Source organism: Triticum aestivum, chromosome 3A, assembly GCF_018294505.1.
Source record: "Triticum aestivum cultivar Chinese Spring chromosome 3A, IWGSC CS RefSeq v2.1, whole genome shotgun sequence".
In the NCBI taxonomy this organism is placed as follows: Eukaryota; Viridiplantae; Streptophyta; class Magnoliopsida; order Poales; family Poaceae; genus Triticum; species Triticum aestivum.
The window spans coordinates 14,296,503-14,368,128 of record NC_057800.1 but is presented as its reverse complement, the minus strand read 5'-3'; the positions used below and the strand labels follow the sequence as shown (position 1 = coordinate 14,368,128).

General features: G+C 43.6%; 3 protein-coding genes, 1 non-coding gene and 1 pseudogene across 8 annotated transcripts; 4 read left to right on the top strand and 1 right to left on the bottom strand.

Moving 5' to 3' along the window:
• The window catches only part of LOC123057569 (uncharacterized), an 11,183-nt pseudogene extending 2,527 nt beyond the window's left edge, over window positions 1–8,656 (top strand).
• Window positions 8,657–13,049: 4,393 nt separating this feature from the next.
• On the top strand, window positions 13,050–13,133 carry TRNAL-CAA (transfer RNA leucine (anticodon CAA)). Its single transcript has one exon. It is a non-coding gene; the product is annotated as a tRNA-Leu (tRNA).
• A 5,448-nt stretch (window positions 13,134–18,581) lies between these two features.
• Window positions 18,582–23,050, top strand: LOC123059866 (uncharacterized). 4 transcript variants are annotated; one of them, XR_006427614.1, is made up of 11 exons: window positions 18,582–18,840; window positions 19,220–19,375; window positions 20,041–20,100; window positions 20,213–20,320; window positions 20,393–20,488; window positions 20,670–20,732; window positions 20,932–21,268; window positions 21,505–21,617; window positions 21,707–21,737; window positions 21,815–22,610; window positions 22,828–23,050. XR_006427614.1 is itself a non-coding variant. In XM_044482397.1 (10 exons), exons 2-10 carry the CDS (start codon window positions 19,220–19,222, stop codon window positions 22,504–22,506), a joined length of 1,656 nt encoding a protein of 551 aa, XP_044338332.1. In that variant the 5' UTR covers window positions 18,582–18,840; the 3' UTR covers window positions 22,507–22,790. The 4 variants fall into 4 exon arrangements, 3 of the variants coding, with proteins under 3 accessions (XP_044338332.1, XP_044338333.1, XP_044338334.1); XM_044482397.1 differs by lacking the exon at window positions 22,828–23,050 and having other exon boundaries at window positions 21,815–22,790; XM_044482398.1 differs by lacking the exon at window positions 22,828–23,050 and having other exon boundaries at window positions 19,220–19,279; window positions 21,815–22,670.
• LOC123059869 (nuclear transcription factor Y subunit B-8) lies at window positions 22,828–24,137 on the top strand. Its single transcript, XM_044482402.1, has 2 exons — window positions 22,828–23,050; window positions 23,199–24,137. Exon 2 carries the CDS (start codon window positions 23,216–23,218, stop codon window positions 23,822–23,824), a length of 609 nt encoding a protein of 202 aa, XP_044338337.1. The 5' UTR covers window positions 22,828–23,050; window positions 23,199–23,215; the 3' UTR covers window positions 23,825–24,137.
• A 1,933-nt stretch (window positions 24,138–26,070) lies between these two features.
• On the bottom strand, window positions 26,071–29,635 carry LOC123059867 (peroxisomal membrane protein PEX14). 2 transcript variants are annotated; one of them, XM_044482400.1, is made up of 10 exons: window positions 29,357–29,635; window positions 28,802–29,001; window positions 28,652–28,700; window positions 27,914–28,101; window positions 27,647–27,830; window positions 27,400–27,549; window positions 27,160–27,191; window positions 27,021–27,066; window positions 26,870–26,937; window positions 26,071–26,783 (listed from the first exon to the last, which is right to left on the bottom strand). In XM_044482400.1, the coding sequence occupies exons 1-10, from the start codon at window positions 29,388–29,390 to the stop codon at window positions 26,292–26,294; spliced, it is 1,443 nt and encodes a 480-aa protein (XP_044338335.1). In that variant the 5' UTR covers window positions 29,391–29,635; the 3' UTR covers window positions 26,071–26,291. The 2 variants fall into 2 exon arrangements, with proteins under 2 accessions (XP_044338335.1, XP_044338336.1); XM_044482401.1 differs by having other exon boundaries at window positions 26,071–26,780.
• Between the last annotated feature and the right edge of the window lie 41,991 nt (window positions 29,636–71,626).

The following is a 71,626-nucleotide window of genomic DNA, read 5'->3' as shown; positions in this document are numbered from 1 at the left end:
AAAGGCTCCAAGTGCCAAGTATGTGTGCAAGCTAAGCAACCTCGCAAGTCCCATAAGACTGCAGAGGCAAGAGACTTGGCACCACTTGAGCTTATACATTCTGATCTTTGTGAGATGAATGGCGTGTTGACAAAAGGTGGAAAGAGATACTTCATGACGTTGATTGATGACTTCACTAGATATTGTTATGTGTATCTTCTGAAATCAAAAGATGAGGCTTTGACTTTCTTTAAAAACTATAAAGCTAAGGCAGAGAACCAATTTGATCGAAAAATTAAACGGTTTATGTCCGATCGTGGTGGAGAGTATTTTTCCAATGAATTTGATCTGTTTTGTGCGGAACATGGTATAATCCATGAGAGGACGCCTCCCTACTCACCCCAGTCAAATGGGGTAGCCGAAAGAAAGAACCGAACTCTAACTGATATGGTTAACACCATGTTAGACACTTCGGGTCTATCCAAGGAATGGTGGGGGGAGGTGCTAATGACTGCGTGTCATGTCCTAAACCGAGTTCCCACAAAGCATAAGACCATGACTCCATTTGAGGAATGGGAAAGAAAAAGGTTGAAACTCTCTTACCTACGTACTTGGGGTCGTTTGGCGAAAGTCAATATACCAATTTCCAAGAAGTGCAAGCTTGGACCAAAAACCATGGATTGTGTTCTTCTGGGCTATGCTTTTCATAGCATCGGCTATAGATTTTTGATAATAAAATCTGAGGTATCCGACATGCATGTTGGTATGATTATGGAATCAAATGATGCAACTTTCTTTGAGGACATATTTCCTATGAAGGATATGTCGAGTTCATCAAATCAGGAGATACCTACTCCATCTAGTGAGGAATTCACTGTAATTCCTGAACCCACCATTGCGATGGAACACGTTGAGAATCCTGTTGAGGGTAACAATAGAACTCCTATGAGGAGTAAGAGACAGAGGACTGCAAAGTCTTTTGGTGATGATTTCATTGTGTACCTCGTGGATGACACACCCAGGACTATTTCAGAAGCCTATGCATCTCCTGATGCTGACTACTGGAAGGAAGCTGTACGTAGCGAGATGGATTCCATCTTAGCTAACGGTACCTGGGAGATCACTGACCGTCCTTATGGGTGCAAACCTGTAGGATGTAAGTGGGTGTTCAAGAAGAAGTTTAGACCTGATGGTACGATTAAAAAGTACAAGGCACGGCTTGTGGCCAAGGGTTATACCCAGAAAGAAGGTGAAGACTTCTTTGATACTTACTCACCCGTGGCTAGACTGACCACAATTCGGGTGCTACTATCACTGGCTGCCTCACATGGTCTTCTCGTTCATCAAATGGACGTTAAGACGGCTTTCCTCAATGGAGAGTTAAAGGAGGAAATTTACATGGATCAGCCAGATGGTTTTGTAGTACCTGGTCAAGAAGGAAAGGTATGCAAGTTATTAAAGTCTTTATATGACCTTAAACAAGCTCCTAAGGAGTGGCATGAGAAGTTCAAAAGAATATTAACTGCTGTCGGCTTTGTAGTAAACGATGGTGACAAGTGCGTGTACTATCGCTATGGTGGGGGCGAAGGAGTTATTCTTTGTCTGTATGTCGACGACATATTGATCTTTGGAACCAAACTTGATTTAATCAAGGAGGTTAAGGATTTCTTATCTTGCTGTTTTGAGATGAAGGATCTAGGAGTAGCTGATGTTATCTTAAACATCAAGTTGTTGAGAGATGAGAATGGTGGGATCACACTGCTTCAGTCTCATTATGTGGAAAAGGTCTTGAGTCGTTTTGGGTATAGCGACTGCACGCCTTCTCCAACTCCATATGATGCTAGTGTGTTGCTTCGAAAGAATCGACGGATTGCTAGAGATCAACTGAGGTATTCTCAGATTATTGGCTCGCTTATGTATTTGGCGAGTGCCACGAGGCCTGACATCTCTTTTGCTGTGAGCAAGCTGAGTCGGTTTGTGTCAAAACCGGGAGATGATCATTGGCATGCGCTTGAGAGAGTTATGCGCTATTTGAAAGGCACCGCGAGCTATGGGATTCACTACACCGGGTATCCAAGGATACTGGAGGGTTATAGTGACTCAAACTGGATATCTGATGCTGATGAGATTAAGGCCACAAGTGGTTATGTTTTTTCACTTGGTGGTGGCACTGTTTCCTGGAAGTCTTGCAAGCAGACAATCTTAATGAGGTCAACTATGGAAGCAGAACTCACAGCACTAGACACTGCCACTATTGAAGCAGAGTGGCTTCGTGAACTCTTGATGGACTTACCTATGGTTGAAAAACCAATACCCCCTATCCTGATGAACTGTGATAATCAAACTGTGATCGTCAAGATAAACAGTTCTAAGGACAATATGAAGTCCTCAAGGCATGTGAAGAGGAGACTAAAATCTGTCAGAAAATTGAGGAACTCCGAAGTTATTACGTTGGATTATATCCAAACATCGAAAAACTTAGCAGATTCCTTCACAAAGGGTCTATCACGTAATGTGATAGATAATGCATCGATGGAGATGGGTTTGAGACCCACCGCATGAGTTGTCCATAGTGATAAACCACTCTATGTGATCGGAGATCCCGTGAAGTAGAAGTGGGAGACAAGCTGTTGGTCAGCTGGAAGGAGAGTATCCCTATATTAATTATCCCACTCCGTGAAGATGCAATACTCTCCTGATCTGCATGGCAGGTTGATACTTATCTTAATGTGTTCCAAGTGGTTTATTCGGGTAAGCAGAGATGTTGTCCTGCAGAACATCTTCTGAGGAACACACCTATATGAATTTGACTGTTAACGTCGCAGTCTGTGAGAATTGGGTGTTCTCTAATAAATTCATGAAAGGCCCTGGAGTATGACGTATACGCTTCACCCGCGGGGAAGCCTTGCGGCAGCCCAGTATCGGTCAAGAATTTATGTGAAACTAGTTTCACAGAAAACTTGTAGTTCAAGGCATAGTCCACTATTCAAGTTGTGATCTAGTGTAGCATAAATTTCTAAGTGGAAGTTCAACTTCACTGTCTCCACTAAGCACCGATATATAAAACAATGTTTTGGAACTAAATGATGAGATGTGCCAATGAGACTTTGTGGGGGATTGTTGGAATTTTGCTAGTAGGCCTTTGGCCCAAAGCCCAACTAAAATTCTGAAATTCTCTTGGCCCATTCATGCACACATCTGAGTGGAATGAGTGAGGCTAAAGTTTAGTCCCACCCCGGAAGTTGAGAGAGAGTTGCACCTCTTTATAAGGTGAGCTCTTCTACCACTTGTATGAGCATGAGAAGAGAAGACCTACACGCGCGCTCCTCCTCCTCGCTCGCCTCGCCACGCCACGCCACGCCACGACGCGGGTTATATTTTTGTTGCATGGGAAAATTAATGAGTCATTAATTAATAATTAACGGACGCGTTAATTACTGAACCGTTTCTGATTCTTTTGGATCGTGACGACTCGGACGTGGGGTTTACTCCCGCGACCTACCCGGCCCGCACTATATAGTCAGGCAGACGTCTACCCTAGCCGCCGCCGCTTCGTATGGTTTCTCACCACCGTTCCAGATCATTGCGCCGCCAAGCAAGTCTTCTCCATCCCTCCTTCCGGCGTGCACCGCGAGAAGGGACAGCGGGCCTCCGGAACCCCGCCTCTCGTGATCCTGTACGAGAGAGGGACGATCAGGTTTTTGGGGAGCGCACTCGCGCGACTGCTGGCAGCGACGACTTCGTGAACGACGACTTCTTCCCCGACCTCGGCAACCTCGTCCTCGACGACATGGGCGACAACGTCAACGCCGGCGGTGCTGCACCCGCTGCACCGTATGTGATTCTATCCTTCCTGTTCGAGATCGTGGTAGAATTCATGCTTCTAGTATGTGCCCTAGATGTGATATGTTCATTTGCTATGCTAGTTCGCATGATTAGTTTAATCTCTGCTGCTGTGGTCATGATTTATCTTCTGTTTATTCGGATTAAATCTCGTAGTAATTTGCTCATATTTTCAACATTTAATTCCCGCTGAGAGAGGTCATTGCCGGTGATGGGCAGCCAGATCCATTAGTTTTGACGGCTGTTGGGCCATCGGCACCGGCAACAGCCGACTCGTCGTGCGCGGTTCTGGTGGGAGAACTCGGCGGCACTGCTGAGCAGAGCAATTCCGCCCAGAGAAGGAAGCAGTCTCCAACTCAATCCATCTAGTCCACCGGGATGGTGAACCCAGATGCACCAGGCCAGGCCTGAAGGCATACATAGCAATGAGTGTTTTTTCTCTAGATCCATGATTCTGATTTTTTATTTGCCAAAGTCTGTGTCTAGTGGGCATGGGTACTACTGTCAACAAGCTGATCCTATGATTCTCGTAATAAACCATGCATGCAATTAGCATATATAATGCTCCCGGTCAGACCATGCCAAGTTGCCAACCATCCGCGAAATTAGAATACTTAGTGTTCTATGGGCATAGCGTGCTATCCATATGTAAATGAAACCAAAAAAAACACGGTATCACTATCGTATGAAAAATAACTGCATCATCTCGGAAACTGTTTTTTTGAATTTTTATAAAAGGTCAGTGACTGCTCTTTGATTTGTTGAATTTGCCGCAGATTCCAGTTCAAAGAGGTCAGTGCAGATGTTGAGCAGCCAGATCCATTCGCTTCGATGGTTGTTGGGCCATCCACACCGACACACGTCGAGTCATCGTGCACGGTTGTGTTTGGACAACTCGGCGGCACTGCTGAGTAGAGTAAATCTGCCGGCAAGAGGAAGGAGTCTCGAACTCAAGTCCGCCGAGTCCATCGGGAAGGTGAACTCAGACGCACCAGGGTGGAACAGAAGGTATACATATAATTGAGTGTTTTTTTACTCTGTATATATGGTTCTGATTTTTATTCCTTATGTCGATAGATGTCTAGTGTGCATTAGTACTACCGCCAAGTAGCCAATCCTCTGACGGGCAGTCATCCATGCATGCAATTTAGCTTCCCAAATGGTTTCTGCAGCAGATCATATCATCCTCGCATGGAATTATATAGTTTTCTTGGCTGATCATGTGAATGATTGTAATGAAACTCAAAAGAACATGCCCTCCAGGCTGTTAAATGAAATACTATTGCATCATCTAAATGAATGTGAATTTAGTTTCAGGTTAAGAGTTGGCCGCGCCCCTCCAGATAGGGCACCCTGTCAAAGCAGAGCGACTCCATTAGAAGAAACAATCAGGAGGTATGCTGATAAACCCTTGGAGAATGTGGTGAAGCCAGAGATTGGGATGAGTTTTGACTCACTTGGGGAGGCATACGATTTCTATAACCTGTATTCTTGGGAGCTTGGATTTGGTATAAGATATGGAAAGAGCCGTCTGAATGTTGAGCAGACAAAGTGTATGCAGGAGATCGTTTGTGGATGCTCGGTTAGCACTTAATACCATAAATAAAAAAAATGGCAGTTTTTTTACATATTGCTTGGACTGGATTTATTTTCATATACCTGACACAGAGGGAAAAATCATTTTGCAGGGGAAACCTGAACAGCAGAATAGCAGGTCTTGTCAGTGTGAGTGTCCTGCAATGATCAGATTGCTCAGAGCTGCGAACTATGGATGGTACATTGCTGAGTACCACTCCAGCGGAACCGGCTCCTCTAACTTAGCTACTGTGAAGTTAGGAGCCTAACTTAGCCACATTTCATCCGTTGGATCTAGAATAAATGGCTGAGATCTATCGCTACAGTTCTTAAACAGTGTCAATTGGTAAGGTAACAAACAATGATTTTAGCTACAGTGCTCGTCCAAACAGTATGCTACACCCCATGTGAACAGTGCAGAATCTTGGCCATCTATTTCCCATCTGATGGTTCACAGACTAAGTTAGGGTATTGTTTCCCTAACTTCATAGGAGCGAAGTTAGAGGAGCCAGTTCCCACTCCAGCCACAACCAATTCATTTTCTCTGACCTGTGGTGAAAAAGTTCATTGGCTATGGCATAAGCACATAGATGTGTACACGAAGGATTTGGTGAACTGTTGTAGTGGGGCACCTTGGCGGCGCTGCTGACCAACGTGACACATGCGGCAAGAGGAAGGAGTCTCCGACACAGTCCATGGAATCCACTGGGAAAGTGAACCCAGAGGCCCCTGGGTGGATTAGGAGGTGACATTGACTCTGCAATTTACATGCCTGTGTCATTTTAGGAGATGTCTGGATTTGTGCTCACTAGGGTCGATTGGCAGCCCTTTAGAACCCCATGTCTTGGCAAAAAAATAATTTATGTCACTTTATAGTTAATTCATGGTGAGGTTTTAAATGTTAACCGTGTGACACAGGTAGATTGGTCTGTTTTGTAGGTAAAAAAAATCATTAGACAAAATCAAGGAGTTGGGTGCCCTGCTAGAATTGTGATATGAAAATTATGATATGAAATTGGGTGCCTTGGATGCCCTGCCAAGTAATCCCTCTGTATATAAGATGTTGAACTGCAAAAACATCTTATATTTTCGTATGGAGGTAGTAGTTGTAAAATGCAATGCTGATCCGTTTGTCGCAGAAAGCATGGTCTGTTCTCTGGTGGGTTGTGTCACTGATCAGTAAAATGGGGGGTTTTCCATGATTAAAAAAAGGTGTTGCTATAAATTGAGATGTCGTCTACAAAACTTGGGATATTTTTCCCTTGCAGGTTGAGAGTTGGACGTGCACCTGCTGACAGATAACCATGCCCTGGGGGAGTTAGTCCATTGGAAGAAACAATCAGGAGGTACGCTGATAAATCCTCAGACAGTGTGGTCACGCCAGAAATTGGAATGAATTTTGACTCTCTCAGAGAAGTATACGATTTCTACAACCTTTAATTATTTGTGGGAGCTCGAATTTGGTATAAGATATGGCAAGAGCCATCTAAATGTCGAGCAGACAAAGTGTATGTAGGAAATTGTGTGTGGATGCTTGGTCAGTACATATGACTCAACACTCCAAGAATTTACATTTTATTTTAATCCGCTTGATCATTGGCTATGCGTCTGTCTTAACTGCAGCTGGTAAATTCCTGTTTTAGAGGGGAAGCCTGAGCAGCAAAACAGCCAGTACTGCCAGTGCGAATGCCCTGCGATGATTAGGCTTCTGAGAGGATCTGACAATGGATGGTTCATTGCTGAGCACCAGGCTAGCCATAACCATTCATTGTCACTGACTTGTGGTGAAAAGGTTCACTGTCCATTGCACAACCACATAGATGTCTACACAAAAGATCTAGTGAAGCAACTTAGGGGAAATAACGTGAATCTCAACAAGGTGTACAACATAGTAGGAAGCTTCTTTGGTTCATCTCTGAATGTGCCTTTCACGAAGAGGTCACTCCAGAACCTTTCTGCACAATATAGTAGGAAGCTTCCTCGGTTCATCTCAGAATCTGCCTTTCACAAAGAGGTCACTACTGATGCATGTGTTTGTGCGACAGTACATGAGGCTATAATTCGACCGTGAGTCGGATGAGAGCTACCGGGAGAAGAGGATACGGATTGTAAGCAATTTCTTTTAGATTTTTTTTGTGCCCTCTTCCTAATTGTTGTGCCAGTGTACGTCGTCGAAAAATTCTAATGATGAGTTTTTTGTGAGAAATACAGAGCGGAGCAATCATGAGAGGAAATATTGCCATTGAACATGTGCAAATAAGGTTTACACCAGGAAAATGTTTGAACAATTTGGTGAGAACCTTTTCAAAAGGGCTGGGCGTACCAGGTCGAGGAAATTGTGAAGTACATTGCAAGACACAACGATGCCGAGAAACGCGAGAAGTGGAGCGTGGTTGATTACAAGGTGACCATGTTGGATGACGGCGAGTGGTTCGAGTGTGAATGCGGGCAATTCACCCACATGGGGATGCTTTGTTGCCATACTTTGAAGGTATTTTTGGATCTCAATATTGTTCATTCCTCATCTATCCACGAAAAACCATATTTTGATTTCCAATGTTTCAGGTGATGGACTATGTTGGCATGAAGGAGATGCGGAAGCGGCACATCCTCAAGAGATGGACGAAATATGCTAGGGACATCCTGCCCCAGCATCTTGCTCACTTCAAAAGAAACCAGGTCGTGAACAAATCTTTCACCTGCCGCAGCTCGACTCTCTACCTACACGCCATGGAGCTGGTTAGGCTTGGGGATGCATCCGTCACGACATATGAACTCGTGTTGGTTCGCTTGAAGGATATGATTGCGGAGGTATCACCACTAGCTGAAACAAGAGATGGGATAGGGTTTGAGGATAGACAAGCAGCAGAAGCGAATCACAACAACATTGCATTGGCAGGCGCAATTGTCAGCATTAGAGGGGGGGGGGGGGCTGACAACAAGAACAATCTGACCCTTCCTGCTAACTGGGATGCACATGCTGGACTGTCTGCTCCGAGCAAGAAATGTGGTGCCAGGCGACCATGCATCAGTAGGAAGAAGGCACCGTATGAAGGACTACGTACAATGACAAAGTTCTGCAGCATTTGCAAATTGCCATGACATGAGAACACTACCTGCCCTGACAAGGGTGACATGCCAAAACAGCCTCGCAAACCTGCAACCTGCAAGAATTGTGGCATCGCTGGACACCGTCGCACTTCATGCACCAGGCCGCTGGGCGCTGCTGCTTCTTAATAACTTAGAGAAACATGTATGATAACTCGAATTTTACGTTTTGAGAATTTTCTAGTGTGTGATTTCTATATGGACCCCCACGCGTGTTCCTCCCTGAGTGTAAACTAGTTGTATTTGTAACTATGCTGAAATGTGTGGATTTATAATATTTGTTTATTTGTTTTCTGTACCTTTTAAGTTGTTTGATACAAATGTGAATTTTCCAATTTGCACCTGCTGATGTCCGGATGACAAATAGTTTTTCAAATTGTCACTGAACTTGACTGTAAACTGGCCTGGGTGCTGTCCCTGTGCATCACTGAAATTGGCTTCGATGCTGCCCCTGAGCGTGACTAAAACTCGTTTGTGGGTGCTAGTTTGTTGCTGGCGGTGTGCATCTACAGTCAGCTACTCCATGACACGTGCCTGCGTTTTGTCGACCACTGTATCGCTCATATGCGTCAAATGTATTCAAATTTGTAAGCTGCTGGCAAGCAAGCTTGTGAGGCCGAGGCAGGGAGGACGTCAATCCGAGACGGCTCAGGTAGGCCCAGAAAAATGGCTGATCCATCCGACCTCCTCCTGTACGGTGCCGCAGGGATTCTGGTTAGCATAATAAATGAGGCAGGCCCATTTTAGAATACATCTACAATACGCAGCATTCTACTGTCCAGAATACGGGTAAACACTAGGATCCCGAGAACAGCGGGCCGATGAGGGCTCAGCTGTGCTCATGATCAGAAACGAATTTTCCTGGTTTATTAGTCTCTTTAGTATTCTGTGCCAAATTTTGATCTTAAATTTAACTAACAAAATATTAGTGCATGTCAAAAAATATAATATAACTGAAAGCTATGTTCAAATACGAATGAAACGATGTAATTTTTTATGACATGCATTAACATTTTGTTAGTTAAAATTTTAGCCAAAATTTGGCACAAAATATGAAGGGAACTTATAAACCAGGACGGAGGTAGTAGATAAGAATAACCGCAGCAAGAGAAAAAAAAACAGATCAAAGACGCCAAGACCAACGATCGCTTCTAGGAACCAATGTAATTTCAGCATCTCTCAATGGGATGAAGACACAACTTCGTCAAGTTCATTCAGCGTCAGAAACAACAACGCTAGCCATGTCCGGCCATATTCCACATGCCTCCTGTTGTCACATGTGTTTTCAACTCTTCAGTTCTCCCGCAACATGTACTATATATGCTAAGCTACCAACAAGTTAAAATAAAAATGAAATGATTTAGTTTGATGTCTACTATAGTGAAGCACTGAAGCTGGAGCGGTATGTATAAGGGGGAAGGATTATTAATGCAAGTGAATATTGGTGGAGCATGGATTTGTTTCCACATATGTGGTTAATCAACATAAGTTGTACGCGCCAGCCACTAAAAAAAAAAGTTGGCTGCGCTATGCAGTTTCTACTTCCACTCTGCCGTTTAAAGAGACTAGAGTTACCAACAAACTTATAGAACTGAAAATATCTGCATCTCTATCAGCTGATCGGCCTCCTCAAGTCTTGGCTCATCCAACATGATTTCGGTCTGTCGTCCTTGAGAATCCACATGGAAAACAAGAAAGCGCCTGGCGACATTCCCGTAGAAATACTAGACCCAAGACAGGTCGATCACTTGTAGGAACCAAAGTACATATGCGAAAAGCTCCTTCAGCGCACGGCAGCTATCTGCACCATTCGCATGCATATGGATCAACAATCTGCATTTATGACTCGGTGTATAATAACATTGCTCTTGAGTTACATCAGGTAGTATTTGACGCCCGGGCTCCCGTATTGCACAAATTTTGGTCCTGGATCCAACTAGTAGCCAGTGTAACCCCACTTAGGAACCAGCACCTTAATAGCCCGCATTTTGACACTGGTTGCATGTTGTACCAAGGCCGGTACAAGTCACCGACCCGGTCAGTTTTAATCATGGCGTTCCATCATTACAACATCATAGTATAGTAATTAGATCATACAAACTACGAAATCCCTACAAACTAGAGATTTTGCCATGGACGTCAACCATTCCCCCTTCAGACGTCTGTATCGCATCATGCTTGTGACCAACTCCATGATCCGCATGTTGGACGAACATATCGTTTACCCTCGGGCAAGCTATAGAAGATCCAGATGAGCATGCTGAAAACATCATGAGCTCGCAACAAAGGACGCATAGAGTGAGGGATCAAGCTAGCAGTTGATCTGAAAACGCGAGCAGTCACTCAAGATATTTGTAACGGTATGGAATCAAAAACTATAAAGACCTGGAATCTAACCTTAGCTGCCCATCCATCTCAATGAACTCCATGTTCCTTGCAGAATGCAGATTTAGATCTGTGCTGCCTCTCCTCGTTTCAGATTTTTCTAGTTGTGATGTTGCCCGGGCCTCCAACTTTTTAGATATATACTGAATTGTTTACGCGTAACGAGCGGGTTCTAATAGAGACTCCACCCGCACTGACGCCGGCACATTTTGACGTCGATGTGCCACAAAAAGTAGTGTACCTGTGCTGAGTTTGGCATCAGGTCCCACCACAAAGGCACAAGTCAGCTAGTCTCTATGCATGCACTAGACTTGGATCCCGGACCGTACCATAAGCATATAGCATAAAAATACATCGAGTATGGTGTCTGGTATTTCACCAATATTACATGCTGGCACTTGTTGTTTCCATCTTGAAGCACGCAACACACGGCGCAGATAAAGTGCGCCAATGCCGCTGTGGGCTGAAAGTGTGCTTCGAGTACATATGTCTCTATCAGAGACAATGCCGCAACTTCTACCTTAACTTTATTCAGCATTAAAGACAGCAGTTGCTCTATCTCCGTTCCTGAAGCCTCCTATTCCCACATGTTTTTCAATTCTTTTGTTTTTTCTCACAAATCGTTTTCCTTCATGTTTATGTGATTGTACCTACATGATATACTAAGCTAGGTGCCACCCGACATGTGTCATTAAATTCGATCCTATCATCTTAATGACACAGATCATGTGTTTTTGATACTCAACACCCGCTGCTGCAAATATATAGCATCAAATTTAAGCGTACAACCACTGTCCTGTTTTTTCTATCTTAAAGGATGCTACAGTAGCCTACCTTACATAAGATTTTGGAAATGATCTGGATGTAGGATCTGCAGGTAATGACATGAACGAATGCCTCCCTGTTCAAACATAACCCAGGAGTGAACATGAGACAGGAAATATGATGGTGCCAGCTCATGCTAGTTCCTTAGTTCTTTTTTTAATGGTAAATGGCAGGTGCTTTGCCTTTTCATTAAAGATGGGGGAATATACAAGAGGTAGAGAAAAACATGAAAAAGGTGCAGTCACCCAGGGGCCTATACATCAAAATCACCTTACGTTTATGCAGTTCTTTAGTTCTTTCCGGAGTCAAAATCACCATTCGATGTCATGGTGTATTTACTGGTTTGCTACAGTCATCTACTGTCATGGCAAATGGTGGCAGCGTCTCCGATATCGTTTCCTTGTTGAGGCATCATCCTTTCAGTTTGCGTCATCATTCTTGGATGCTCCGGGGGAAACCCTAGATCTGGGTCTCCCCGATCGGATGATGACAGCGCCTTTGGTGTCGTTCTCCCTCATGAGGGCATTATTTTGGAGCAAGTGCTGGTTGGAGGGGACTAGAGGAGGAGGTGTGTTACATCTACCACAAGGCCAATGTCGGATCTTGGTGGCATGGCACTGCGGACTTTCGGCGACGGGCGCGTGTGGATGGATACATGCAGGATGGTGGTGGTGTCTGGCACCGTGCTGGTGTCGACGACAGGCCTGTCAAGGTTGATGCGTCAGTTTCTGCTCTGGAGATGGATCGGTGGAAGACGGCGGTGGCGGCCTTTGTGAGTCTGCCCGACCGGTGTGTGCCCCAGCAACGCGGCTTGGTTGGGGCATCTGGGTTTAGATGTTAGGCTTTGGTGTGATGTCTGTTTGGTATTAGACTCAGACTATCGACATCTCTTCATCAAGTGGATAGGAGTAGTGACAAATGTTGCTAGGATGGTGGCTTCAGACTACCTGGCATATTACTTTGTAAGATCTTTGTGAATAATTAATAAAATGGCTGCATGCATCACCCAAATGCAAAGATCGGGGGTCATCCTCATTTTCTAAAAAAAAATGTTTGCTACAAACAGAAACACTTTTTAAGACATAAGGGCTGCAGAGCTATGCAAGCATTGGCCAACAAGAGGAATAGCTACAAGTCTACAAAACATACCTGGGAAGCTATGCAAGAATTAGTAGTTGGCCATGCTCGTACAATATAATAACAATGCTGTGAGACACAATACCAAAGATGTTCAAGAACATGCACTGGCTAGGGACACTGCAAGGCAGGACTTTGGAAAGCTTCCAAACGGAAAAGCAAAACTTTAGGAAGATTACTATTATTTTGAACACCGAGTCAGGATGGCCGAGTGGTCTAAGGCGCCAGACTCAAGTTCTGGTCCTCTTACGAGGGCGTGGGTTCAAACCCCACTTCTGACATTTTCTTTCTTTCTTTTTGGCTCAATAAAAATATGAAGAAACTAGTCCGATCACAATAAAAATATGAACTCTGACATTTTCTTTCTTTCTTTTTGGCTCAATAAAAATATGAACAAACTAGTCCGATCACAATAAAAATATGAACAAACTAGTCCGATCACTCCTCAATCCACTCTAAAATCAGTTATAACACGAACAACTATGTCATTATTATCTGCTCGGTGTTGGGGATTTTGGATACACATGCAAATGAAAAATGAAATTTCAGATACACCGCATCGGCGAGTCATGGAATTTTGTGTTTACTGCTTTCGGTCTCGACTTCCAGAATCCACACGGAAAACAACACTGAGCCTACTGTCACTCCTCTAGGAGCTAAAGTAATTTCAGCGTATGCTTCTTTCTTCAATGATGTCTCAACTCAACTCGTAGCTTAACTTCATTCAGGATACAGAAGAGGCATTGCTCTACACACGTTCCTCAAGCCTCCTGTTCAGTGGCGGAGCGTAGTGGGGACAATTCCAGGCCCTGGCCCCCCCTTTCAAAAGGAAAATTTACCAAATACACTTACTTATCTGCTAATTGCTCTACTAATCGTCCGGCGTCTCTGATCATCCTAGCCTTTTCTATGCCATATACACTCATTTGGTCCCTCCTAATATTTGATTCACGCTCCACCACTGCTCCTGTTCCCACGTGTTTTTCAACTATTCTGATCTCCCCTCGCAAATCATTTCCCTTTGTTTATTTGATTGCCGCTACATGATATGCTAAGTTAGGTGCTACCCAACAAGTTAGGAGAAGGCACTACCTGAGAAGTTAAAACAAAGTGAAGCAATGTAAGGTGATATCTAGTTTCATGAAGCTGGAGTTGTATATATAAGGGAAAGTATTATTAACGCAAGTGAAAGTTGGAGCGCGTATTTTGTTTCACGTGGCCAATGCCCAGAGTTTCAGTATGTATGTCGTCAATCAATATGAACCTTGCACACCTGCCGGTTCACTTTGAAAACCTTTGCCATAAAAGCTCGAGCTACCGCGAAAAAGTTGGCTACCCTAAGCAGCTTCTACTTCACTTCATGGTTTATACATCCTTGAGTCTTTATTCTTTCAACATGTTTTCAGTAAGCTGTTGTTCAGAATCCACATGGAAAACAATACACACGCAGATAAACTCATTTTATCACTAACCATTGCTATCACAAACAAGTCCGTTAATACGACCTTCTCAGTATTCGGAATTTTATATGCAGGTAAAAATATATATAATTTCGTGTACATAGTATCATCAAGTGAAGCACCCAGATATCTAATCCCTTTTTTTCTGATATACGTGTTGTTGGTTACAACCAACATATATGCATAGATAATTAGATATGTGAACCGCACACAATAACAACACAGAATCCACATGTTTACAGGATCCACATGGAAGACAAGATGCATACAGTTATGCCTGCTTTTATCACTAATCATTGACATCACAAACAACTGTGTCAGTAGTGTGTGATCAACCGCCCATATGCTCATTCAAGGCAGAGTCTGAGAGTCACAGAGCGCCAGCTGATCCTGCTGCTGGCTGCGGCTCTTGTTTTGGAACGGACCTTGGCTGCCGAATGGCTATCGTTGGCATCAGCCGGTGGCAGGGGGGAGGTGCAGTGGCATAGGAACGAGCTTTCCTCTGCAACTGATGTCAGTGTTGGTACTGGTACAGGTGCGAGAGCATCAATGGTGGTACTGCCCCGGAGTAGTACTTCTAGCAATTCCTGATGTCCTTGAAGAAGTAAGAACACCTCAAGCTTGTACCTCTAGGAATCGTGATTCAGGTACAGGTCTATGCGCCACTTCTCCGGGATGATCTCCACGCGGACATTGTCCCAAGAACCAGCCGCCTTGAATTTGCGCTCGCAATGCGGTTGCCTACAAAGGCAATCAATGATAGCAAGAATGGTTTGTAAGGTGCATCAGACATGAGTACAATTTGCACCATTTAAAACAAGGCATAAAGTATTACATGCACTAGGTTGCCTTAGGACGCTACTCTCGCCTATCGCTGATGGCTGATGCTCGACTGGAAAAGCGTGAGCGCCAACACAACCAGAAAATCGATCCTTGTACACTACTACATATGCAGCTTGATCAACCCAAAGGCAACGAGGTAAGCCTACCATGCTGTGCAGCAGTGTGAGCACGCCTTGGGGCAATGAAAACCCGGTCGAGAATCATAGCGGACACCTCCAATGATGGCAGTGGCCCGCTGGCGCTCAGTGACAAGCAACGCCTGCATGCGCCGTGGAACGGTGAAGTATGACTAGAAGGCACCGGAGCCGCCATGCAGAGTGCCAATGGCCAACCAGCTGAGCTCCCGACCGCACTGATACCCCTCTACCCACATTCCTGAAGCCTCCTATTCCCAGTTTCCATTTGTTAACGTGGTTGCCCCTGCATTATATGCTAAGCTATGTGCTACCCAACAAGTTTCCTGGGGGAAGGTGCTAGCTTACAAGTTAAAACAAAGCGAAACAATGTAAGGTGATATCTACTCTGGTGAGGTCAGAGCAGTATATATAAAGGGGGTGCATTCAATATGTATGTCATCAACCAACATAAATTGAACAATCTACCACTAGTTCCCCCTTTGAAACCTACTAGCCAACTCGCCATAAAAGTTCAATTTACCATGAATAAAGTTGGCTATGCTAAGCAGTTTCTACTTCACTTTATGGTTTGAACATGCTAAGTTACCACCAAACCAACAAATGGCCTCGTCGAGTATTCACTATTTCAACATGTTTTCATTAATGTCGTTTATAATCCACATGGAAAACAAGACACACACAAACAGGCTCATTGTATCAATAATATTAGGTCAATCGCACACACCAAAGGGTGTGTTGGTTTATATATATGGAGATTTACATTGTACAAATGCATGACATTTTGCGTAAGCTACAAGTCTAATACACTCCCTCAATCTCAACCAAGATTCCTCAAGTTGAGATTGCGCCGACAATGCTCAAACAAAAGTAACGGCAATGGCTTGGTAAAGATATCCGCAAGTTGATCTTTAGAGGAGATTAACTCGATCTGAAGTAGCTTATGTCCAACACGTTCTGTGACAAAATAGTAGTCAACTTCGATGTGTTTTGTTCGTGCATGAAATACCAAATTGGAAGAAAGGTACGTAGCACTAGTGTTATCACACCAAGGAACTGATGGCTGTCGTTGAGGTACTCGTGACTCACAAAGCAAAGACTGTACCCAAATAAGTTTTGGAGTCGCATTAGCTATAGCCTTGTATTCAGCGTCTACATTGCTGCAAGATACCGTCACTTGCTTCGAGCACTCCAGGCGATCAAATTAGGTCCAAAGAAGACCGCATAACCCCCCGTGGATCACCGACCATCGGGATTGCCTACCTAGTCCGCATCCGAAAATGCAGAAAGAACACCAGATGAAACAAGCCGTAATGTAAGCCATAAGAGGCGCTCAGGCGTACATAACGAAGAATGTGCATGACAGCAAACCGGTGTGAATTCTGATGTGCATGGAGGTACTAGCAAACATGATTGACAACCAAGGAAATATCCGGTCCGGCGATAGTAAGATACTGTAGGCTGCAACAAAGACTACGGTACTCAGTAGCATTATCAGGAGATAGAGGATCACCATCATAAGCAGCAAGCTTGTCAGTAGCAGACATGGTTGTAGAGGAGGGGTTGCATTTCAGCATACCAGCACGACACAGAAGATCCAAAGAATACCTTTTCTGAGTCGGATAGAGTCCATGAGAAGTGTTAGCCACCTCCAAACCCAGAAAATAATGAAGCTTGCCAAGGTCGTTAATAGCAAAATCATAACAAGTGTTGACATAAGATGATCGAAAACAAACACTGAGGAACTTACAAGAATGATGTCATCAACATAAACCAGAAGATATATGGTGAGATTTGGTCGCTGAAAGAGAAATGGTGATGTATCTACCATAGAGGGAACAAACCCATGAACATGTAGAGCAGTCACAAGACGAGCATGCCAAGCACGAGTAGCCTGTTTCAGACCATATAGTTCTTTGTCCAAGCGACAAAACCTGGTGGTTGTCTCATGTAAACTTTCTCCTCTAACACACAATGAAGAAAGACATTCTAGACATCCAATTATCGAAGAGACCAACCACGAGTAACCGCCAGGGACAACAAGAGGCGAATGGTGGTGGGCTTGACAACCAGACTGAAAGTATCCACATAATCAAGTCCATGGCATTTTTTGAAACCTTTAGCAAACAAGTGGGACTTCCAATGTTCAATGGAGCAATCGGAATGTTCCTTCACTTTAAATGGAAGGGTTTTCCCTCTGGTTTCAGCGGCCATGGCTATGGAAGACGAGAGACTCCCCTCGGATGGGATCGGTCTTCTGAGGGGCTGTTTTTAGACGCTAAAATCCGAATCCCATCACCGCTTTGTAATTTCCCCGAGATCCGCAACTTTGAAAATTTGAAAAGTTTAGGGAGGTTAAAAACCTTCACGGACAAGTTTGCAACTAAAGGGGCATTGAAACCTTCATGAATTGCCCAGGCACCTGGCTAGGCGGCCCTGTAAGTAGGGTGCGTATGGCCGCTGGGGCTCTTCATGTGTAGCCCAGGCTCCCTAGTTGCTCTCTGGTGAAAAACTTCCCATCATATTTGTTCTGATATTTTTGGAGGTTAAAATACCTATTTTTTCTAGTAGCATGAACATAAAAAAAATGTAGACACGTTAGAGACATATCGGCCAATACCATTTTTGTTGTTTTTTTGTATTTGAGGAAAACATCACATAGAAATACGAGAAAAAAAACAATAAATAGTGGTCTGAAAATTTCATGATGGGAGAGACCAGAGGGGCTAGACCCAAACACCGCTCAACAGTCAACACTTGTGTAGAGCCATCCACCGCTCTGAACCTTGATGAACTCGCTCTTGTTTCCGAACCTTGGTGAACAAGTGAGGGGTTGCCGATGGAATGTGCAAACAGCACCGGCGCCTGCACGGGAGGAGATCGATCGAAGGTGAGCAAGACAGACATTCTAATCCCCGTTTTTTCTTGTATTTACCTGGTTAGCAGTTTTCAGCGCCTATGTGTGAATCCAAAATAAAAGCCGAGGCTAAAAGTTTACTACCCAACCCACTTTATGCCTCCTTTGGTTTGGAGGAATTTTATAGGAATTCTATAGGATAGGATTTGCAAACGGTTATAGGAATGGATTCCTATTTCTATATAGGATAGGAATCGATCCTTCACATTTTGGAGGAAAAAAAACATTAGCCTAGATTTAATGAAAAAATTTCTATCATATGCACCAAATGACATCTCTTCCTCTAAAAGAACTCACTTTCTATAATTTTTCTATTTCTATAAAATTTCTACCCTATGAACCTCAGCTATTCGGCAGGGTGCATGCCTGCATGGGCTGTCCTGGGCATAGCCCATCTGATGAAAAAAAAAGGCCTCCGCTATGCTCACTGGAGTCTCACTCGGCCACCCCTCTCCTCTCCCTGACCTAGCCGCCACCTCTGTCTCCCGCGAACTCCATGGCGACTGCGGCCTGATCTGCATCCCCGCCGCCCCTGCTGACCCCGTCTACCACGCCCTGGTCTTCAAATCGCGGCTGCCGCACTTCAACCTCGCCGCCGCCAGGTCCGGCACACCGTCGCCGCCGGCCGGGAGAGGTAGCTGCTCCGCTTCCTCCTCCCCCTTTCCTTCCCCTACCTCCCTTCTTCCTGCCTCGGCCCGGCGATCCCCTGCTGCGTCACCAGGGATTTTTGACAAGGGATGAGGCCTGCCAATTTCTTTGGACTTGGTGTTGTAAAACTATTGCTGTACTGTTTTCTTTATGTGCTTAAACATGCTTTTGAGCTGCTGAAATGTGCTTTTGATGTGCTGAAATGTGTTTTTTGTATGCTGGAATTCATTTGTATGAGCTGAAACATGCTTTTTATGCGCTGAAATGTGTTTTTTGTGTGCTGAAATGTGCTTTTTGAGGTGCTGAAATGTGCCTTTTTAAATGTGCTGAAATGTGTTATTAACTTCTGAATGTTTATGTTGTAGATGGATGATGAGGCGCAGGAGACTCCAAATGTTGGTGATCTTCCCAAGAAGGCCCCCAAGGTGATGAATTGGACTCCACCCATGTCTGCGTTGATGTTGAAAGGCCTTTCAGAGGTGGCGGCAAGAGGTGCCAAGACTGAAAAAGGATTCAATGAGGTTGAAAAATTGAAAGTTGCAAAGCGTATATCTTCTTTCGTTGGTTATGACGTGTCTATTACCCAAGTGCACAATCGTATTCGCAAGTGGCGGAATAGGTGGACAAGGATTGTCTATTTGAAGGATTTAAGTGGGGCACTTTGGGATCATGACAAGAAGATGGTAGTCCTAGAAGAGAAGATACATAAGTAGCTGCCCACCCGGGCTCACACGACTCGACCCTAGCCCATACACGACTCGCTTACAAGGCCCATGGCCCAAGTCACCACGCAGGGTGTTGCAAGTTCAGTTAAGTTCAATTACTGAACTTGCATTTCTTCAGTCCGCTGCAGATGCAGGGCTGCTGCTATCTGCAGGCGCGACATATTTCACCAGCTATTCAGCAGCACTGCTTTTAGGTGTCACTCACTCACTCACTCACTCGGATGTCAGTACTTGCGGTTTTCCTCAGTTGGAATCGCACTTGAGAAATCATAGGGTTTACATATGACGCTATCAAAACTATTGCATGTGGCAAAGGGATTAATAAGAAATTAAAGGTACATTCAACTCCCGGGAGGAGGATTAAACTGTGCTTCTCGTATGGACGCTACTACTAGATTGGTGGCATTCAATTTATCTCCAACCTTCATAATTAACGTGAGTTTGGTGATCTTTATTATCAGGTAAGTGTCTTCAGAGAACAAATTCTCCAACTTGCTGGGATTGCTTGTCATGAAGAGGAGGTGTGTGTCGTCCTTTAGTAACACCGTGATTGAAATTCAGCATGTCCTTGCCGCTCTGTGCTTTAATAGCAGCTTCTTTGATACTATCATGGTTTTGTATCACCCATGTTAGGGAAAATCACGGACAGAGCTACTGGAGAAGCTCAAAACATGTAACAAGGTTATGCTAGTTGAACTGTGCCGTTCATTTGATGTCCCTGGTTCAACAAGCACTAAGAAGGTTGGCCCAGAATTGTTTTTTATCTGCTGCGCTCAGTTTCACATGAAAACCCTTTGCTTTTGTGTTTTGCAGGATGAATTAGTGACAATAGTGATGGAGTTCTTGATGGAACACTGTTCTGGTATTATTTACACAGATCCTGATAAGGCTCAACTTCTTAGCTGCCAGGTGATTTGGGCATATCAGTTTGTTACAACACTTACTCTTCTGCTAATAAAAGATGTTTTCGGTTGTCTGTCATAACTGTTAGCCTATGTATACCTCTACATGTTAGGTTAAGCCAGTTTGACTGGTATTGTCATTGGCACACTGATTCTTTTTTATGACATGGTGTTTTATTGATTTGCAGAAATTTAAGAAAAGAAAGCGCAAGAAGAATGGAGCGGATCTATCTGGTGGTGAACCTTCCAAGGTATGACATATGTGCATCTTACTTCTTTTGGTAGTGATGCATTTATGTTTGGTTTTGTTTAGTGCCACTAAAGTTACTTATTTATCTAATACTACCTGAACTCATGGTCCCATGTGTGCTGCATTGCAAGAAGTTCTTTCACCATTTTCATAAGCCGTCTCCACATATTTATTTTTCCCATTTTTCCAAACTACTGCAGAAAAGGAAACCAGATGGAACTCTACTGGAATTTTGTAGTCAAGAGGAAGCAGATGGGAGAAAAGCTGTAGAAGATAGAACAAACCATTCCGAGTTCAGCTTGAGGGATAGCAGAGATGAGCTGGTAAATGACTCCGCGTTGGGGAAATTAGCTGTAGTTCCACTGCCAGGAGTACCGTTTCCTACAGATGAACAAACGCTAATCACAACACCATCTGCAAAGTTATTTAGCAATGTTGAGAATGATACCATGGATATGGCGGCTTCAATGAAGAAAAACATTTCTGTTACCAAGAAAAAGGCAATCCAAAACACAGATTCCAAGGAGAAATCTGGTGGTATGCCTTACTTTCACTTGTGCGCATGTGGTTGAGTGTGGCTCACTTGTTATAGGTTCATACAACATACAGCACTATCTTTCTGCTATCCGTTTCCGAAATCTATCTTGAGATGGGGGTCAACCAATTCTAGTTTTCTTGTTACTATGCAAGTGAAATACTTTACAGATAACGTGTGTGATCTCTAGTCTCTCCTTTGTAATATGTTTCAAAACCTTGTTTCATTGGTATGAAAGGTAAAACTATGTCTAGAGGAGATGCGAAACCATGGAAGCAGGCACCGAAACCAAGTAAGGATGAGCTGAGACAGGCTGTCTCCTGTATATTGGGTGCTGCAAATTTTGCCACGGTGAGATACATTGCACATCATTGATCTTTAACATTTCCTCCATTCACCGTTAAATCTTGATATGTTTCTTTTGTTTTCACTAATTTTAGATGACTTTTGGAGAGGTTGTAAAAGCAGTTGGTATGTCTTTGCTTCCTCTTCCCTTTTTAATTAGTTGATATCGGCAAATCTTTTCTGATGGGTTTCCATATCTTCAGACAAATACTTTGGCAAGGATTTGTTTGAGAGGAAGCCGCTGGTAAGGGCCTTGATAGAGGAGGAGCTGTTTAGGCTAGCCAAGGAGGCTGAGAGGAAGGAAGTGGAAGAGGAGGAAGCAATGGAAGCAAAAGTAAAAGCTGCCAAGGACAGCGCAAGGGATGGAAGAGTTGAATCAGACATAGACAAGGAGGAATATGAAGTTGAAGCTGGTCCAGATGGTAAATCTAAGGATGCTGAAAAGATTGGCAACAGCAAGAGTAGTGATAAAGGTGGTAAAAGTGGGATTTGTGTGAAGGCTGGCGAGAAGGGAAATAGCAACGCTGCTGCCGCTGAAAATTTACAAGATGGAAAGTCCGAAGTTGACGACACAAGGAAGAAAGAATTTAGCAAGGATTGCGAGGCTGAAAAGATTGTGCAGAATGCAAATGGCGATGGTGGCATGGAAATGTTGAGGGATGGTGAAGCTGAAACTGGGAATAATTGCAACGGTAACACCATAGGAGGTTCTGGAGAAAAAGATGACACTACAGATGGCAGATGTGAAGAAGGCAGGGCTGAAAAAGATGCAGAAAATGCTGGTGACTGTGAACCTGAAGAATCTGAAACTAATGAACCAGAAGCAGAAGTAAAAGATGTGAAATCTAAGGAAGCCAGTGGCAATGAGATTACCCTATCCCATGGTGCTAACTAAATGTGGCAAAACAAAATAGATGCTAGGCAACATGATTACTGAAGCGAGACGCGGATGATGGTCGAGCGGAAGATTCTGAAGGCAGTACAAGCACCAAAATTGATGTAGGTTGAAGCGCCTTTGTGGACGATGTGAAAACTGATGTAGGATAGTTTATGGAGGATTAGATTTCCATGCGGACTGTAGTATCAGGTTAGGAAATGGACAGAATGTTGTATAAATTGTGCTTGACATGCTTGTTGTACCGACCTTCCTTGTTTAGCTTGAAGAGTCTTTCCTTTTTCCTTGCTTGACTTGATGATTAGCTCTTTTCTTGTCCAGAACTGCTGCTTTACTTGGTGACAAGGATGGGCGGGCGGACGGACGGACGGCCTGGATTGGTCTGACATGGCAGTAATAGACGGTTGTCCAATGTGACAGGTGGAACATACTTATCGACTGACCAACGGCTGGCTTGGCTCCACGTTCACAGCTCCATCCCTTCTTATCCGCGCAATCCAACGGACCGGACCCAGCCAAGCCATTCCCCACCACCCTCTCCCAGGTCCCCGCTGCCAACCCTCCACCATCTCCTCTCCTCTCCTCTTCTTGTTGCACTGCACTGCACTCTCCAAACATTGATTTCCAACTTTCCGTACAAGTGTCCTTCCTTCCAGTTAAGTTCACCACTTGCTTCTTGATTTGAGACACAGATCGAGGAGGAGGAGCCATGCCGGAGTCGGACAATGACTCCGGCGGGCCGAGCAACACCGGCGGGGAGGGGGAGCTGTCGTCGCCGCGGGAGCAGGACCGCTTCCTGCCCATCGCCAACGTCAGCCGCATCATGAAGAAGGCGCTCCCGGCCAACGCCAAGATCAGCAAGGACGCCAAGGAGACGGTGCAGGAGTGCGTCTCCGAGTTCATCTCCTTCATCACCGGCGAGGCCTCCGACAAGTGCCAGCGCGAGAAGCGCAAGACCATCAACGGCGACGACCTGCTCTGGGCCATGACCACCCTCGGCTTCGAGGACTATGTCGACCCGCTCAAGCACTACCTCCACAAGTTCCGTGAGATCGAGGGCGAGAGGGCCGCCGCCACGTCAACGTCAACGTCAACCACGCCCGACATGCCAAGAAACAACAACAACAATGCCACCGGTTACGCCGACGCCCCGGGAGGCATGATGATGATGGGGCAGCCCATGTACGGCTCGCCGCCGCCGCCACAACAGCAGCAGCAGCACCAACATCAGATTGCAATGGGAGGGAGAGCGGGCTTTCCCTATCTCGGAGGCGGCGGCGGGTCGTCGTCATCGTCGGGGTTCGGACGGAAAGAGTGACATCTTTTCTTTTCTTTTCTTTTCTTTTTGAGCTGACCAAAGTGAGTGATTTCAACATATGTTCCTCTCTTGGATGAAGCCTCCTGTAGCTTAAATCCATTCAGCACAGTGAGGAATACTTGTTCTACCCACGTTGCTGAAGCCTTTTTTTTCAACTCTTCCGCTCTCCCCTCGCAAATCAGTTTTCTTTTGCTTATGCGGTTGCCTCTACGTTGTATATATGCTGAGCTATGGGGGTACCCAACAAGGTTTTTAAGGGGAAGGTGCTGCCCGATAAGTTAAAATAAAGTGAAGCGATGTATGGTGATATCTACTCTGGTGAAGTAACACAAGCGAAATTTGGAGCCTGCATTCAGTATGTATGTCATCAATCAAAATATATAAATTGAACAATCTGCCAGTTCCCTTTGAAAGCAACTATATACTAGCCAATTCGCCATAAAAGCTCGAGTTACCGAGAAAATGTTGGCTATGCTAAGCAGTTTCTACTTCACTTCACGGTTCGGACATGCTAAGTTACTAGCAAACGAACAAACAAACTGCCTCGTCGAGCGTTCACTCTCAACATGTTTTCAAATAATGTCGTCTTTCAGAATCCACAATTTGCCATAAATACCAATATATTGATGTTAAAAGAACTCATTATAGGAACCGTGCGACCTACCAATCTAGTACTTTGGAAAACTTCAAATGGAAAAGGCGAAGTAAACTCTTGAAAGATAACCAATACTTTCAACCTGAAAACCGAGTCAGGATGGCCGAGTGGTCTAAGGCGCCAGACTCGAGTTCTGCTCCTCCTACAAACCTTAACAATTGTTTTCCTTGTTTTGCTCTCCAATGGAGAAAGAAGAAACTAGTTTCATCAGTCCTCAATCCATTTTGCACCAAGACCAGCTCTTCCTGCTTTATTGGTAGACTTGATTATGTAAGTATTTTGATTTGTCACCCCACAAGTTTGATTTCTCAGTATTTTGCCGCAACCATCCATGTGTACCTCATTGATTACCTTTTTAATTACTTGTAAGTACCTAAGTATGCATAAACTTCCCAACATTTTCCTTCGATGGGTAGAGCTTCCATTCAGAATGGGGAAGACACTAGTTTGCATGAACAACAAGTGGAAAAAACAAGAACAAGACAGCTATCACTGCAGCAAAAAAAACAGACCCACGACAAATTTAATTTCAGCATCTATCAGTGGGATGAAGACACAACTTCTAGGTACATGTCAAAACAATAATAAAGGCACTCAAGTTCATTCAGTGTCGGAAACAACAGCGCGAGCCATGTCCGGCCATGTTCCTCATTATGTCTCCTGTTGTCACATGTGTTTTCAACTCTTCAGTTCTCTTGCAAATAGATTTTGCTTGATTTATGTGTTTGTCCCCTGCATCATGTACTACTATGTGAACCTACCGACAAGTTAAAAGAAATGAAATGATTTAACCGGATGTCTACTCTAGTGAAGTTCCAGAGGTATGTATAAGGGGAGGAAGAATTATTAATGCAAGTGAAAGTCGGTAGAGCATGGATTTGTTTCGCATTGAAAGCTCAAGATAGCAAGAAAAGGTCGGCTGCGCTAAGCAGTTCCTACTTCGACTCTGCGATTTAAACAGACGCGAGTTGCCGACAAACCTATAAAATTGAAATATCTGCATTTCATTTCTGGTACTCTTACCTCATCTGGGAACCACAAAAGTTCAACATGTTTCTCACTCTGAGATGGAAGCGCAACTTCAAGCTTAACTTAATCCAGCATACAGAATAGCTGCTCGACCCATGTTCCTGAAGCCTCCTGTTCCCGCATGTTTCTTCAACTCTTCTGCTATCCCCTCGCAAATCGTTTCCCTTTGTGTGATTTCCCATACATGACATACTAAGCTAGGCGCTACCCGACCGGTTTGTATTTTAGGGAAAGGAGCATGCTACTTGACAAGTTAAAACAAAGTGAAACGATGTACCGCGATATCTAGTCTGGTGGAGTTGGAGCAGTATATATAAGCAGGGATCTTATAAACACAAGCGAAAATTGGAGCGTCTATTTGTTTTCATGCATATCAACATAAATTCTACATACCTACTAGTTCACTTGGAAAGTTACTATCCAATTCACCATAAAAACCAGAGCTACCGCGGAAAAGCTGAAGTTACCAGCAAACGAATAAGGGTGCACACACACGGGGATATGCTCATTTCATCACTAATTATAGCTATCCAAGCCGCTGGTTGATATGACATGCTCGGTATTTGGAATTTTACATACAGGTAGAAAATATAAGTGATTCCGTATACATGGTACCGTCAAGTGAATCGCACAGGTATATAATCCAATTTTTTTCTTATACACGCGCTGCTAATTACAACCATCATATACAGTTTCCAATACCTAATTAACAGTGTATAGATAATTAGATATGTGAACCGCACACAACAACACAGAAAATTGAATGAACTGCACTCGTCAAAATCAGGCGGCTCCAGGCCCTTCTCCATTCTCACCGTTGGCCGCGCCAGCCATGGTGCCCATGGCAGCACTGCTACTAGGTGATTCGTCACCGGTGATGGCGGGTGATCGACCGCCCAACTGCTCATTCACGGCAGAGTCTGCCGATCTCGGAGCATCGGCTGAGCCTGCTGCTGGCTGTGGCTCTTGTCTTGGAAGGGACCTTGGCTGCCGAATGGCGGCCGCGGCCTCCGCCATGGCAACCCCTGGTGGCTGTGGGGGAACCCAGTGGCGCTGGAACGGGCTTTCCTGTGCAACTGGTGCCGCTGCTGGTGCTGGAGCTGGTACTGGTACCGGTGCTGGAGCTGGTGCTGGTGCCGGTGCTGGAGCATCAATGGCGTTGCTGCCCCCGGAGTAGTACGGAGGAGAACCGTAGTAGCCCTCCCGAGTGCCAGGGTTCGATCTGTCATAGCCCATCTGCGGCTGGAACCCGTACCCAGCCCTCGGCACCCGCTGCTGCAAGTACAGAGCATCCAATTTAAGCGTAATTCTAGAGCCACTGTCCTGTTTTTGCTATCTTAAAGGATGATACAGTAGCTTACATCAACATAAGATCTTGGAAATGATCCCGATGTAGGTTCTGCAGGTAACGGCATGAACGGTTGCCTCCCTGTCCAAACATAACACAGGAGTGAACAAGTGCAAGGTAGGAGATATGGTGGTAGCAGCTCATGTTAGTTCCTTAGTTCTTACCTGAGTCAAAATCACCATTTGGCGTCGTTGTGTACATATTGGTTTGCTACAAACAGAAACGCTGGGTAAGACATAAGGACTGCAAAACTATGTAAGTACTGACGAACAGGAGGAATAACTACAAGTCTACAAATCATACCTGGGAAGTTCTCCATGAATTAGTAGTTGGCCCTGTTGGTACAATATACAATAAGAATGTGGTGAGACACAATACCAATAGATATTAAAATAACTCGTTAGAAACCCTACAACCTGCCAATCTAGTATTTTCTATGCAGAAGGTTCACATAAGCAAGGATATGGCCATATGGGTGAGAATAGTCAATTCAAAATTAACAGAATAATGTGCCCGTATAATGCATAAATATTCATTTCTAACCATTCCATGGTCCAGGTTGAGCATGCTCTTCCAACATATTGTACTGCGAAAACCGATTCTCCCTTGTATGATGTAATGTCTCGCTCAAGGATTTCAACACCTCTGCCTGAGAATCCAATGCTTCTGTTAACTTTACAAGTATCTTCTTATCTGTTAACAAGAGAAAACCACTAATATAATCAACCTCGAACAATAATGGTTATCCTAGAGCAAGAATATGCTAAATTATTAAGAAATGTTTCTTAACCTTCTTCCTTTGAAGCCAGTAATTCTTGGTTTGTTTTAGCAATAGTAGAAAAGGCTGATGAGGAAGCTTCCATAGCCTCTTTAATTTCACCATAAAGCTTGGATTTCAGTTCGTTGTCCGCATTTTCATCTCCTTCAGAAACGACTCTACGGGTCCAAGATTTTAGCCTAGGCAGGAACAATTTCTGTGCAAAATACACACGCAAACAAAGTTAATCCCTCAATTCTTCCACTAAAATCATGACCATTTGCAGAAAACACAATATACCTTGATGACGACAACTGAACTGGCTCCAACTCCAAGGAAAATACCAGCACCAAGGAGCGTATGATACCAGCTAAATTGTGTCTGCGTTTGTGGGACAATATGACCAGTGGCGACAGAGACAGTTGGTGCTTGTGGCGACTGAACTGACGCGTAAGGCTGCACCCCGGCAGATTGATTTGGATTGCTTGCTGGAAGCAAAGAAAGCAAGGCAGCCTTTTAGCATATAAGTTAACAAAAATGTTACAGATTTCAGGACAGAACTTTGAAGCGTAGATATTAAATGTCATGCAAGGAAGACATTCTTCTATTTTGAATAGGCTAGCTGCCAGCAAGAGCAACTGTAGACTTATTCCGGATTTCCATGTGAGGGACCAGAATAGCATAAGGACTATATTTTCAGCAATAAAAATATCTTATAATTAAGTATTTAGTCATACTATTTGTTCTGAAGCTATCCTAGTAATTTTTCCGAAACAAAATGTGTGTCTGAACTAGATGAATGCCCCTTGAAGAAAATACCATTTAGATGCATTACCTAAATTACTTTTGTTCACATCATCAGATGATAAAAAGAGAGTAAGTTCAGTCAAAATTACATAGATACAAGATGCTGTGTGCAAGGCATAGATTGAACATAATGTAAAGAGATCCATCCAATTAGACAGCAAACAAATTAACAGAGGAGTAATACTGTAAACCATTACTTCATTAGCTCAACCATTCAGCATGTGGAGATACCTTGTTGCGAACCAACAGCCGCAGCATCCGTACTGCTTGTCGGTGGATCCTGCAAGACATCAAGCCAATCAGGAACACAACACTTGATTCTCTTCCTCATTTTCTCAGCTAAAACATCCGTGCGGAGGTGACCGGAAAATAGCAACTTACAGGAACCCGACGGAAGGCCTCGTCGATTTCCTCCTTCGTGAGCCCTTTCTTCTCCAGGAAAGAGTACCTGTAGGACACCGGTGAACCCTTCACCTTCGGATGCGCGAGGAAATTGACGGCGTTCTGCACGTAATCCTCCCGCACTGCTTGTGGGGCTTGGAGTACCAGATTTTCCGAGGATCCGCCTCCGCCGGAACCATCTGCGGCATTAGAAAAGTTAGAATATATATATACAGTTTCACTCTAAGAACAGTGCAGGTCTGACAAAAATTGATCTTTCAACATCAGCCCCAATTTGACAAAGCTGCTCGCGAACTTCAAAAGAGATTTGAGCTGGGATCGACCACCGCGAATCGTGGAACCCAGTTCGATTAGCATCAATCCGACGAGCCCAGAGGGTATCTAATCGCCCGCATGTGCTGATACAAACCCTCGCCTCTCGTTACCCACGAGATCCCCCACGCAGGGTGCTGCTTAATCAGCGAGGCGCGAGGAGGGTTCCCAGGCAGCTTGAGAAATCAGGAAGGTTTCGGCCCGGCGGGTTAGGAATCTGACCTTGCGGCGAGGAGCTGGGCGGCTGCGCGGCCATTGGTGTGGCTTCACGGCCGCATCAAGCGCGGGATCTCGCCGACGACGAGGACGACGACGGGCGGCGGCGGCGGCGGCGGCGGAAGTGGATAATAGCAGGACCGGGGAGAGTACGCGCGTCACGTATATTCACACGTGCTTTATCTTCAGATGAAAATATGGAGAGAAAAGAATACAGAAAAGAGCCCTATGCATATAAACAAACTTTTAATTTTGGCCGCTGCTACAAATCAGCCGGCTTATTTCGTGGAGAAATCAGTCGCCTTGCGCACCGTCCGATGAAAAGGGCCACAACCATTGGATTGGTTCTTTCACACAACGCACGCCACGCATGTGCACAGCCGGAAGTAGTAACTAGTAGTAACTGCCCCCGAACAGCAGTGCAACGCTGATTCATCGGAGCGCTGGTTGTCGCTCGCCATTACAACAACTGCGGCTAGTGAAGCTTCATCGCAACACCGACAGCCCAGATGATGCTTCATTGCCTCCCGTTGTCGGAGCACCGGCGACTGCTTGCAGCCCCGACGGCCCCGACCATGCTTCAATGGAGCCCGCCGTCCGAGCACTGGTCACTCCATACAACACCGACGGCCCGACAAATGCTTCATTGCATCCCGCCGTCAGAGCACCGGCGACTCCTTGCAGCACCGATGGCCCAAGGACAATACTTCATTGCAGCCCGCCGTCTAAGCACTGGCGAGTCCTTGCAACATCAACGGTCCCGACGATGCTTCATTGCAGCCCACCGGCGACTCCTTGCAGCACAGACGGCCCAAGGACAATGCTTCATTGCAGCCCGCCGTCTAAGCACTGGCGAGTCCTTGCAACATCAACGGTCCCGACGATGCTTCATTGCAGCCCACCGGCGAAGCTTCACTGCAGCGCCACCACCAGCATGACGGCGACACTGGGTGCTGGGACGAAGCATGGCGGCGACGGGATGCTGCGATGCAGCATGAGTGGGGCGCAACACCGCAACGTGGTGGTTGCTGCCATGGCCGCATGCCGTCCTTGGCCTGCAGCAGCGGTGGATGTTGCCAATGGCAAGGGATGCGCGGTGGTCGGCCATGGAGCAAGCATCTCTTCATATCAATGGTAGATGAGATAGATGAGAAAAGGGGAAAAGCGATGGAAAGAAAGACGGGTGGAAGGGGAGAAGATAAGGTTGGCTGGTTGACCCCACATGGCACGTGTCGCGTGGGAAAGGAGGTTTACACGAGGAGGAAATCAACCGGATGATTTTAAACGTTTTCCTTTATTTTTTTTGGGGAGTCATATATGAACAGCTTTTCAATAGGAAATTGGCTACAGTAGCAATTTGGCAACTATCCGTTCTAAAATGATTTTTTTTTCTATGCAAGAACTATACGAAACAATTTCGTTCTATACAATTCGCTCTATCGGTGGCGACGCAGCAGGGTGCGACGAGACTAGAAGTAACAGCAAAGTTGTCCCAGAGTACTCTATCTAGGAGGAAGGTCCTTCATACTTGCTTGTAATCTACATGCACGGTGTCTAACGAAACACACAAGACAACTCGTAATGGAGATCAGATCCACTTAGCCGCGTGTCTTGCAGGTCATGCTCGACTTGTCGTGAAGCCATGGCATCGTAATCATTTTGCTCATGTGGCACATGACATGGTCGATCCACCCCGATTACCACGCCTCCTATTTCCATCGTGTGTTCATTTATCTCTTTAGCTTCTCTCACTCATGTGCTCTCTACCTACCTACTTGATGACCTAGACAAATGCTACTAACAAATTAAAACAAAGTGAAACCGCCCAACATATATGTCTGCTCCTATGAAAAGAGAGCGGCTTATATAAAGGGAGAAATCAATATTTACTCAGATGAAGGTTGGTGGAGAACTTATTAATCTACATGTGGTAAATTTTCTTAAGTTGTAGTGGGTATAATTTTCTTAACTAATGTAGATTTTACTATTCTTAAAGCTTGAACTGATGAAGTAAATTGGTAAGGTGCTACATGTTTCACCTTACAAGATACACATATGTAAGACTTACTAGCAAAAGAGCATGTGCGTTGCAACGTGAGAAGAAAATACCGCACGGCCCTAACCCAATAACCATGACTAAGACCCCAATAGGTCTTGCCGAGGCGTCTCTCTCGGTATAAGATGAGAAATCTGCTTTTTTTCATGCAAGATTATGCCAAGGCATACATGCATTGTTATCAATGTTTTTTTTCATCTCCAATTTGGCTTTGATGAGGCGTTCATTGCAATCCAAGTCAGTGTCGATACGAAAGAAAGATGGATTGTGCCCTATTGATTAGGGTTGCACCCTAAATACCATTTTAGAAAGATTTAACAGGTAAAATAACATGACATTCATATTCTACACATTTTTCTAATCAAATTTCATATATAACATGTTAAAGTTGGAGTTAGGATTTAAAAGATTCGGGTACTTTTTAAAATTATTATTTGTTCTAGATGGATTGCGGGTTAATTATACAAACGGCAGGGGGTTTCTGCTAAAATGTCAAAGACGATTCGTTTCCATCACTTAATGGTAGAGTGTGGGTTATTTACCAGGAAGGGAGGGGTTTTTCTATAAAAATAGTAAAAAGGTTTGTTTTCTCACTTAAATGTGGATAGCTGGTTAATTACCTAAAAATAGAGGGGGGTTTCTGTAAAAGTACTGACATTAAATGGGCAGAAGCAATCCGTTCTTTATCAGTAGACCCACACATGTCCCGAACAAGCACTACACACATTAGGCCTCCTTTGGTTTGTAGGAATCTTGTAGGAATTTCATAGGATAGGATTTTCAAAAAAATTAAATCCTATGGAGCCTTTTGGTTTGTAGGAATGGATTCATATTCCTATGTAGGATAGGGTTCAATCATTCACATTTCAAAGGGGAAAAACATTAGCCTAGACTCGGTGAAAAAATTCCTATCATATGCATCAAATGACATCTTTTTTTTATAGGAATTGAGATGCATGTTATTTCACTTCCTATAATATTCCTATCATATGAACCAAAGAAGGCCTAATACGATCATTCTAGAGAAGTAAAATCAGGCGCAACCATCGATGGGCCATTATGTAAAAAACCAATGGATCAGCATGCAACCACTGTGGATGGACTCTCTTGATTGCCTAGATTAATTGTGGGAAGAGAAGAGCAAAGTATACTTTTCCCCCAAATGAGGCTAATGCGTTGAAATCCAACACCCCCTCCTTTATTTCTCTCTGTCGCGAGGAACCTTAGCTATATTCCTCTCTTCTTCTGGTGGCGATTCGTTTTCGTCCTGGATGTGCGCAGCTCTTCGTCGGCATAGATGTCGCGGCCGCCGTCCTCTATCTCTTCAAGGAGCCACATCACCTCGTCGCGGCAAAATTTTGTTTGTTGACCCTTTTCTGATATCTATTCGAGATCTGGCCCTAGTTTGAAAAAAAATTCAAGATCTGACCCTTTTGCTACCGACAGGGTTCATGGCGGTAGGGTGTAACAGCCTACCGCTAGGGACCTTGGCGGTAGGAAATATCCCTACCGCCAAACATACTGGCGGTAGACTGTACAACCCTAACGCCAAGGTGCTTGGCGGTAGGCACGAGCACGCACTGTGTTCAACATTTAGAAGAATTTTGCGGTAGGGCATGCAACCTTACCGCCAGGGACCTTGGCGGTAGGCTGTTAGACCCTACCGCCATGGACCTTAACGGTAGTAAAAGGGCCAGATCTTGAAATTTTATCAAACTAGGGTCAGATCTCAAATAGATATTAGAAAAAGGTCAAAACACGGAATTTAGCCCCTCGTCGCTGACCTCGCCGTCGCAGTCACATTCGCCTGTGCCATACCAGGAGTGGTCGCTCCAGTATGCACCAGAGATTCCGTGCCACTGCAACGTGAAGGCATCGTGCTGGATTTCCCGGACCCTTGCGAATCCAGGGTGCCGGTACTACAATTTCTCAAAAACGAAGGTAAAATATCGGTTTTTCCGGACTCTACTCATATTCTGTATTTGAGTTCACACGGCGCATAGTGGACTGATGCTTGTTGTTGTTCATCACACATGTGTGTGCTACAGGATGTTGATTGCCATTTTTATAAGTGGCAGGATGATCCTTACACTGAGTTCATCACACATCTGCTAGGTGATTCACGTCATGCTGTGATCCGTCTGATTTGCTATTTTTGAGCTCGGTATTTACAAAAATTCAAAAAATATATTAAAAAGTTTCAAAATAATTTGGAAAATCTGACCAGGCAGATCAAGAAATCGGGCCGAGGTGAGGAATCTGACCTTGTGGCGAGGAGCTGGGCGGCTGCGTGGCCATCGGGGGAGTTCACGGCCGCATCAACCACGGGATCTCGCCGACGGCGGGCAGCAGCGGAAGTGGATAATAGTAGGACCGGAGAGAGTACGCGTGTCACATATATTCACACGTGCTTTTATCTTCAGATTAAAATATGGACATAAAAGAATACAGAAAAGAACTCTATGCATTTCTTGAAATAACTTTCCAAAGGGAAACTGACAAGAGGTTAATCTGTTCTATAATAATTTATTTATTTGCATCTTACCGATGGAGGTTATTATTGATTTACGCCATTAACTAACCTGTAAGAACTATATGGTACATCTTTGTGCAGGTTCCCTCGAATACAATGTGTGACGAAACTAAAGGTTACGTCAAAAACTCGATCAAGCTCCCTCTCTGATAGGGAAGGACAACCGTGCTTGCTTGTAATCCACGTGCATGGTGCCTAATGAAACACACAAGATACTTGTAATGCTAGCGGTTTCGAGCACTACAACCGTGGTTTCTTCAAGTCCTGCTCGACTTGGGACGAAGGCCTCACACCATAATCATTTCAATCCCGTGTCAGTTGTCAAGGTCGCTCCACCCCAATTACCGACGCCTCATATTTCCATCGTTTGTTCATTTATCTTTTTAGCTTCTTTCATGTGCATGCCCCTCTATTGTTTATATGACTACGGCCTATTTGATGACTCGGCTAATGTTACCAACAAGTTAAAACAAAGTGAAGGCGTGACATATCTATCTACTCCTATGGAAAGAGAGTGGCTTATATAAAGGGGGAAATCAATATTTGAGCAGGTGAAAGTTGGTGGAGAACTTATTTGTCTACATGTGATAAATTTTCTTGAGTTGCGGAATAGGTATACTTAACTAAGGCTAGTCATAGTGGGAGTAACTTAAATAGTAACATAGCACACTTCAAATTTTTTTTGCTTATGTGGCACGTAGTTAATGAGGAGAGAGGTGCTTAGAGTAACATAATATGTTACTGTAACATAGCGCTTCCCGAGAAAAGATGAGTCTACAAGCTAATAAATGAATCCACCTATGACACTACTATTATATTACTTTGCACTATGGAAGTAGTAACTTAGACTAGTGTCGTATGCATGACACTAGTATAAGTTACTCCCCACTATGACCAGCCAATATAGAGTTCACACATCTTAAAGCTTGAATTGATGAAGTAATTGTTATTTATTTATTTTTTCCGTTGATGAAGTAATTGCTAAGGTGCTACATGTTTCACCTTATACAAGATACATAGGTGTAAGACTTACAGAAGAATAATCAGCCCCACACATGTGCCAAACAAGAAGTACACATATTTATATGATTATTCTAGAGAACTAAAACTGGGCACGTCCATGGATGGGGCCGATCCCCAGCAACCTACTAGACTAGCATGCAACCATTAGATGAACTCTCTAGATTGTTTGGATTATGTAACACCCCGGATGTAACCTACCTTAATTGTATTTCAACTCTTGCCTTTTTTGGCACTAAGTTATTTTATTTTCTCGTTGTTGGGTTTTTGTCTTTGTGTGTTTTGTCTTTGTCTTGCATCTCATATCATTTTATCATGTGCATTACATTTACATATGTGTTCGTCTCATGCATCCGAGCTTTTCCCCCGTTGTCCGTTTTGCATTCCGGCGCTCCTATGTCACCCGGTGTCCCTTTCTACCTCTTTTCGTGTGCGGGTGTTAAACGTTTTCGGATTAGACCGAGACTTTTCATGCGGCCTTGGTTTACTACCGGTAGACCATCTGTCAAGTTTCGTACCATTTGGACTTCGTTTGATACTCCAACGGTCAACCGAGGGACCGAAAGGCCTCGTGTGTGTTGCAGCCCAACACCCTTCCAAAGTGGCCCAAAACCCACCTAAACCCCTTCCATCACCTAGACCGTTCGATCATGATCGCGTGGCCGCAAACTGCACCTCATTTGGAGCTTCCTAACTCCTCCTACCTCTATAAATAGGTCACCCTCTCGAAATCCCGGGTCTCCTCTCCCCCTAACCCTAAAATTCCTCGCGCCGCCGCCGGACACCGCCCAGCTCCAATAGACGAGCGCCACGTGGCAGCTCCTGTCCCCGCCGCCGTCGAAGCCCGCCGGGCCCGAGGCCGGCCCTCCTCGCCGCGCAACCGGGCCGCGCCCCCGCGCCCGACGCCGCCGCCTGCCTCCCTCGCGTGCCGCCCGAGCTCGCCGGCTCTGCCGCGCCTCCTCTCGCGCCGGCCGGCGACCTCAGCTCACCGCCCACCGTTCCGCCGCTCCGGCGCCACCCCGCGCCACCGCGCCTCGCCGGACCTTCGCCGCGCCTCCTCCTCGGCGCCCTCGTCCTCTCCGGCGGCTCCAAGTCCAACTCCGGTGCCAACGAACCTCGCGAGGCGTGATGAACAGTGATTCCGGCGAGATCTAGATCCAGATCCAAATTTTCGGTTGACTTTTTCCCTCCTAACACTAGGTTTTTTTGCATACTTTGACATGTCATAATTTGCTCACCGTGCCTCCGATTCGTGCGTGTAGCATATCAAAATGTTCGTCTCGACGAGTACATCATTTCATCTCATTGAATCATTTTCATTTGAGCTCATCTTGATGCCCGAAATGCTATTGGAAGAGGGCTATGTGAGGATAGTTTCAGATCTGTTTCAGCAAATGCATTTTTGTCATTTTTGCCATGATTAATGTGTGCATGCTATGATCCTGAGGTCTACATGTGTTTTGAAGAATGCCATGCCATCTTTACAGGGGTGTATGCCATGTATTTTTGTGATCTTTGTGGTTACTAGCACAAGCTTGCAAAGTAGCTTACTCATTAATGCTGATTTCAGGGACTTAGAATTTCACTAAGTCCTTGCCCTGTCATTATTTTTATGCCATATGTTCATGTTGTTTCCTAGTGATCCGTGCCTCTTTTCAGCATGATCAGTAAGGATGTTTTGTAGATAATGTTGTGCTTTATCCATCCATGTCTTTGTTTGCAATTATGGAGCACCCTAGCTTGAGTCAATCGAGCTCTACTTTTACTATAAAATATACCTGGCAGATTGTTAACATGTTTAGCAATTTTGCCGAGGATGTTGTTCTTGATCCGTGCATACTATGTTGTTGTTCTTGCCATGTCTAGCTTCTATGCCATGTCTATTTGCTGGGTGTATGCTTAGTTTGTCATGCAATGCCTCGTAGTGAGTGCATCGAGCTCGTAAACATGCCTACTCGTTATCTGTTTTGCATGCTCCAGTTTTTTCACTAAGTCCGTATCTGTTTATGTTTTTGCTATGTTCACATGCTTGCAATTGTATTTTCTGATCCCTTTTGGCTCATGGTACCTAAGGAACTTTTGTTATATGCTTTGAGTAGCTTCATGCCATGCCTTGCTTTGCCATGATATGTTCCTGTAGCATCTAGTTATCATGCTCTAAACATTGCTTCATGTTGATCAATTTCTGACTTGCTGTTAATTTCACTAAGTCTGAAACCTGTTATCTTTTGCACTTTTGCTATGCTTGTTTGAACCTGCTATTGAGTGAATTAGCCGTAGCTCATTGTTCATTTTTTGTCAAGCATTATGAGTGGATCCCTGCCATGTATTTTGTTGTCATGTTGGAGTGCTGTAGCATGTTGTTCTTGTTGCATTTAGATGGCTACTTGTTGTTAATCGCAGACCGGTGCCATATTTGTTTTGCTTGCCATTTCCAAACCGTGCATTCGATTCCGGTGATCTTTATATCAATTTCGACCGAAATCACCTCCCTTTCCAGTGGCACTCTTGGTTTTTCAAATTGAGGCCAGGTTCAATCATTCCTTTCCAAATCATGCATATGCATCATATGTCGCATCCCGCATATCATACCATGTTTGCATCATGTTGCTTGAGCATTGCACGTGGTTGATTGTGTTCCTTTTGCTTGTTGTTCTTGCTTGGGTAGAGCCGGGAGACGAGTACGTGAACGAGGAGCCCGTTGAGTACACTTTCGAGGATCAAGGCAACTCTAAGAACTTTGCAGGCAAGATGAGCATACCCTCGAAATCACTTCTATCTTTGCTTGCTAGATGCTCGATCTTTTGCTATGCCTATGCTATGATACCTACCACTTGCTTATCATGCCTCCCAAATTGCCATGTCAAACCTCTAACCCAGCTTGTCCTAGCAAATCGTTATTTGGCTATGTTACCGCTTTGCTCAGCCCCTCTTATAGCGTTGCTAGTTGCAGGTGAAGATTGGAGATCGTTCCTTGTTGGAACTTGTTTATTGTTGGGATATCACCATATTATCTTGTTTATCTTAATGCACCTATATACTTGGTAAAGGGTGGAAGGCTCGGCATTATGCCTGGTGTTTTGTTCCACTCTTGCCGCCCTAGTTTCTGTCATATCGGTGTTATGTTCCCGGATTTTGCGTTCCTTACACGGTTGGGTTATAATGGGAACCGCTTGACAGTTCGCCTTGAATAAAACTCCTCCAGCAATGCCCAACCTTGGTTTTACCATTCGCCACCTAGCCTCTTTTTCCCTTGGGTTTCCGGAGCCCAAGGGTCATCTTTATTAAACCCTCCGGGCCAGTGCTCCTTTGGGTGTTGGTCCGAAATGGGCAGCCTGCGGGGCCACCTCGGGGAAACTCAAGGGCTGGTTTTACTCGTAGCTTGACCTATCTGAGTGTGCCCTGAGAACGAGATATGTGCATCTCCTATCGGGATTTGTCGGCATATTCGGGTGGTGTTGCTGGACTTGTTTTACCATTGTCGAGGATGTCTTGTAACCGGGATGCGGAGTCTGATCGGAATGTCTTGGGAGAAGGAATATCCTTCGTTGACCGTGAGAGCTTGTGATGGGCTAAGTTGGGACTCCCCTGCAGGGATTTGAACTTTCGAAAGCCGTGCCCGCGGTTATGGGCAGATGGGAATTTGTTAATGTCCAGTTGTAGATAACATGAAACTTAACTTAATTAAAATGCACCAACCGCGTGTGTAACCGTGATGGTCTCTTCTCGGCGGAGTCCGGGAAGTGAACACAGTGTTGGAGTAATATTTGACGTAGGTTGTTCTAGGATCACTTTTTGATCATAGTTGTTCGACCGTGCTTTTGCCTTCTCTTCTCGCTCTCATTTGCGTATGTTAGCCACCATATATGCTAGTCGCTTGCTGCAGCTTCACATCATACCTTTACCTTACCTATAAGCTTAAATAGTCTTGATCGCAAGGGTGTGAGATTGCTGAGTCCCCGTGACTCACAGTTTACTTCCAAAACCAGATACAGGGACCGATGATACCGCTCCAGATGATATGACCGAGCTCAAGTGGGAGTTCGATGAAGACTCTCGTCGTTACTACGTGTCTTTCCCAGACGATCAGTAGTGGTGCCCAGTTGGGACGATCAGGGACTATGTTGCATTTGGGGTTTATCTTCATTTTGGTTCCGTAGTCGGACCTTGAGTGTATTTGGATGCATGTAATGTTATTTATGTATTTGTGTGACATGGCGAGTGTAAGCTAACTATGTATCCTTTCCCCTTTATTTATTTACATGGGATGTTGTGAAGATTATCTCACTTGCGACATTGCTTTCAATGCAGTTATGCCTCTAAGTCGTGCTTCGACACGTGGGAGATATAGCCGCATTGAGGGTGTTACAAGTTGGTATCAGAGCCTTCCCCGACCTTAGGAGCCCCCTGCTTGATCGAATCGTTGGCGTTGTTGAGTCTAGAAATATGTTTTGAGTCATTTACAATTATATATATCGGAGAGTAAGATTTCTTTTTACTCCCCAGTCTCTTCGTCGCTCTGGTGAGGCATCCTGACGTAGAGTTTTGACTCTTCTCTTCTTAAATTTCACTAATTTTTTTAGGATCACGAGGGTATCTTGGAATTGTTCTGATGGTTTTGTGACGAGAACATTGTTCTTGGTGCCTCCTGACATTTAGGGGTTGTGGCAGTGTCCCGGGGAGTTGAGCTCCGAGGTGTTGTCGTCACAATTTTATCGTTGAGATTCTGGAATACCTGAGTTTCACCGACATCGAAAATCTCTTTTATACAGTTGCTGGTGAGATAACCTCGACGCCACCCAGTACTGGGGCGGGAGTTCGGGAGTATTGCCATAACTCGTATAACGGATGCTTTTCGAAGGTTGAGGTAAATGATTTCCGAAGGTCTCTTGGTTATGTGTTGAAGGATGGATACAACTGGATGTAGGTTTTGCTAGCTTTGGGTGAGATATTATGCTTCCCTTGTATCCTCAACACCTGATTGCATAACCGGAAAGGTTCGGGAGTTTCATAGGTGGGAATTCTTGTAGCTCTAGTTCTTCTTCCGCGGATATTTGGTTGGGATTGGGTAATCCTCACCAAGTATTTGTTCATGCCCGTACCTTGTTGTTTTATTCTTCTACCTCTATCTAAGTGGCTTCTCAATTTATGGATATGTGACCATTTCGATTGGAATGCATTCGTTCATTTTGTTCGGATGTGAAGACTATATGTTGCAATTTCTATCCGTTGGATTCAGCTTCAATATTTGTCTGTCAAGATGCTAACGGATGTCACCCTCTTCAGGATGGCTCCTGCTAAGGGTCAGCATCAGAATCAGGATCCGCCACCACCACCTCCACCTCCGGAGGCATGGCAAGCTGTGATGGCTGCTACCAATGCAAACACGCAGCTGATCATGCAAATTTTGCAAGAGCGCAACCAAGGGAACCAAGGCCATGGCAACAATCAGAATCAATTTGCTACACTCAACCAGTTCCTTGCTAACCAGCCAAAGACCTTCAACAACTGTGTCGAGGCCTCAGACGCTGATGATTGGCTCGTGGATATCTGCAAGCATTTCGAGTGCAGTAACGTCAGGCCTGAGGATTTTGTCAAGTTTGCCTCCTTCCAACTCAAAGACCAAGCTGCAGAATGGTTTCAGCAATACAAAGATTCCAGACGAGGCCGTGTGATTACCTGGGATGAATTCCGTCAAGACTTCAAAGCTCATCACATTCCTCAGAGTGTTGTTGAAAGCAAGCGTGAGGAATTCCGCAACCTGAAGCAAGGCAGCTTGTCTGTTTACCAGTATAACATTATATTCCAGAGGCTCGCTCGTTTCGCCAAGCAAGACGTCCCTGACGAGAAGAGCATGATTTATTAGTTCAGGGGTGGCCTCAGAAAAGATCTCCAACTAGCTCTCGTCCTTTTTGAGCCGAAGAAGTACGATGAGTTCTACAATATGGCAATGAAGTAAGAGACTGCTCAACTCAAGTGTGATGCTTCCAAGAAGCGATTCAGAGATGCTACTCCTTCTTCCTCAACTCAAGTGGCTAAGCAGCAAAAGTATTGGCTTCCTCCTCCTCCGTTCCGTCAGCCTTATCAGCAGAAGAGCAAAGGTGGCAATGGATCTTCCCACCCACCCAACCTAGGCTTTCAGAACAAGACTTCGTTTCAAGCTCCAAGATCAAGTGCTCCGTATCACCGTCCGCTTTCAGAGGTCACGTGCAATAAGTGCCAACAGAAGGGTCACTATGCCAATAAATGCTTCAATCAGAGGCGTCTTCCTCCTCCTCCTCCTGTGAGATCTGCTAGCAATGCAGTGCTCAAGCATAACCCCAAGCACGCCAAGGTCAACTTGTTGAATGCAGCTCAGACAGATGACTCATCAGATGTGATCATGGGTAACCTTCCTGTTAACGATGTTCCTGCAAAAGTACTTTTTGATACTGGTGCATCGCATTGTTTCATGTCAAAGCCATTTTTTGCCAGGAATGAATTCGTTTCTTCTCATTTGGGCAAATCAATGGATATCGTTTCTCCCGGTAAACATTTGAGTGCCAGTTTGGAGGTTCCAGATGTTACTATCACATTGGGCGACTATAAGTTTATTTCTTCCCCAATGGTCCTTGGTAACTCGGATATCGATCTTATTCTTGGAATGGACTGGCTTTCTAAGCACAAGGCTCAGCTTGATTGTGCTACCAGGCAGATTCAATTGACTCATTCGTCTGAGGATGTAATTTTCTTTGCCGCAAGGGATGATACCATCCGACTATTTTCTCTCAACGAGAAGGGCGAGCTGGATGCCATCTCTCAAATTCCAGTCGTTTTCGAATATCAAGACGTCTTTCCAGAAGAGCTTCCAGGAATGCCTCCGCACCGGCCAGTTGAATTCGTCATCGATCTTGAGCCTGGCACGGAAATTGTTTGCAAACGTCCTTACAAGCTTGGACCTGAAGAGTTGAAGGAGCTGAAGAAGCAACTTGATATTCAAGAGCGAATGGGTCTCATCCGACCTAGTTCTTCTCCATGGGGTTGTGGAGTTCTTTTTGTGAAGAAGAAGGATGGAACGGACCGACTCTGTGTCGACTACCGTCCATTGAACAAGAAGACTATAAAGAACAAGTATCCACTTCCCAACATCAATGAGCTGTTTGAACAACTCAAAGGTGCTCAAGTATTCTCCAAGCTTGATCTCCATATGGGCTATCATCAGATTCGCATTCGTGAGCACGATATCCCCAAGACAGCATTCAGAACAAGCTATGGTTCATATGAATACACTGTCATGTCTTTCGGCCTCGTCAACGCTCCTCCGACATTCTCTCGCATGATGAACTTCATCTTCAACGCCTACACAAATGACTTCGTCTTGGTCTACCTCGATGACATTTTGGTCTTTTCCAAGAAAAAGGAGGATCATGCCAAGCACTTGCGTTTGGTGCTGGATAAACTCAGAGAACATCAGTTCTATGCCAAGTTTTCAAAGTGCGAGTTTTGGCTCGATGAGGTTCTCTACCTTGGGCATATCATTTCTACCAAGGGCATTGCTGTGAATCCTAAGAAGGTGTCTGCAATCGTGAATTGGGAACCACCTCAGAATGTGAAGTAACTCCACACCTTCCTTGGTCTCACAAGCTATTGTCGAAGGTTCGTTGAGAACTTCTCTAAGATCGCGAAGCCTCTTTCCAACCTTCTCCAGAAGCATGTGAAGTACGTCTGGTCTCCTGAATGTGACATCGCTTTCAACACCCTGAAAGAGAAGTTAGTCACTGCTCCAGTTCCGACTCCTCCTGATGAATCCAAACCGTTCGAGGTCTTCTGTGATGCTTCCCTTCAAGGTCTTGGTGCAGTGTTGATGCAAGAGAAGAAAGTTGTGGCCTATACCTCTCGCCAGTTGAAGCCCAATGAAAAGAACTATCCCACTCACGACCTCGAGTTGGTGGTAGTTGTGCATGCTCTTTTAACTTGGAGACATCTCTTATTGGGACGAAAAGTGGACATCTTCACTGAGCACAAGAGTCTCAAGTACATCTTCACTCAGCCTAATCTCAACCTCAGGCAGACTCGTTGGGTCGAAATGATTCAAGAGTATAATCCGAGTATTTAATATACTCCAGGCAAGGCCAATGTAATTGCTGACGCATTGAGCAGGAAGGCTTACTGCAACAGTTTGATTCTCAAGCCTTACCAACCCGAGCTTTGTGAAGCTTTCCACAAACTCAATCTGCAAGTTGTTCCTCAAGGATTTCTGGTCAACCTCCAAGTCTCTCCTACTTTGGAAGATAAGATTCGCGAGGCTCAACTTCTTGATGCTATGGTGAAGAAGGTGAAGATTTGGATTGCCAAGAATCAACCCAAGTACAAGTGGTATCGTCTTGATGACAAGGATACTCTATTCTTCGAGGATCACATTGTTGTGCCTAAAGGTGATCTTCGTAAAGTCATTATGAACGAGGCTCACAATTCACTCCTCTCTATCCACCCTGGAAGTACAAAGATGTACCAGGACCTCAAGCAGTCGTATTGGTGGACTCGAATGAAGCGTGAGATTGCTTAGTTCGTGAATGAATGTGATGTCCGCAGAAGAGTGAAAGCAGAACATCAACGACCAGCTGGTCTCCTTCAACCTCTTGCCATTCCAGAATGGAAGTTTGAACATATTGAGATGGACTTCGTGACTGGATTTCCAAAGTCCAAGCGTGTCAATGATTCTATCTTCGTTGTCATCGACAAACTCACTAAAGTGGCTCATTTCCTTCCTATCAAAGAATCTATCACAGCAACTCAATTGGCAGAGCTATATACCTCCCGGATTGTCTCTCTGCACGGCATTCCACAGTTGATATCTTCAGATCGTGGCAGCATCTTCACCTCCAAGTTCTGGGATTCTTTTCAGAAGGCCATGGGCACCAACATCCGTTTCAGCACAGCTTTTCATCCTCAAACTAGTGGCCAAGTCGAGCGAGTCAATCAAATTCTCGAAGATATGCTCAGGGCTTGCGTCATCTCTTTCGGTATGAAGTGGGAAGATTGTCTTCCATATGCTGAGTTCTCCTACAACAACAGCTTCCAAGCGAGTTCGGGCAAGGCCCCATTTGAAATTCTCTATGGCAGGAAGTGCCGTACTCCTCTTAACTGGTCAGAGACTGGTGAACGTCAACTTCTTGGCAATGACTTGATCACAGAGGCAGAAGAGATGTGCAAAGTCATTCGTGACAATCTCAAAGCCACGCAATCGCGCCAGAAGAGTTACTATGATAGCAAGCATCGTGACTTGGTTTTCGAGATCGGAGACCATGTTTACCTCTGCGTCTCTCCAATGAAAGGTACTCGTCGCTTCAGTATCAAAGGGAAGCTTGCCCCTAGATACGTGGGTCCTTTCAAGATCGTCAGCAAGAGAGGCGATCTCGCCTATCAACTTGAGCTTCGCTCCAACTTTGCAAACGTGCACGACGTGTTTCACGTGTCTCAACTCCGCAAGTGCTTCAAGACTCCTGACCGCACCGTCAACTTCGAAGACATTGATCTCCAAGAAGACCTGTCTTATCATGAGCACCCAGTCGCTATTCTTGAAGAAACTGAGTGCAAGACTCGCAACAAGTCTATCAAATTCCTGAAAGTCAAGTGGTCACATCATTCCGACCGTGAAGCCACCTGGGAATGCGAGGATCACCTCCGTTATGAGTACCCAGAGTTTTTCCAGTCCTAGATCTCGGGACGAGATCCTTTCGTAGTGGTGGAGTGTTGTAACACCCCGGATGTAACCTACCTTAATTGTATTCCAACTCTTGCCTTTTTCGGCACTAAGTTATTTTATTTCCGCGTTGTTGGGTTTTTGTCTCCGTGTGTTTTGTCTTTGTCTTGCATCTCATATCATGTCATCATGTACATTGCATTTGCATACGTGTTCGTCTCATGCATCCGAGCTTTTTCCCCGTTGTCCGTTTTGCATTCCGGCGCTCCTATGTCACCCGGTGTCCCTTTCTACCTCTTTTCATGTGCGGGTGTTAAACGTTTTTGGATTGGACCGAGACTTGTCATGCGGCCTTGGTTTACTACCGGTAGACCGCCTGTCAAGTTTCGTACTATTTGGACTTCGTTTGATACTCCAACGGTCAACCGAGGGACCAAAAAGGCCTCGTGTGTGTTGCAGCCCAACACCCTTCCAAAGTGGCCAAAAACCCACCTAAACCTCTTCCATCACCTAGACCGTTCGATCATGATCGCGTGGCCGCAAACCGCACCTCATTTGGAGCTTCCTAGCTCCTCCTACCTCTATAAATAGGTCACCCTCTCGAAATCCCGGGTCTCCTCTCCTCCTAACCCTAAAATTCCTCACGCCGTCGCCGGACATGTCCGCCTCCGCGCCGGACACCACCCCGCTCCAATAGACGAGTGCCACGTGGCAGCTCCTGTCCCCGCCGCCGCCGAAGCCCGCCGGGCCCGAGGCCGGCCCTCCTCGCCGCGCAACCGGGCCGCGCCCCCGCGCCCGACGCCGATGCCTGCCTCCCTCGCGCGCCGCCCGAGCTCGCCGGCTCCGCCGCACCTCCTCTCGCGCCGGCCGGCGACCTCAGCTCGCCGCTCGCCGTTCCGCCGCTCCGGCGCCGCCCCGCGCCACCGCGCCTCACCGGACCTTCGCCGCGCCTCCTCCTCGGCGCCCTCATCCTCTCGAGCGGCTCCAAGTCCAACTTCGGCGCCGACGAACCTCGCGAGGCGTGATGAACAGTGATTCCGGCGAGATCTAGATCTAGATCCAAATTCTCGGTTGACTTTTCCCTCCTAACCCTAGGTTTTTTTGCATACTTTGACATGTCATAATTTTCTCAACGTGGCTCCGATTCGTGCGTGTAGCATCTCAAAATGTTCGTCTCGACGAGTACATCATTTCATCTCATTGCATCATTTTCATTTGAGCTCATCTTGATGCCTGAAATGCTATTGGAAGAGGGCTATGTGAGGATAGTTTCAGATCTGTTTCATCAAATGCACTTTTGTCATTTTTGCCATGATTAATGTGTGCATGCTATGATCCTGAGGTCTACATGTGTTTTGAAGAATGCCATGCCATCTTTACAGGGGTGTATGCCATGTATTTTTGTGATCTTTGTGGTTACTAGCACAAGCTTGCAAAGTAGCTTACTTATTGATGCTGATTTCAGGGACTTAGAATTTCACTAAGTCCTTGCCCTGTCATTATTTTTATGCCATATGTTCATGTTGTTTCCTAGTGATCCGTGCCTCTTTTCAGCATGATGAGTAAGGATGTTTTGTAGATAATGTTGTGCTCTATCCATCCATGTCTTTGTTTGCAATGATGGAGCACCCTAGCTTGAGTCAATCGAGCTCTACTTTTACTATAAAATATTCCTCGCAGATTGTTAACATGTTTAGCAATTTTGCCAAGGATGTTGTTGTTGATCCGTGCATACTATGTTGTTGTTCTTGCCATGTCTAGCTTCTATGCCATGTCTATTTGCTGGGTGTATGCTTAGTTTGTCATGCAATGCCTCGTAGTGAGTGCATCGAGCTTGTAAACATGCCTACTCGTTATCTGTTTTGCATGCTCCAGTTTTTTCACTAAGTCTGAATCTGTTTATGTTTTTGATATGGTCACATGCTTGCAATTGTATTTTCTGATCCCTTTTGGCTCATGGTCACTAAGGGACTTTTGTTATATGCTTTGAGTAGCTTCATGCCATGCCTTGCTTTGCCGTGATATGTTCCTGTAGCATCTAGTTATCATGCTCTAAACATTGCTTCCTGTTGATAAATTCCTGACTTGCTGTTAATTTCACTAAGTCTGAAACCTGTTATGTTTTGCACTTTTGCCATGCTTGTTTGAACGTGCTATTGAGTGAACTAGCCGTAGCTCAGTGTTCAGCTTTTGTCAAGCATTATGAGTGGATCCCTGCCATGTATTTTATTGTCATGTTGGAGCTGTAGCATGTTGTTCTTGTTGCATTTAGATGGCTACTTGCTGTTAATCGCAGACCGGTGCCATATTTGTTTTGCTTGCCATTTCCAAACCGTGCATCCGATTCCGATGATCTTTATATCGTTTTCGACCGAAATCACCTCACCTTTTCAGTGGCACTCTTTATTTTCCAAGTTGAGGCCAGGTTCAATCATTCCTTTCCAAATCACGCATATGCATCACATGTCGCATCCCGCATATCATACCATGTTTGCATCATGTTGCTTGAGCATTGCATGTGGTTGATTGTGTTCCTTTTGCTTGTTGTTTTGCTTGGGTAGATCCGGGAGACGAGTACGTGAACGAGGAGCCCATTGAGTACGCTTTCGAGGATCAAGGCAACTCTGAGAACTTTGCAGGCAAGATGAGCATACCCTCGAAATCACTTCTATCTTTGCTTGCTAGATGCTCGCTCTTTTGCTATGCCTATGCTACGATACCTACCACTTGCTTATCATGCCTCCCAAATTTCCATGTCAAACCTCTAACCCACCTTGTCCTAGCAAACCGTTGTTTGGCTATGTTACCGATTTGCTCAGCCCCTCTTATAGCGTTGCTAGTTGCAGGGGAAGATTGGAGATCGTTCCTTGTTGGAACTTGTTTATTGTTGGGATATCACCATATTATCTTGTTTATCTTAATTCACCTATATACTTGGTAAAGGGTGGAAGGCTCGGCCTTATACCTGGTGTTTTCTTCCACTCTTGCCGCCCTAGTTTCCGTCATATCGGTGTTATGTTCTCGGATTTTGTGTTCCTTACATGGTTGTGTTATAATGGGAACCCCTTGACAGTTCGCCTTGAATAAAAACTCCTCCAGCAATGCCCAACCTTGGTTTTACCATTCGCCACCTAGCCTCTTTTTCCCTTGGGTTTCCGGAGCCCAAGGGTCATCTTTATTAAACCCCCCCGGGCTAGTGCTCCTCTGAGTGTTTTTCCGAAATGGGCAGCCTGCGGGGCCACCTCGGGGAAACTCAAGGGCTGGTTTTACTCGTAGCTTGACCTATCTGAGTGTGCCCTGAGTACGAGATATGTGCAGCTCCTATCGGGATTTGTCGGCACATTCGGGCGGTGTTGCTGGACTTGTTTTACCATTGTCGAGGATGTCTTGTAACTGGGATGCCGAGTCTGATCGGAATTTCTTAGGAGAAGGAATATCCTTCGTTGACCGTGAGAGCTTGTGATGGGCTAAGTTGGGACTCCCCTGCAGGGATTTAAACTTTCAAAAGCCGTGCCCGCGTTATGGGCAGATGGGAATTTGTTAATGTCCGGTTGTAGATAACATGAAACTTAACTTAATTAAAATGCACCAACTGCGTGTGTAACCGTGATGGTCTCTTCTTGGCGGAGTCCGGGAAGTGAAAACGGTGTTGGAGTAATGTTTGACGTGGGTTTTTCTAGGATCACTTCTTGATCATAGTTGTTCGACCGTGCTTTTGCCTTCTCTTCTCGCTCTCATTTGCGTATGTTAGCCACCATATATGCTAGTCGCTTGCTGCAGCTCCACATCATACCTTATCTTACCTATAAGCTTAAATAGTCTTGATCGCGAAGATGTGAGATTGCTGAGTCCCCGTGACTCACAGTTTACTTCCAAAATCAGATGCAGGGACCGATGATACCGCTCCAGATGATATGACCGAGCTCAAGTGGGAGTTCGATGAAGACTCTCGTCGTTACTACGTGTCTTTCCCAGATGATCAGTAGTGGTGCCCAGTTGGGACGATCGGGGACTATGTTGCATTTGGGGTTTATCTTCATTTTGGTTCCGTAGTCGGACCTTGAGTGTATTTGGATGCATGTAATGTTATTCATGTATTTGTGTGACGTGGCGAGTAAGCCAACTATGTATCATTTCTCCTTTATTTATTTACATGGGATGTTGTGAAGATTACCTCACTTGTGACATTGCTTTCAAATCGGTTATGCCTCTAAGTCGTGCTTCGACACGTGGGAGATATAGCCGCATCGAGGGCGCTACAGATTAGTGGTGTGAATGTGTGTCCGCTCTCTTCTTTGCTTTCATCTGAAGCTCCCGACAATTATTTGTTTTAGAAAAATGCTGCTCTTCAAAATCATTTAAGGACATAACTGCAATCCTAGTGATTAAAATTTCAATTCCATTTATTCATGTTCCACGAGAAACCAAACCACACACACACACACAACACACATCCAATTTTCAAGATAATGAATCATCGGGTTGCATGTGAAGCGGATCGAACTGACAAAAACTTTCAATAATGTCGAACTGGAAATCATCTAGTCGGAAGATATGAAGGGTGTAAAATTATCAAGCAAAAAATAAAATAAAAACTATATTGAATGGCTCCTGCCACTGCATGGCCCGACAAAGGCACCAGCAAGGGATAGGGGCTCCGTATGATCAAGCACAAGTCTCGCACAATTCCGAGAACCAACTTCATCAAGTCGGTACTCTGATGCATTCGGTGATTTAGGTTTGCTCCTATAGATGCATTAGAAGATTTAGGTTAGTTTAAGAGAATGTTAGAAAACTTGTTATTGCCTAGAATCTTTAGTGCAGCAGGAATTCCTCCTGACCATATCAAGTTTGTGTATACATTTCTCGTCATGTGCTCTTAATGTTATATACTTGTTATTGCCTCCAATTTCCATTTTATCAATTTATTTGTTCCGTTGGCCTAAAAGATCCAACAAGTGGGCGCTGGAAAAATTAAACTGAATGTGCTAGTCTCATTCTCCCTGGAATTTTACAACCTGACAAATAGTTCGGTTCCCAGGAATTTCACAAGTATAATCTTCTATCTGTACAACATTTTGTATCACGCCAGAGCGGAGCAGAAAGTCCATGCCCCAAGAGTGTTACATCCAGTGCGGATTTCATTCGCTAATTGATGTGACAAAATGACAACAATCCCTCCCGACAAGCTTCCTGCTCCACAAGCTCTGTGTCGTGTGCACGAAGATAGGTTTTCATTCTTCTTCTTTTCTGAAATGGAATTTTTCATTCTTCTTTGAGAGCCGAGCGCTAGCTCACCGACTGGAGTTCAACTTGTTGACACGCCCTCTCAATCGAATTGTGCTGAGACGTCTCACTTCTAGTACCTAAATGGCTGAAAATTGAGGGAGGGATCCATCCGAGCACTATTTTTTCTCACTTCTCTTTCAGGGGCGGAATGCACGACTCAGATAATAGTGCCAAAGTCATTGTTCTGACTGAAAAACTAATGGAAGAGCGGGAACAAGACTAAGAAGAGTTCAATAATCTTATCTTATCTTATATTTACTAATTGGAGGCACCTTTAAAGCCTTCTCATTAATCCACATCATTGAAATTAATTACACCATTGGATTGAATAATTAATGCTGGAGATAAAAAAAAACTTAGGTAACACAAGTGGTCCGAAAAAGGCTCCTAACACGATTCAAACAAAGAAAGCATCCATCGTTGCCTTAAAAAAAGATATCTTCCTTCCATAAAAACTCCAGCAATATAAAGGAAAAAACATAGATCCGTTTGATTAAAAAAAGGAATATTCACGTTGGTAAGTGAAGATTGTTTTCCCTCAATAGATATGCTGAACGTGATATTATGTGATTTAAGTCCAAATTGATAAGTTAAAAAAAAGCAAGTCCATAATGAGCGCATGTGTCCACACGCTAAAAATAGAGTCCATATATGGTACGATTTGTCATTTCGCAAAAAAAAAAAATAGATATGCTACAAGTCATACGTGATTATATTACATGGTAAGTTAAAACGCATGTTCTAGAGTCCATCCATGCTACCAGTCGTACGCCATACCTGATTGGAGTCCAACGTGACAAGTTTTTTGAAGAAAAAATCCAATGTGATAGAACAAACAATACTACTCATGCAGATACGTGTAGAGAGAAATGGGTCCATGCATAAATGCATGTGTACAAAAAAAATACAAGGACCCATGACAAAATAAATAAATAAATAAGGGCAACGTGTATACATGGCCGCTGACTCCTCTCCTTCAATTCTCCTCTGCTATCTATGGCCGCTGGTGGCAATTTTTCTCAGCGAAGGATATCCCCATCACCATCAAGTGTGCTCTCCCACCCACATGGCCATCGACGAACCACAAAGGAGCCAAAAGCTAGGTACCGCAAGGGATGACGAGCGACCACAACCGTCGATTGATCTTCCTCTTTGTTAGGATCGCCGCGTCTTCCTCCATCCATAGCCAGCTTCAAAGTACACCCACGTTTCTGATCTAACAAAGGCCAACTATCAAATCCATCCCCTAAAATTCTCCATGGCTTAAAGTTCCGAGCAGGCTGCAATCTAATGATGATAATGGTCGATGCAGTTTAGGATGAGGTTTACCGATGGTGCTCTAAAGTCGATCGTGTTGTAGTGGTAATTAATACACTGCCTGTAGAATCATTTGGGGTATCGATTAGTATTATGTATTTTTGTAGGAATATACTGCTTTGCCTGACGTGCATGCGATTTGCGAATTACATGGTTTCACATGATTCTTTGGAGGTGCAGATTCTTAATACGTATTTGCATATATAGTATGTCTATGCATGTCATTTTTTGTCCTTATAACAAAGAAAAAATTAGTCATTAAAACAACTGTACATACATATATACTACTATTGTAAAACAAACTGGATGTATCATCCTCCACAAAGATCTAATGTAAACACGTCATTGTCTATGCGAAATATGGATGACGAATATTAAACAAATTCTAATAGAAACAATCTATGGTATAATGAGAATATAAGACAATCTATTTTTCAATATGTATATTATTTGCTATGATATCTTGTATGTTGATAGAAACCTGGGCAAGCATGTGTCAACTATTGTGTATAGAAACAGACTGTATAATTCTATGCTGTTCCATGGCCAAAAGGAAGATGCACATTTTTTTAGGTAGGGTATGAAACGAAGATATATGCTAAAATATTTGAAACAATGTATGTTTGCTGGACCCTATGTCCAGCCAAGGTACACATGCATGTATTATTATAATAATTTACATCACAATATTCATATTATTGGATGCAAATAATCTAATCCCAAAATAGTCGAAGCAATGTAGCTTCATTGGACTCTATGTCCAATCAAGGTACACATGCATCTGTTACAAAATTAATATACATCAACATATTGATATTTCTTTTGGCATTTCGAATTTTCACAACTAAGTTATATTAAATATTAAAAATGCTAGCCCGTGCAGGCACACGGGTTGACGACTAGTAATTACAATTACAGAGGCTGGCTAGATCATGGTTCCATCTCCCATCGGTAAATGAAATCGACAAATAATCTGCATGGAGAACTGCATTGTCATATCTAGAAACCCAAGGCCGGATTCAACAAGAAGAAAACGAAATCAATCAGAGCGAGCCTTGACGCCGCAATAATAATAGTGGGACGGCGCATGGAGAGGAAGAAACTCGGAGAAACTGGACATTATACATGGCAAGGATGAAACCCCGAAATTTTAAGCCTTGTCTCCAAGAAAAACTAACGCTGGAATCAATCTGACGAACTTGGGTGGTACTCTCCACACTCCACTCTCTAGGGGGCAACTGCGACATCTAATTGTCCGGTTCTGCTGATACAAACCCTCACCTCTCGTTCCCCACAAGATCCCCGCATGGGGTGCTGCGTAATCAACGAGGCGCGATGACAGTTCCCAGGCAGGCTGCTCAAGAAATCAGGGAGGTTTCGGCCCGGCGGTTTATGAATTTGACCTTGTGGTGAGGGAGCTGGGCGGCTGCATGGCCATCGGGTGAGTTCACGGCCGCATCAACCACGGGATATCACCTGTCATCGGCAGAAGTGGATAATAGCAGGACCGGAGAGTGTATGCGCGTCACGTATGTTCACACATGTTTTACCTTCAGATGAGAGATAGATAGAGAGAGAGAGAGAGAGAGAGAGAGAGAGAGAGAGAGAGAGAGAGAGAGAGAGGAAGAAGAAGAAGAAGAAGAAGAAGAAGAACTCTGCATACAAGAGAAATTGGCTTCTCAATTATCTGTTCTATAATAATTTTTGTGCACCTTAGAAATGGAGGTTATTATTGATTTACGCCATTAACTAAGTTGTAAGAACTAATGTAACATTTTTTTGTTCTCATTGGCTCGAGCGGTGGTGGTACATATTGTGACGAAACTACAAGTTACGGCAGAGCCCTTAGAAAGGTTTTTCATGCTTGCTTGTAATCTATGTGCACATTGCCTAATAAAATACACTACATAACTCGTAATGGTACTTGGTCAGATCCATTCAGCCATGTGTTTTTGAGGTTATGCTCGACTTGCCACGAAGTCATGGCATCATAATCATTTTAATCATGTGGCATATGACATGGTCGCTCCACCCCGATTACCGGTGAGTCCTATTTCCATCGCGTGCTCATTTATCTCTTTAGCTTCTCTCATGTGCCCTCTATCTACCAATTTGATGAACTAGGAAAATGCTACCAACCAGTTAAAACAAAGTGAAACCACCCAGCATATCCATCTACTCTCGGGAAAAGAGAGTGGCTTATATAATGGGAGAATCAATATTTAGTTATTTATGCAGGTGAGGGTTGGTGAAGAACTTATTTATCTACATGTAATAAATTTTCTTAAGTTACGATAGGTATATTTTTCTTAACTAATTTAGATTTTGCACATCTTAAAGTTTGAACTGATGAAGTAAATTGCAAAGGCGCTACATGGTTCACCTTACAAAATAGATACACATATGTAAGACTTATAGGAGCATAAGCAGAGCCACATATATGCAAACAAGCACTATACAGATTAATATGATCATTTCAGAGAACTAAAATCAGGCACAAGCACAGATGGGCCGATCCCTAGCAAACCACTGCATGAGCATGCAACCAATGGATGGGCTCTCTTGATTGTCTGGATTAATAGCGGGAATGTGCACGAATGCAGGCGTATGGAGCCATGTGTAAATGTATAATGTTATGAATTTTTGCACATATGTTGTATACATGTGTATGTGTATTCACAAAAAGGTTTGATTTTTTGTGTTCTATAAAGTGGTATTTTAATATCAAGCTCCGTGGAGCTTGGCCTTCATTGGCACTTTTTGAAATGCACCCTCTATTTTCCTTGTTTTCATCGGAGGCTCCCATCAAATATTATTTGTTTCAAAAAATGTTGCTCCTGAAAATCATTCAAGGATGTAATTGCATTTTAATTTATTCTTCAGTATTCTGATTTGATCCTCTCTCATTTCTGAAAAGAAATTTTGTTCACAATGATATAAAAATTACTTTCATTTATTCATGTTCCTCCTTGAGAAACCAAATCACACACACGTGCATCCAATTTTCGATTTGATATTAAATCATCAGGTTGTGTGCGAAGCGGATCGAATTGAGGAAAACTTTAGACATTGTCGGGCCAGGCCAGGCTAATTTCAGGCCTAAAATTTTAGCCCGAGCCTGTCCTGAATAGTACTTTAGGCCATGAATTGAGCCAGAGCCCGGTCCAGGCGACAAGCCCGGCCCAGCCTCGGTTTTCCAGGCCGGGTTGCCAGGCCATGCTGCACATGCCCAGGTTTACCTCGAAGGCCTCTATCACTCTCTCTAGCAGGACGACCCTTCATGCTTGCTTCTAATCTATGTGCACAGTGTCTAATGAAACAGACAAGACTCGTAATGGTAGCTGTCTCGAGTAAATTAGCCGTGTGTTTGCGACGTCATGATCAACTTGGCACGAAGGCTTGGCATCATAATCATTGTGATCATGTGGTGTATGAGATAATAGCTCCATCCCGATTACCGACGCCTCCTATTTCCATCGTGTGCTCACTAATCTATTTACCTTATCTCATCGTGCCCACTGTCCTCTTATTTGATGAACTAGGAAATGCTACCAACAAGTTAAAACAAAGTTAAACCGTCCAACATATCTATCTACTCTTGTGAAAAGAGAGTGGCTTATATAAAGAGAGAGATCAATATCTACCCAAGTGAATGTTGGTGGAAAACTTATGTATCTACATGTGATAAATTTCCTTGAGTTACGGTAGGTATATTTTTATTAACTAATATAGAATTTACACATCTTAAAGCTTGAACTGATGAAGTAAATTGCTAAGGTGCTACATGTTTCACCTTACAAGATACACAAGAGTAAGACTTACAGGAGAATATTAAGACTCACGCATGTGCCAAATAAGCAGTACACACACTAACTATGAATTGGGCCAATCCCTAGCAACCCATTGGACTAGCATGCAGCCATTGGGTTAGTATACCCTCTCTCTTCCTGGCTTTTGTCTGAGGCTCCCGTCAATTAAGAATTGTTTAAGAAAAATGATGCTCTTGAAAATAATTCAAGGATGTAATTACAATTTTATTTATTCTTCACTCTTCTGATTTGGTCCTCTCTTATTTTGGAAACGAATTTTGCTCCCAATGATATAAAATTTTCTTTTGTTTATTCATGTTCCTCCTCAAGACAGCAAAACACACACACACAGGCATCCAATTTTCAATTTGATAATAATCTTCGGGTTGTGCGCGAAGCGGATCAAACTGAAAAAACTTTGAATATCGTCGAATTGAAAATCAGCCAGCTGGAAAATAGCAAGGGTGAAAAGTTATAAAACAAAACTATATGAACCGGCTCCCGGCAATGCATGGCCCGACAGCGGCACTGGCAAGGGCTAGGGGCTCCGTATGATCAAGCACAAGTCTCATACAATTCTCAGCACCAACTTCATCAAGTCGGTACTCTGATGCATTCGATGATTTAGGTTATTTGTTCTTATGGATGCATTAGAAGATTTAGGTTCGTTTAAGAGAAAGTTGAACAAACTTGTTATTGCCTTGTCTTATGCTCTTAATGTTATATACTACACCCCCCGTCCCATAATGCAAGACATTTTTTGACACAACAAAAACCGTATTGCATTATGGGATGGAGGGAGTACTTTTTATTGCCTCGAATTTTCATCGTATCCATTTATTTGTTCTGTTGGCGTGAAAGATCCAACAAGTGGGCGCTGGACAAACCAAATTAAGTGCATGCTAGGTCTCATTCTCCCTGGAATTCTACAACTTGACAAATAGCTCATGTCCCAGGAATTTCACAGATATAATCTTTTGTCTGTACAAAATTTTGCATTCTTCGTATAGAAGCAGAAAGGCCATGTCCCAAGACTATTACGTCCAGTGTGGATACCATCCGTTCGATGCAACAAAATGAGAATCCTAGATAGTGGTGATTCCAAGTCATTACTCTGACTGAAAAAAATTAAGAGAGTAGTAACAAGTTTCATGAAAATCTCAATGATAGTTACAATTACATAAGCTAGCAAGTTTGTGGTTCCATCTCTCATAGATAAACAACATCGACAAATAATCCGCACGGAGAACTGCTTTGTTGTATCTATAAACCCAAGGCTGGATTCAACGGCATCATCAATGATGGCAACCATAGACAAACAAGAAAAATAAAAATAAATTAGAGTGAGCCTAGATGCTGCAATTGAAGGAAATATGCCATAGAGGCAATAATAAAGTTGTTATTTCATATTTTTCTTATTCATGATAAAGGCTTATTATTCATGCTAGAATTGTATTGATCGGAAACCTAAATACATGTGTGAATACACAAACAAACACCGTGTCCCTAGTGAGCCTCTACTTGACTAGCTCGTTGATCAAAGATGGTTAAGGTTTCCTAACCATGAACATGAGTTGACATTTTATAACGGGATCGCATCATTAGGAGAATGATGTGATGGACAAGACCCATCCATTAGCTTAGCATAATGATCGTTCAGTTTTATTGCTATTGCTTTTCTTCATGTCAAATACATATTCCTTCGACTATGAGATTATGCAACTCCCGAGTACCAAAGGAATGCCTTATGTGCTATCAAACGTCACAACGTAACTGGGTGATCATAAAGATGATCTACAGGTATCTCCAAAAGTGTTTGTTGAGTTGGGATAGATCAAGATTAGGATTTGTCACTCCGAGTATCGGAGAGGTATCTCTGGGCCTTCTCGGTAATACACATCATAAGCTTGCAAGCAAACTACTAAGGAGTGAGTCACGCAGTGATGTATTACGGAACGAGTAAAGAGACTTGCCAGTAACAAGATTGAACTAGGTATGAAGATACGGACGATCAAATCTTGGGCAAGTAACATACCGATGGAGGAAGGGAATTACGTATGTTGTCATAACGGTTTGACCGGTAAAGATCTTCATATAATATGTAGGAGCCAATATGGGCATCCAGGTTCCGCTATTTGTTATTGACCAGAGAGTTGTCTCGGTCATGTATACATAGTTCTCAAACCCGTAGGGTCCGCACGCTTAACGTTTGATGACGATATAGTATTATATGAGTTATGTGATTTGGTGAACGAATGTTGTTTGGAGTCCTGCATGAGATCACGGACATGATGAGGAGTCTCTAAATGGTCAAGAGGTAAAGATCGACATATAGGACGATGGCATTCGGACACCGGAAGTGTTCCGGAGGGTACAGGGTACATATCGGGTCACCGGAAGGAGTTCCGGGCACCCCCGGCAAAAGATATGGGCCTTATAGGCCACGAGGGGAAACGCACCAGCCACAAGGGGCTGGTGTGCCCCCCATATGGGCTGGCCTAAGGAGGGGAAGGAAAGGGGAGAAGGGAAAGGAAAGTGTGGACTAGGATTCCCACTTCCTTCCCTCCCCCCCCCTCTTTCCTTCTCCCTCGGTTAAATATGGCAAGGGGGCGCCACTTGGGGAGGACCCCAAGTAGAATTCGGCCTACTTGGGGCGCCTCCTGGCAGCCTTCCCTCTCCCATGTGCGCCCTAGCACACGCTAGACAATTGCATAGCCATGTGCGGCGCCCCCATTCACCGTTTACACCCCCGGTCATATTTTCGTAGTGCTTAGGCGAAGCCCTGCATAGATCACTTCACCATCACCGTCACCACGTCGTCGTGCTGACGAAACTCATCTACTACCTCGACGTCTTGCTGGATCAAGAAGGCGAGGGACGTTACCTAGCGGAACGTGTGCAGAACGTGGAGGTGTCGTGCGTTTGGCACTTGATCGGTTGGAGCGCGAAGAAGTTCGACTACATCAACCGCGTTATGAAACGCTTCCACTTATGGTCTACGAGGGTACGTAGACACACTCTCCCCCTTGTTGCTATGCATCTCCATGGAGATCATTGTATGAGCATAGAAATTTTTTTGTTTGCCATGCAACGTTCCCCAACAGTGGTATCAAAGCCAGGTCTATGTGTATATGATATGCACGAGTCGAACACAAAGAGTTGTGGGCGGTGATAGTCATACTGCTTACCACTGATACGTCTCCAACGTATCTATAATTTTTGATTGCTCCATGCTATATTATCTACTGTTTTGGACATTATTGGGCTTTATTATCCACTTATATATTATTTTTGGGACTAACCTATTAACCGGAGGCCCAGCCCAGAATTGTTGTTTTTTGCCTGTTTTAGGGTTTCGAAGAAAAGGAATATCAAACGGAGTCCAAACGGAATGAAACCTTCGGAAACGTGATTTTCTCATCAGATAAGATCCTGGAGACTTGGACCCTCCGTCAAGGAAGCCACGAGGTGGTCACGAGGGTGGAGGGCGCCCCCCCTAGGGCGTGCCCCCCTTCCTCGTGGGCCCCTCGAAGCTCCACCGACGTACTTCTTCCTCCTATATATATCCACGTACCCCCAAATGATCAAATACGGAGCCAAAAACCTAATTCCACCGCCGCAACTTTCTGTATCCATGAGATCCCATCTTGGGGCCTGTTCCGGAGCTCCGCTGGAGGGGGCATCGATTACGGAGGGCTTCTACATCATCATCCAAGCCTCTCCGATGAAGTGTGAGTAGTTTACTTCAGACCTACGGGTCCATAGCTAGTAGCTAGATGGCTTCTTCTATCTTTTTGGATCTCGATACAATGTTCTCCCACTCTCTCGTGGAGATCTATTCGATGTAATCTTCTTTTTGCGGTGTGTTTGTTGAGACCGATGAATTGTGGGTTTATGATCAGGTCTATCTATGAATAATATTTGAATCTTCTCTGAATTCTTTTATGTATGATTGGTTATCTTTGCAAGTCTCTTTGAATTATCAGTTTGGTTTGGCCTACTAGATTGGTTGTTCTTGCCATGGGAGAAGTGCTTAGCTTTGGGTTCGATCTTGCGGTGTCCTTTCCCAGTGACAGAAGGGGCAGCAAGGCACGTATTGTATCGTTGCCATCGAGGATAACAAGATGGGTTTTTTTTATCATATTGCATGAAACTATCCCTCTACATCATGTCATCTTGCTTAAGGCGTTACTCTGTTTTTAACTTAATACTCTAGATGCATGCTGGATAGCGGTCGATGAGTGGAGTAATAGTAGTAGATGTAGGTTGGAGTCGGTCTACTTGTCTCGGACGTGATGCCTATATACATGATCATACCTAGATATTCTCATAACTATGCTCAATTCTGTCAATTGCTCAACAGTAATTTGTTCACCCACCGTAGAATACTTATGCTCTTGAGAGAAGCCACTAGTGAAACCTATGGCCCCCGGGTCTCTTTCTCATCATATTAATCTCCATCACTTTATTATTGCTTTGCTTTTACTTTACTTTTACTTTTTACTTTGCATCTCTATACCAAAAAATACCAAAAATATTATTTATCATCTCTATCAGATCTCACGTTCGTAAGTGACCGTGAAGGGATTGACAACCCCTAAGCGTGTTGGTTGCGTTGATCTGTTGTTTTTGTGTAGGTACGAGGGACTCGAGCGTAGCCTCCTACTGGATTGATACCTTGGTTCTCAAAAACTAAGGGAAATACTTACGCTACTTTACTGCATCATCCCTTCCTCTTCGGGGAATTCCAACGTAGTGCTCAAGAGGTAGCAAGAAGGATTTCTGGCGCCGTTGCCGGGGAGTCTTCGCAAAAGTCAACATACCAAGTACCTATCACAATCCCTATCTCCCGCATTACATTATTTGCCATTTGCCTCTCGTTTTCCTCTCCCCCCAATTCACCCTTGCCGTTTTATTCGCCCTCTCTCTCTCTCTATCCTCCCTCTCCCTCTCTATTTGCCTCTTTTGCTCGTTTGCTCTTTGTTTGCTCATGTGTTAGTTTCCTTGTTTGTCGCAATGGCTCAAGATAATACTAAATTGTGTGACTTCACCAATACCAATAATAATGATTTCCTTAGTACTTCGATTGCTCCTCTTACCGATGCCGAATCTTGTGAAATTAATACTGCTTTGTTGAATCTTGTCATGAAAGATCTGTTCTCCGGCCTTCCTAGTGAAGATGCCGCTACCCATCTTAATAGCTTCGTTGATTTGTGTGACATGAAAAAGAAGAAAGATGTCGATAATGATATTGTTAAATTGAATCTATTTCCTTTTTCGCTTAGAGATCGTGCTAAAGCTTGGTTTTCTTCTTTGCCTAAAAATAGTATTGATTCATGGAACAAGTGCAAAGATGCTTTTATCTCTAAGTATTTTCCTCCCGCTAAGATAATCTCTCTTAGAAACGATATTATGAATTTTAAGCAACTTGATCATGAGCATGTTGCACAAGCTTGGGAGAGAATGAAATTAATGATACGTAATTGCTGTACTCATGGTTTAAATTTGTGGATGATTGTTCAGAATTTTTATGTCGGATTGAATTTTGCTTCTATTATGGTTAATTATTCCCAATGGCATACTGAAAGATCTACTAAAAAGGTGCATGTGATAGAAGAAATTAATGTTTTGAGTGGGAAGATGGATGAACTTATGAAATTATTTGCTAATAAGAGTGTTTCTTCTGATCCTAATGATGTACCCTTGTCTACTTTGATTGAGAACAAGAATGAATCTATGGATGTGAATTTTGTTGGTAGGAACAATTTTGGTAACAACGCGTATAGAGGAAATTTCAACCCTAGGCCTTATTCTAGTAATCCCTCTAATAATTATGGTAATTCCTACAACAATTCTTATGGAAATTATAATAATATGCCCTCTGATTTTGAATCTAATATTAAATAATTTATTTCTTCGCAAAAGAATTTTGATGCTATGATTGAAGAAAAATTGCTTAAGATTGATGATTTGGCTAGGAACGTTGATAGAATTGCTCTTGATGTTGATTCTTTGAAACTTAGATCTATTCCACCTAAGCATGATATCAATGAGTCTCTCAAAGCCATGAGAATTTCCATTGACGAGTGCAAAGAAAGAACCGCTAGGATGCGTGCTAAGAAAGATGCCTTCATTAAAGCGTGTTCTTCTAGTTCCTATGAAAATAATGATGAAGATCTAAAAGTTATTGATGTGTCCCCTATTAAATCTTTGTTTTGCAATATGAATCTTGATAATGATGGGACTGAATATGATCCACCTTTACCTAGAAGGCGTTCCAATAATCCTGAATTTGTTAATCTTGATGCTAAATTTGATAAAAGTGGGATTGAAGAAATTAAAACCCTAGATGTTGCTAAACCCACTATTATGGATTTCAAGGAATTTAACTATGAAAATTGCTCTTTGATTGATTGTATTTCCTTGTTGCAATCCGTGCTAAAATCTCCTCACTCTTATAGTCAAAATAAAGCGTTTACTAAACATATCGTTGATGCCTTGATGCAATCTTATGAAGAAAAACTTGAATTGGAAGTTTCTATCCCTAGAAAACTTTATGATGAGTGGGAACCAACTATTAAAATTAAAATAAAAAATTATGAGTTTTATGCTTTGTGTGATTTGGGTGCTAGTGTCTCTACTATTCCCAAAACTTTGTGTGATTTGCTAGATTTCCGTGATTTTGATGATTGCTCTCTAAACTTGCATCTTGTGGATTCCACTATTAAGAAACCTATGGGAAGAATTAATGATGTTCTTATTGTTGCAAATAGGAATTATGTGCCCGTAGATTTTATCGTTCTTGATATAGATTGCAATCCTTCTTGCCCTATTATTCTTGGTAGACCTTTCCTTAGAACGGTTGGTGCAATTATTGATATGAAGGAAGGGAATATTAGATTCTAATTTCCGTTAAAAAAGGGCATGGAACACTTTCCTAGAAATAAAATAAAATTACCATATGAATCTATCATGAGATCCACTTATGGATTGCCTACCAAAGATGGCAATACATAGATCTATTCTTGCTTGTTATGCCTAGCTAGGGGCGTTAAACGATAGCGCTTGTTGGGAGGCAACCCAATTTTATCTTTATTCCTTGCTTTTTGTGCCTGTTTAGTAATAAATAATTTATTTAGCCTCTGTTTTGGTTGTGTTTTTTTTGTTTAATTAGTGTTTGTGCCAAGTAGAACCGTTGGGAAGACTTGGGGAAAGTCTTGTTGAACTTGCTATAAAAAAACAGAAACTTTAGCGCTCACGAGAACTGCTGTCATTTTTATTTGGAAAGTGCTATTTAGTTAATTATTTTTGAAGCTTATTAATAGATAAATTCCTCACGTCCATCAATTTCGTTTAGAATTTTTGGGGTTCCAGATCTTGCGGATGCTTCAGATTACTACGGACTGTTCTGTTTTTGACAGATTCTGTTTTTCGTGTGTTGTTTGCTTATTTTGATGAATCTATGGCTAGTAAAATAGTTTATAATCCATAGAGAAGTTGGAATACAGTAGGTATAACACCCATATAAATAAATAATGAATTCATTACAGTACCTTGAAGTGGTCTTTTGTTTTCTTTCGCTAACGGAGCTCACGAGATTTTCTACTTTAAGTTTTGTGTTGTGAACTTTTCAAGTTTTGGGTAAAGAGTTGATGGATTATGGAAAAAGGAGTGGAAAGAGCCTAAGCTTGGGGATGCCCATGGCACCCCCAATATAATCTAAGGACACCTAAAAGCCAAAGCTTGGGGATGCCCCGGAAGGCATCCCCTCTTTCATCTACTTCTATCGGTAACTTTACTTGGAGCTATATTTTTATTCACCACATGATATGTGTTTTGCTTGGAGTGTATTTTATGATTTGAGTCTTTGCTTGTTAGTCTACCACAATCATACTTGCTGTACACACCTTTTGAGAGAGCCATACATGATTTGGAATTTGATAGAATACTCTATGTGCTTCACTTATATCTTTTGAGCTCTATAGTTTTACTCTAGTGCTTCACTTATATCTTTTGAGTTATATAATTTTGCTCTAGTGCTTCACTTATATCTTTTAGAGCACGGTGGTGGATTTGTTTTATAGAAACTATTGATCTCTCATGCTTCACTTAGATTATTTTGAGAGTCTTAATAGCATGGTAATTTGCTTAATAATAATATGCTTGGTATTCAAGATTTGTAAAACTTTCTTTTGAGTGCGTTGAATACTAAGAAGAAATTGATGCTTGATAATTGTTTTGAGATATGAGGATGGTGATATTAGAGTCATGCTAGTTGAGTAGTTGTGAATTTGAGAAATGCTTGTGTTAAAGTTTGTGATTCCCGTAGCATGCATGTATGGTGAACCGTTATGTGATGAAGTCGGAGCATGATTTATTTATTGATTGTCTTCCTTATGAGTTGCGGTCGGGGACGAGCGATGGTCTTTTCCTACCAATCTATCCCCCTAGGATCATGCACATAATACTTTGCTTTGATAACTTCTAGAATTTTGCAATAAGTATATGAGTTCTTTATGACTAATGTTGAGTCCATGGATTATACGCACTTTCCTTCCTTCCACCATTGCTAGCCTCTCTAATACCGCGCACTTTTCGCCGGTATCATACACCCACCAAATACCTTCCTCAAAACAGCCACCATACCTACCTATTATGGCATTTCCATAGCCATTCCGAGATATATTGCCATGCAACTTTCCACCGTTCCGTTCATTATGACACGTTCCATCATTGTCATATTGCTAGCATGATCATGTGGTTGACATTGTATTTGTGGCAAAGCCACCGTTCATAATTCTTTCATACATGTCACTCTTGATTCATTGCATATCCCGGTACACCGCTAGAGGCATTCATATAGAGTCATATCTTGTTCTAAGTATCGAGTTGTAATTGTTGAGTTGTAAGAAAAATAAAAGTGTGATGATCACCATTTTTAGAGCATTGTCCCAAGTGAGGAAAGGATGATGGAGACTATGATTCCCCCACAAGTCGGGATGAGACTCCGGACGAAAAAAAGAGGCCATAAAAAAAGAGAAGGCCCAAATAAAAAAAATGAGAGAGAAAGAGAGAAGGGACAATGTTACTATCCTTTTACCACACTTGTGCTTCAAAGTAGCACCATGATCTTCATGATAGAGAGTCTCTCATTATGTCACTTTCATATACTAGTGGGATTTTTTCATTATAGAACTTGGCTTGTATATTCCAATGATGGGCTTCCTCAAAATGCCCTAGGTCTTCATGAGCAAGCGAGTTGGATGCACACCCACTTAGTTTCTTTTGAGCTTTCATATACTTATAGCTCTAGTGCATCCGTTGCATGGCAATCCCTACTCACTCACATTGATATCTATTGATGGGCATCTCCATAGCCCGTTGATACGCCTAGTTGATGTGAGACTATCTTCTCCCTTTTTGTCTTCTCCTCAACCTCCCTTCTATTCCACATATAGTGATATATCCATGGCTCACGCTCATGTATTGCGTGAAAATCGAAGAAGTTTTGAAAATGTCAAAAGTATGAAACACTTGCTTGGCTTGTCATCGGGGTTGTGTATGATTTAAATACTTTGTGCAGTGAAGATAGAGCATAGCCAGACTATATGTTTTTGTAGGGATAGCTTTCTTTGGCCATGTTATTTTGAGAAGACATAATTGCTTAGTTAGTATGCTTGAAGTATTATTATTTTTATGTCAACATGAACTTTTGTCTTGAATCTTTTGAATCTGAATATTCATACCACAATTAAGAAGATTTACATTGAAATTATGCCAAGTAGCACTCCACATCAAAAATTCTGTTTTTTATCAATTACCTACTCGAGGACAAGCAGGAATTAAGCTTGGGGATGCTTGATACGTCTCCAACGTATCTACAATTTTTGATTGCTCCATGCTATTGAAGGAAATATGCCCTAGAGGCAATAATAAATTTATTATTTATTTCCTTATATCATGATAAATGTTTATTATTCATGCTAGAATTGTATTAACCGGAAACATAATACATGTGTGAATACATAGACAAACAAAGTGTCACTAGTGTGCCTCTACTTGACTAGCTCGTTAATCAAAGATGGTTATGTTTCCTAACCATGAACAAGTAGTTGTTATTTTATTAACGGGATCACATCATTAAGTAAATGATCTGATTGACATGACCCATTCCCCTAGCTTAGCACCCGATCATTTAGTATGTTGCTATTGCTTTCTTCATGACTTATACATGTTCCTATAACTATGAGATTATGCAACTCCCGTTTACCGGAGGAACACTTTGGGTACTACCAAACGTCAGAACGTAACTGGGTGATTATAAAGGAGTACTAAAGGTGTCTCCAAAGGTACATGTTGGGTTGGCGTATTTCGAGATTAGGTTTTGTCACTCCGATTGTCGGAGAGGTATCTCTGGGCCCTCTTGGTAATGCACATCACTTAAAGCCTTGCAAGCATTACAACTAATGAGTTAGTTGTGAGATGATGTATTACAGAACGAGTAAAGAGACTTGCCAGTAACGAGATTGAACTAGGTATTTGGAATACCGATGATCGAATCTCGGGCAAGTAACATACCGATGACAAAGGGAACAACGTATGTTGTTATGCGGTCTGACCGATAAAGATCTTCGTAGAATACGTGGGAGCCAATATGAGCATCCAGGTTCCACTATTGGTTATTGACCGGAGACATGTCTCGGTCATGTCTACATTGTTCCCGAACCCGTAGGGTCCGCACGCTTAAGGTTACGATGACAGTTATATTATGAGTTTATGCATTTTGATGTACCGAAGTTTGTTCGGAGTCCCGGATGTGATCACGGACATGACGAGGAGTCTCGAAATGATTGAGACATAAAGATTGATATATTGGAAGCCTATGTTTGCATACCGAAAGTGTTCTGGGTGAAATCAGGATTTTACCGGAGTACCGGGAGGTTACCGGAACCCCTCGGGAGCACAATGGGCCATGATGGGCCTTAGTGGAAAAGAGAAGAGGCAGCCCTACATGGGCCGCGCGCCCCTCCCCTCCCTTGGTCCGAATAGGACAAGGAGAGGGGGCCGGCCCCTCTCTCTCTTTTCCCCCCTCCGCGAATCCTATTCCAACTAGGATTGGGGGGGGGGGGAATCCTACTCCCAGAGGGAGTAGGACTCTCCTGGCGCGCCCTCCTTGGCCGGCCAGCCTCCCCCCTTTAGTCCTTTATATACGGAGGCAGGGGCACCCCAGAGAGACAGAAGTTGATCCACGTGATCTTTTCCTTAGCCGTGTGCGGCGCCCCCAGCCACCATAGTCCTCGATAATATCGTAGCGGAGTTTAGGCGAAGCCCTGCTGCTGTAGTACATCAAGATCGTCACCACGCCGTCGTGCTGACGGAACTCTTCCCCGACACTTTGCTGGATCGGAGTCCGGGGATCGTCATCGAGCTGTACGTGTGCTAGAACTCGGAGGTGCCGTAGTTTCGGTGCTTGATTGGTCGGATCGTGAAGATGTACGACTACATCAACCAAACGCTTCCTTTATCGATCTACAAGGGTACGTAGATCACACTCTCCCCTCGTTGCTATGCATCACCATGATCTTGCGTGTGCGTAGGAAATTTTTTGAAATTGCTACGTTCCCCAACAGTGGCATCCGAGCCTAGGTTTTATATGTTGATGTTATATGCACGAGTAGAACACAAGTGAGTTGTGGGCGATATAAGTCATACTGCTTAGCAGCATGTCATACTTTGATTCGGCGGTATTGTTGGACGAAGCGGCCTGGACCGACATTACGCGTACGCTTACGCGAGACCGGTTCTCCCGACGTGCTTTGCACATAGGTGGCTTGCGGGTGATAGTTTCTCCAACTTTAGTTGAATCGAGTGTGGCTACACCCGGTCCTTGCGAAGGTTAAAACAACACCAACTTGACAAACTATCATTGTGATTTTGATGCATAGGTAAGATTGGTTCTTGCTTAAGCCCGTAGCAGCCACGTAAAACTTGCAACAACAAAGTAGAGGACGTCTAACTTGTTTTTGTAGGGCATGTTGTGATGTGATATGGTCAAGGCATGATGCTAAATTTTATTGTATGAGATGATCATGTTTTGTAACCGAGTTATCGGCAACTGGCAGGAGCCATATGGTTGTCGTTTTATTGTATGCAATGCAATCGCGATGTAATGCTTTACTTTATCACTAAACGGTAGCGATAGTCGTGGAAGCACAAGCTTGGCGAGACGACAACGATGCTACGATGGAGATCAAGGTGTCGCGCCGGTGACGATAGTGATCACAATAGTGCTTCGGAGATGGAGATCACAAGCACAAGATGATGATGGCCATATCATATCACTTATATTGATTGCATGTGATGTTTATCTTTTATGCATCTTATATTGCTTTGATTGACGGTAGCATTATAAGATGATCTCTCACTAATTATCAAGAAGTGTTCTCCCTGAGTATGCACCGTTGCGAAAGTTCTTCGTGCTGAGACACCACGTGATGATCGGGTGTGATAGGTTCTACGTTCAAATACAACGGGTGCAAAACAGTTGCACACGCGGAATACTCAGGTTATACTTGAAGAGCCAAGCATATACAGATATGGCCTCGGAACACGGAGACCGAAAGGTCGAGCGTGAATCATATAGTAGATATGATCAACATAATGATGTTCACCAATGAAACCACTCCATCTCACGTGATGATCGGACATGGTTTAGTTGATTTGGATCATGTAATCACTTAGAGGATTAGAGGGATGTCTATCTAAGTGGGAGTTCTTTAAGTAAATTAACTGAACTTAAATTTATCATGAAACTTAGTACCTGATAAGTATCTTGCTCGTTTATGCTTGTTTGTAGATAGATGGCTCGTGCTGTTGTTCCGTTGAATTTTAATGCGTTCCTTGAGAAAGCAAAGTTGAAAGATGATGGTAGCAATTACACTGACTGGGTCCGTAACTTGAGGATTATCCTCATTGCTGCACAGAAGAATTACGTCCTGGAAGCACCGCTGGGTGCCAGGCTTGCTGCAGGAGCAACGCCGGATGTTATGAACGTCTGGCAGAGCAAAGCTGATGACTACTCGATAGTTTAGTGTGCCATGCTTTACGGCTTAGAATCGGGACTTCAATGATGTTTTGAACGTCATGGAGCATATGAGATGTTCCAGGAGTTGAAGTTAATATTTCAAGCAAATGCCCGGATTGAGAGATATGAAGTCTCCAATAAGTTCTATAGCTGCAAGATGGAGGAGAACAGTTCTGTTAGTGAGCATATACTCAAAATGTCTGGGTATAATAATCACTTGATTCAATTGGGAGTTAATCTTCCAGATGATTGCGTCATTGACAGAATTCTCCAATCACTGCCACCAAGATACAAGAGCTTCGTGATGAACTATAATACGCAAGGGATGAATAAGACTATTCCCGAGCTCTTCGCGATGCTGAAAGCTGCGGAGGTAGAAATCAAGAAGGAGCATCAAGTGTTGATGGTCAACAAAACCACTAGTTTCAAGAAAAAGGGCAAAGGAAAGAAGAAGGGGAACTTCAAAAAGAATGGCAAGCAAGTTGCTACTCAAGAGAAGAAACCCAAACTTGGACCTAAGCCTGAAACTGAGTGCTTCTATTGCAAGTAGACTGGTCACTGGAAGCGGAACTGCCCCAAGTATTTGGCGGATAAGAATAATGCCAAGGTGAACAAAGGTATATGTGATATACATGTTATTGATGTGTACCTTACTAATGCTCGCAGTAGCACCTGGGTATTTGATACTGGTTCTGTTGCTAATATTTGCAACTCGAAACAGGGACTACGGATCAAGCAAAGATTGGTTAAGGACGAGGTGACGATGCGCGTGGGAAACGGTTCCAAAGTCGATGTGATCGCAGTCGGCACGCTACCTCTACATCTACCTTCGGGATTAATATTAGACCTAAATAATTGTTATTTGGTGCCAGTGTTAAGCATGAACATTATATCTGCATCTTGTTTGATGCAAGACGGTTATTCATTTAAATCAGAGAATAATGGTTGTTCTATTTATATGAGTAATATCTTTTATGGTCATGCACCCTTGAAGAGTGGTCTATTCTTGTTGAATCTCGATAGTAGCAACACACATATTCATAATGTTGAAGCCAAAAGATGCAGAGTTGATAATGATAGTGCAACTTATTTGTGGCACTGCCGTTTAGGTCATATCGGTGTAAAGCGCATGAAGAAACTCCATACTGATGGAGTTTTGGAACCACTTGATTATGAATCACTTGGTACTTGCGAACCGTGCCTCATGGGCAAGATGACCAAAATGCCGTTCTCTGGTACTATGGAGAGAGCAACAGATTTGTTGGAAACCATACATACAGATGTATGTGGTCCGATGAATATTGAGGCTCGTGGTGGATATCGTTATTTTCTCACCTTCACAGATGATTTGAGCAGATATGGGTATATCTACTTAATGAAACATAAGTCTGAAACATTTGAAAAGTTCAAAGAATTTCAGAGTGAAGTTGAAAATCATCGTAACAAGAAAATAAAGTTTCTATGATCTGATCGTGGAGGAGAATATTTGAGTTACGAGTTTGGTGTACATTTGAAAAATTGTGAAATAGTTTCGCAACTCACGCCACCCGGAACACCACAGCGTAATGGTGTGTCCGAACGTTGTAATCGTACTTTACTAGATATGGTGCAATCTATGATGTCTCTTACTGATTTACCGCTATCGTTTTGGGGGTACGCTCTAGAGACGGCCGCATTCACGTTAAATAGGGCACCATCAAAATCCGTTGAGACGACGCCTTATGAACTGTGGTTGGCAAGAAACCAAAGTTGTCGTTTCTAAAAGTTTGGGGCTGCGATGCTTATGTGAAAAAGCTTCAACCTGATAAGCTCGAACCCAAATCGGAGAAATGTGTCTTCATAGGATATCCAAAGGAAACTATTGGATACACCTTCTATCACAGATCCGAAGGCAAGACTTTTGTTGCTAAATTCGGAAACTTTCTGGAGAAGGAGTTTCTCTCGAAAGAAGTGAGTGGGAGGAAAGTAGAACTTGACGAGGTAACTGTACCTGCTCCCTTATTGGAAAGTAGTACACCACAGAAAACTGTTTCTGCGACACCTACACCAGTTAGTGAGGAAGTTAATGATAATGATCATGAAACTTTACAACAAGATACTACTGAACCTCGTAGATCAACCAGAGTAAGATCCGCGCCAGAGTGGTACGGTAATCCTGTTCTGGAAGTCATGCTACTAGATCATGATGAACCTACGAACTAAGAAGAAGCGTTGATGATCCCAGATTCCGCAAAGTGGCTTGAAGCCATGAAATCTGAGATGGGATCCATGTATGAGAACAAAGTATGGACTTTGGTTGACTTGCCCGATGATCGGCAAGCAATTGAGAATAAATGGATCTTCAAGAAGAAGACTGACGCTGACGGTAATATTACTGTCTACAAAGCTTGACTTGTCGCAAAAGGTTTTCAGCAAGTTAAAGGGATTGACTACGATGAGACCTTCTCACCCGTAGCGATGCTTAAGTCTGTCCGAATCATGTTAGCAATTGCCGCATTTTATGATTATGAAATTTGGCAGATGGATGTCAAAACTGCATTCCTGAATGGATTTCTGGAAGAAGAGTTGTATATGATGCAACCAGAAGGTTTTGTCGATCCAAAGGGAGCTAACAAAGTGTGCAAGCTCCAGCGATCCATTTATGGACTGGTGCAAGCCTCTCGGAGTTGGAATAAACGTTTTGATAGTGTGATCAAAGCATTTGGTTTTATACAGACTTTTGAAGAAGCCTGTATTTACAAGAAAGTGAGTGGGAGCTCTGTAGCATTTCTGATATTATATGTGGATGACATATTACTAATTGGAAATGATGTAGAATTTCTGGATAGCATAAAGGGATACTTGAATAAAAGTTTTTCAATGAAAGACCTCGGTGAATCTGCTTACATATTAGGCATTAAGATCTATAGAGATAGATCAAGACGCTTAATTGGACTTTCACAAACCACATACCTTGACAAAGTTTTGAAGAATTTTAAAATGGATCAAGCAAAGAAAGGGTTCTTGCCTGTGTTACAAGGTGTGAAGTTGAGTAAGACTCAACGCCCGACCACTGCAGAAGATAGAGAGAATATGAAAGATGTTCCCTATGCATCAGCCATAGGATCTATCATGTATGCAATGCTGTGTACCAGACCTGATGTGTGCATTGCTATTAGTCTAGCAGGGAGGTACCAAAGTAATCCGGGAGTGGATCACTGGACAGCCGTCAAGAACATCCTGAAATACCTGAAAAGGACTAAGGATATGCTTCTCGTATATGGAGGTGACAAAGAGCTCATCGTAAAAGGTTACGTTGATGCCAGCTTTGACACTGATCCGGACGATTCTAAATCGCAAACCGGATACGTGTTTACATTAAACGGTGGGGCTGTAAGTTGGTGCAGTTCTAAACAAAGCGTTGTAGCGGGATCTACATGTGAAGCGGAGTACATAGCTGCTTCGGAAGCAGCAAATGAAGGAGTCTGGATGAAGGAGTTCATATCC

Bases quoted from the DNA above. Each gene is read 5' to 3' on its own strand.
- LOC123059866 (XM_044482397.1), top strand. From the start codon at position 19,220: ATGGATGATGAGGCGCAGGAGACTCCAAATGTTGGTGATCTTCCCAAG. The intron at 20,321-20,392 runs GTTGGCCCAGAA...TGTGTTTTGCAG, and splicing joins GTTCAACAAGCACTAAGAAG to GATGAATTAGTGACAATAGT. The intron at 20,489-20,669 runs GTGATTTGGGCA...ATTGATTTGCAG, and splicing joins CTCAACTTCTTAGCTGCCAG to AAATTTAAGAAAAGAAAGCG.
- LOC123059869 (XM_044482402.1), top strand. From the start codon at position 23,216: ATGCCGGAGTCGGACAATGACTCCGGCGGGCCGAGCAACACCGGCGGG.
- LOC123059867 (XM_044482400.1), bottom strand. From the start codon at position 29,390: ATGGCCGCGCAGCCGCCCAGCTCCTCGCCGCAAG. The intron at 27,550-27,646 runs GTTAAGAAACAT...TCTTGTTAACAG, and splicing joins ACTGGCTTCAAAGGAAGAAG to ATAAGAAGATACTTGTAAAG. The intron at 26,938-27,020 runs GTAAGAACTAAG...ATGTTTGGACAG, and splicing joins AAATGGTGATTTTGACTCAG to GGAGGCAACCGTTCATGCCG.